The 71,810-nt window shown below is 45.8% G+C and overlaps 1 protein-coding gene and 1 pseudogene across 1 annotated transcript; one reads left to right on the forward strand and one right to left on the reverse strand.

Annotated features, from left to right (window-relative positions):
* Window positions 1-15,529: 15,529 nt before the first annotated feature.
* Window positions 15,530-46,266, forward strand: LOC147914051 (cytochrome P450 4B1-like; annotated as a pseudogene).
* Window positions 46,267-49,890: 3,624 nt separating this feature from the next.
* Window positions 49,891-62,575, reverse strand: LOC147914052 (cytochrome P450 4A11-like). Its single transcript, XM_087445787.1, has 12 exons — window positions 62,322-62,575; window positions 57,701-57,842; window positions 56,998-57,042; window positions 56,390-56,517; window positions 55,281-55,405; window positions 54,774-54,928; window positions 54,215-54,321; window positions 53,939-54,129; window positions 53,707-53,840; window positions 52,724-52,788; window positions 52,504-52,580; window positions 49,891-50,059 (listed from the first exon to the last, which is right to left on the reverse strand). The coding sequence occupies exons 1-12, from the start codon at window positions 62,514-62,516 to the stop codon at window positions 49,891-49,893; spliced, it is 1,533 nt and encodes a 510-aa protein (XP_087301913.1). The 5' UTR covers window positions 62,517-62,575.
* Window positions 62,576-71,810: the final 9,235 nt, after the last annotated feature.

Here is a 71,810-nt window from a genome sequence, read left to right on the forward strand (position 1 = left end):
AAGATACAAAAAAGAACCAATCAGAAATGAAGAATACAATACTGGAAATGAAAAATTCACTAGAGGTACTCAAAAGCAGAGTAGAGGATACAGAAGAATGGATCTACAAGCTGGATGAAAGACTAGAAGAAATTACCCAAGCTGAACAGGTAAAAGAGAAAAGAATTAAAAAGAGTGAGGACAGTCTAAGGGACCTCTGGGACAACATTAAGCGCACTAACATCCATATTACAGGTGTCCTGGAAGGAGAAGAATGAGACAAAGGGGCAAAGAATCTATTTGAAGAAATAATAGATGAAAACTTCCCTAACCTAAGGAGGGAAACAGACATCCAGGTACAGGAAGCACAGAGAGCACCAAACAAGATAAACCCAAAGAGGCCCACACCAAGACACAACATAATCAAAATGTCCAGAATTAATGACATAAATAGTATCCTAAAGGCGCAAGAGAAAGACAGGTTACATACAAAGGAAACCCCATAAGGCTATCAGCTGACTTCTCAGCAGAAACCTTACAGGCTAGAAGAGAGTGGCAAGATATATTTAAAGTGCTAAACGGAAAACACTGACAGCCAAGAATCCTCTACCCAGCAAGGTTATCATTCAAAATGGAAGGAGAGATCAAAAATTTCCCAGACAAGCAAAAATTAAAGGAGTTTGTCACCAAGAAACCAGTGCTACAAGAAATGTTAAAGGGACTGATTTAAGGGGAAAAGAGAAGACCACAAATAGGAAAAATTATCTATTTCCATGATACGAGGGTGATGGATATAAATGCACAAAAAAGAGGTTAGATATGATATCAAAAACATAAAATGAGGGAGGAGGTGAGTTGAAGAGTAGAGTTTTCAGACAGAGGTCAAACTAAAGAGACCATCAGTTCTGTATACAAGGAGAAAGGAACAGAGAAGGACTACTAAAACACTGAGAAAAAAAAAGTTAAAAAATGGCAGAAAGTACATACTTCTCAATAGCTACTTTAAATGTCAATGGGCTAAATGCTCCAATTAAAAGGCATAGGGTGGCTGATTGGATAAAACACCAAGACCCATATATATGCTGCATACAAGAGACACACTTCAGACCTAAAGACACTCACAAACTGAAAGTGAATGGATGGAAAAAGAGACTCCACGCAAATGGCAATGAAAAGAAAGCTGGGGTAGCAGTACTCATATCAGACAAAATAGACTTTAATACAAAAACTGTAAAAAGAGACAAAGAAGGGCATTACATAATGATCAAGGGAACAATCCAACAAGAGGATATAACACTTGTAAATATCTACGCACCCAATGATGTAGGTGCACCTAAATATATAAAGCAACTATTAACAGACATAAAAACAGAAATAGACAGTAACACAATAATAGTAGGGGACTTTAACACTCCACTTACACCAACGGATAGATCATCCAAACAGAAGATCAATAATGAAACATGGGCCTTAAATGACACACTAGAACAGATGGACCTAGTAGATATATACAGAGCATTCCATCCAAAAACTGAAGAATACATGTTCTTTTAATATGCACACGGAACATTCTCTAGGATTGATGACATATTAGGTCACAAAAGAAGTCTCCATAAATTTAAGAGGATTGAAATAATACCAAGCATCTTTTCTGACCACAACGGTATGAAACTGGAAATCAACTATAGGAGGAAAATCAGAAAAGCCACAAATACGTGGAGATTAAACAAAATGCTACTGAACAATGACTGGGTCAATGAAGAAATCAAAGAAGAAATCAAAAAATACCTGGAGACAAATGAAAATGAAAATATGACATGCCAGAATTTATGGGATACAGCAAAAGCGGTTCTAAGAGGGAAGTTTATAGCAATACAGGCCTATCTCAACAAACAAGAAAAGTCTCAAATAATCTAACAATGCACCTAAAGGAACTGGAAAAAGAAGCCCAAACAAAGCCCAAAATCAGTAGTAGAAGGGAAATAATAAAAATGAGAGCAGAAATAAATGAAATAGAGACTAAAAAAATAAAATAGAATAAATTAATAAAACCAAGAACTGGTTCTTTGTAAAGATAAACAAAATTGACAAACATTTAGCTAGACTCACCAAGAAAAAAAGAGAGAAATCACAAAAAAGTAAAATCAGAAATGAAAGAGGAGAAATTACAACAGACACCTCAGAAAGACAAAAGATTGTAAGAGAATACTATGAAAAGCTATATGCCAACAAATTTGACAATCTGGAAGAAATGGATAAATTCTTAGAATCATACAATCTTCCAAAACTGGATCAAGAAGAAGTAGAGAATTTGAATAGACCAATCATCAGTAAGGAGGTAGAAACAGTAATCACAAACCTCCCCCAAAATAAAAGTCCAGGACCAGACGGCTTCCCTGGTGAATTCTACCAAACATTCAAAGAAGACATAATACCTATCCTTGTCAAACTCTTCCAAAAAATTGAGGAGGGGGGAAGCTCCCTAACTCATTCTACGAAGCCGACATTACTCTGATACCAAAACCAGACAAGGACAACACAAAAGAAGAAAATTACAGGCCAATATCACTGATGAACATCCATACAAAAATCGTCAACAAAATACTTGCCAATTGCATACAACAACACGTCAAAAAAATTACACACCACGATCAAGTGGGATTTATCCCAGGTATGCAGGGATGTTTCAACATTCGCAAATCAATCAACGTAATACACCACGTTAATAAAATGAAGAATAAAAATCACATGATTATCTCAATAGATGCAGGGAAAGCATTTCACAAGATACAGCATCCATTTATGTTAAAAACTCTGAATAAAATCGATATAGAAGAAAAGTACCTCAATATAATAAAGGCCATATATGACAAACCCACAGCTAATATCATCCTCAATGGTGAAAATTGAAACCTATCCCTCTAAGAACAGGAACCGGACAAGGATACCCACTGTCACCACTCCTATTTAACATAGTACTGGAAGTCCTAGCCAGAGCAATCAGGCAAGAGAAAGAAATAAAAGGGATCCAAATTGGAAAAGAAGTGAAACTATCACTATTTGCAGATGACATGATTTTATATATAGAGAAACCTGAAGAATCTACTGGAAAACTTTTAGAAGTAATAAACAAATATAGTAACATTGCAGGATACAAAATCAACATACAAAAATCAGTTGCATTTCTATACAGTAACAACGAAGTAGCACAAAGAGAAATTAAGAATGCAATCCCATTTACAATTGCAACAAAAAGAATAAAATGCCTAGGAAGAAACTTAACCAAAGAGGTGAAAGATCTGTACACCGAAAACTATAAAACATTGCTGAAAGAAATTGAAGAAGACACAAAGAAATGGAAAGATATTCCGTGCCCTTGGATTGGAAGAATTAACATAGTTACTATGTCCATACTTCCTAAAGCAATCTATAGATTCAGTGCAATCCCTATCAAAGTTCCAACGACATTTTTCACAGAAATAGAACAAAGAATCCTAAAATTTATATGGAACAACAAAAGACCCCGAATAGCTAAAGGAATCCTGAGAAAAAAGAACAAAGCTGGAAGTATCACACTCCCTGATTTCAAAATATACTACAAAGCTATAGTAACCAAAACTGCATGGTACTGGCACAAAAACAGATACACAGGTCAATGGAATAGAATCAAAAGCCCAGAAATAAACCCACACATCTATGGACAGCTCATCTTTGACAAAGGAGTCAAGAACATACAATGGAGAAAAGAAAATCTCTTCAACAAATGGTGTTGGGAAAACTGGATAGCCACATGAAAAAAAATGAAAGTAGACCCTTATCTTACACCATACACAAAAATTAACTCCAAATGGATTAAAGACTTGAATGTAAGATTGAAACTATGAAACGTCTAGAAGAAAACATAGGCAGTACGCTCTTCAACATTGGTCTTAGTAACACATTTTCAAGCAGCATGTCTGACTGGGCAAGAGAAACTATAGAAAAAATAAACAAGTGGGACTACATCCAACTAAAATCTTCTGCACAGCAAAGGAAACCATCCACCAAACAAAAAGACAACCTAACAATTGGGAGAAGATATTTGCAAACCATACATCTGATAAGGGCTTAATCTCCAAAATATATAAAGAACTCATGCATCTCAACAACAGAATCTAACAACCCAATTAAAAAATGGGCAAAAGACCTGAACAGACATTTCTCCAAAGAAGATATAACATGAAAAGATGTTCAAAATCACTAACTATCAGGGAAATGCAAATCAAAACTACAATGAGCTATCACCTCACGCCCGTCAGAATGGCTATAATTAACAAGACAGGGAACGACATGTGTTGGAGAAGATGTGGAGAGAAGGGAACTCTCATACACTGCTGGTTGGAATGCAAACTGGCGCAGCCACCATGCAAAACAGTATGGAGATTCCTCAAGAAATCAAGGATAGAACTACCATATGATCCAGCTATTCCACTGCTCAGTATTTATCCAAAGAACTTGAAAACACCAATGCATAAAGACACATGCACCCCTGTGTTCATTGCAGGGTTACTCACAATAGCCAAGACTTGGAAGCAACCTAAGTGCCCATCAAGGGATGAATGGATAAAGAAGATGTGGTATATATACACAATGGAATACTACTCAGCCATAAGAAACGATGAAATCCAGCCTTTTGTGACAACATGGATGGACATTGAGGGTATTATGCAAAGTGAAATGAGTCAGAGGGAGAAGGTCAAATACCGTATGATTTCCTTCATTAAGTAGTAGATAACAACAATAAACAAACACATAGAGACAGAGATTGGATTGGTGGTTACCAGAGGGGAAGGGGGGAGGGAGGAGGGTCGAAGGGATAATTTGGCACATGTGTGTGGTGATGGGTTGTAATTAGTATTTGGGTGCTGAACCTGATGTAATCTATGCAGAAATAGAAGTATAATGATGTCCACCTGAAATTTATACAATGTTATAAACCAATGTTACTGCAATAAAAAAAATTGAAGAAAAAATAAAATGGAGCTGTGAGGCCATTAAAGAAGTACTGAGTGGAATCATGTTCTTTTGAACTGGGCCAAACCACAAATATTCCAAGAACTGGATAAGAACACTTGCAACTTGCTACAGTAACAGACTTTTTCTCAGTGATAGCCTTAGCAACCAATCCTGTTTAGCCAAGATTAGTTTTCTGCTGCCAATCTAAATTCTTTGTAAACAATTATGCAAGCATTGCCTTTTTCTCTTTGAAAACACTTGACCTTTGCTCCCTAGGGGGACACTATTTGGGTTACTACCCAAATCTGGGTACCCTCAATTGCAATTCTTGGATCCCAAATAAACGCTTTACCTTTTGAAGTAGTTTCTGTTCACCTAGGGTGTCACCTAGATCTGTTTCTGTATGACTTTGGGAGATTATCAAATCTTTTCTATTTTATTCTGGTTACTATTAGTGCTAGACCAAGAATTTTGCTAGCTGACTTCCATATATTTTCTGTTGTTTTTTAAAATAGTTTTCAGAGTTACAGAAGTAATAGGTGAAGATATGCTCACGGTAAAACATTTCCAACTCTAGAAAACTATGTTGAGTAAAAAGTAAAAGTCCCACTTCGCATAGCCCACACCTCCCTGCTCTGACCAATCCAACTGCTTTTCCTAAATACAGAATAGCTTGGTGTGCATTCTGTCAGACTTTCTCCTGTACACTTCATATGTACAATTATATGTATGTATTCTTATAGATGGAATCATATCTGTATTGTTTTTACTTTTTTCACTTAATAAAAAAACACCTCATTCCTTATCATGGCCTTATGATATTCTGTAAATGGATGTACTATAATTTATTTAACTATTTTCCTATTGGATATTTAAGTTATTTGTAGTTTTAAAACTATGCTTAGTGGCCATTTTTGTTTATCTTTGTTTTGCTCTCTGTGATTTGTACATCATCTATGTTTATTTTTCCATGGAGTTGTTTGTCTTTTTCTCATTGATTTGTGTGAGTTCTTTATATATTGGAGAGAATAATCTGTGATTGTAACTTTTCTTTGTAATTTTTTCCCATTTTTTACTTTTATGAAACTGTATTTATGGTGTCAGTTACCATATGAACTTCTACATTTTCGTTAAGTAAGATATAGAAACTTCCTGGTTTCTGGGTTTTGAGTCTTGGCTAAGAATATTATCAAGCTATTCTACATATTTTCCTGGTGCTAACAACTCTAGTGAAACCTGAATGAGAATTTCTTAATGATTCCAGATTCATCCTTCATTTGATGTTTAAGTGCTACTCCCTATCAGATACTGCGAAAAGCACTGGGGATTCAGTGGATTGATAGGCACTATCCCTTCCCTCATGGAGCTTGTGTCCTAAAGTGGAAGATAGATGACAAACAGATATTTACACAGTGTGCTAAGCGCCATGAAGGAAATGAGTGAGCAGAGCTAGAGTGTAGTCCAGGAGAACTTACTTTAGATTGGGGTGTCTAGAAAATCTTCTTTAAGAAGGTGACATATAAGTTGAGACCTGAAAGATGGTGATAGAAGCTACCCCTGCTTTTTCTCATGTGCCTCCTAGCAGCATAATTATGGCAAATAGCTTGGCAATTTAAATTGCCCAAAAACAAACTGTAGAAGTATATTGTCCCTGCCGAGTAAAAGCAAACTGATCTTGACTATCTGGATGGATAGGAAATGAGCAGAAAGCACTGGTCACATCAATAGCAGCCTACTGTAACAAAAAAGATCCCCCAATAGAGGAGCTTAAACAAGATAACAATGTCTTCTCTCTCACATAAAAGTCTTGAGGAGGTAGGTGGTCCAGAGCTGGTAGTGTAGCTTGCCCTACAAGGTCATCAGGCATCCAAGTTCTGTCTAGCTTGTTCTCCATCTTCAATACATGGCTTTCAGTTAATGATCTAAGATAGCTGCTAGCTCCTGCCACCACATCTGCCTTCAAGCAAGTGGGAGGAGATAAAAAGGAATGGGAAGGTATGTACCTTTCCTTTTGAGATATTTGCTAGAAGTTTTATACATCACTTCTGCTCACAGCTATACCAAAAACCTAGTCAGAAAAGCCTTCTCCCTCCTTTAGCTGAAAGGGAGACTGGGAAAGGTGGTCTTTAGCTGGTAACCATGTGCTCATCCAGAAGTTCTATTTCTCCAGGGGCAGAATCCTGGTTGCTTTACTGGGTAGTGCCTGAATGGAACATAGCCAGCTTCCAGGCCTCCTGATCCTGCCCTGCCCTGCCCACGTTCCACAGCCTGAGCCATCTCCCTCCATTTTGCACATACCTAGGCCTAGGCACCAGCTGGGGCTAGCGGGGATTACTCTGAAGCAAGTCTATCTCATGAGACAAGCTGTCCGGAAGACAAAGGCTAGAGGTTGTCTCACTCATTCTCCTTTCTTTGATCACCACCCATCCAAAAACAGCTATAAGAATATTAAACTTAAATGTACTGAGCCCTCAATGTGGGAGCTGGGTGCTTTCTGTACATTATCACATTTAATTCTCCAAATAACCGTATGAGGTAGATACTGTTATCACCTCTGTTCTACAGATTAGCAACCTGAGATTTGGAGAGGTTAAGAACCTTGCCCGGGGTTGCATGTGAACCTCAGGCCAGTCAGAAACACAAGATGATGCTCTTAACTGAAGCTCCTGGCTGTCCCAGGCAGCTAGTGTTTCTGATAAGGAGGAGGTGTGTGCCACGCAAGACTTATATGGTGTGTGGGCTGAATGCCAGAGTAAGGTTTTGGCCTTTTTCTGGCTGCCCCAGTCAGGCCTATGAGGGCAGAAACGGTTGGAACTTTATGTTTGAGAGAGACCAGGTGGGATGAAGCTGGACAGGGCATGAGAGGAGGGCTCTAAGAGTCCACATCCCACAGCCCCGTCTTGGGGAAACATGCCCTCCTAGCTGGGTTCCTCCAGAGGGGAACAGAAGCCCTGTTTGCCTGAGGTCACACTGCCAACTGGTCTAGCTCTCCCCCAGGGGAGCCAATCAGGAAAAGTGCTGAGACATCATCCCTGCTGGGAGGGGGAAGGACAAAGAGGAAAGAAGAGAAGGGGAGGGAGAGGAAACAGGTCCTCTTGGAATGTCAGATGAGGTTTTCTCTGATGTGCCAAACACTTCCCCTCCCCCATGGGTTCTGAAGCAATTGAGAAATACCCATATCTCTTTCCTTGGTGTCTGAGAAACTGGGTATTCACGTGAGGGTTCCCAAGCTTCATGGTTCCCCAGGACCAGGCTGTTGGAACTGCCCATTGACTCAGGGTCCATTGCACTAATCAGTGCAATAAAATGGGATTAGCACATACATTTAGCATCAGCATGTAAACCCCACCTCTTGCCTTCTGACTCCAGTCATTCCAGCAACCCCCATCCACACAGAGTCACATAACCAGGAGTCACATAGCCATATATCTTAGCTTGGGCCCCTCCAAAATGCAGAACTTGAGGGAAAGGCTAGTTAGCAGGTAGTTGATCTCAGAAAATGGGCGGTGTGGGGTGGTGGTGGTGGAGGGAGGAGGCAAAGACAACCCAAGGTGTGTTACTGAGCTGGTTACCACTGGGGCCAAACACATTCAGTCCTGCTAGGGGACTTCTGAGGAACTGTGTAAAATGCACCTCAGAATTACTTGCCCAGGGCATGGGAGAGGAGAGTGTTTGTTTATTTAGTAGCTCCTGTTCTCCCCTGGTCAAATGTTGCCTTGGGGCTGTCAACTCTCTGGCCCTACCAGGTGTGTATACCTGTGTTGGAACGTCTGAGCAGCCTCCTACAGGAATCCTGCTTGGCAGCAGAAGGGAAGTCCTAGGGCAGAAAACAAGAGGAATGAAGTGAGGTGAGGGGCCAACAGGCTACACTTGCATGCAACTGGCTACTGCTGAAATGGTCAGAGCAAAAAGACAGGTAGAGAGGATGTGAGATGGGGCATAAATGCTGCCAGAGCAACCGTAGCACACTTTGCACACAGGAGAGCGTAGAACATTGCCATGCTCTCAGGATCCTCACCACAGCTCTGTGAACCCCTAGACGCCACTTGATTCACTGACGTGGGGCAACTGAGGCACTGAGAGCAGCAGGGTTTCATCTGAGGTCACCAGTGAGCCACAGACAGACTTGAAACCAGAACCTGCATTTCCTGACTCCCACCCCAAAGTCTTCATTTAACTAGGTTTATATAGAAGTGATCTTCCCAAGAACAAGTCTGCCTGGCAAGCAAGAGAATGCCTGAATTCTGGACCCAGGCTCCTAGGAATATGGGGAGGCATCTTTTTTTGTGCAGAACTGATACCGAACCTCTTAATCTCCTGTTTGTGTGGCCAATGTGCAGTAAACCAACCACTGAGACATTGGTGCTTGGAGATGGAGAAAGGTTTATTGGAGTTGGACAAAACAAGAAGATGAGAGTATGAGTTCTCTCAAATCTGCCTTCACAAGAGAAGAAAGCAAGGGGTTTTATGGAGGTAAGAGGCTTGGGAGGAGGAGCTTCGGAGAAACAAAGGGGTCATTCCTGATAAGCCCCTGGGCAATCTGACTTCTGGGCTTCAACAGCAGGTGGGGGTCCGATGGCAACTTCCCTAAAGATACTCTCTTTCTTCTGAAAAACAAGCTCACAAATCTTTGGGACCCCTAAGTCACCCCTTAAGTTAAGTAGGAAAACAGGAAATTGACTAACTTCTTTTCACCTATGTCTGTGTTGGGAACAAGGTCAAAAGGCAATCATGTTCTTATTGAATATCTACAGTAACCCTCAGGTCACTGGCTTCAGAAAAATGATGTAACGTGAGCTCCTTGTCTGTCTTGTTTATCACTTTATTTCAAGTATCCAACATACTATCTGGCACGCTGTAGGTGCTCTATAAATGTGTGTTGATGCACATGAATGAATCCATTTGATGACTGATAGGAGACAAGTGGCACCACTCCTGGCTTCTCCTCTTGTGTGCAGATGAAGATGGTCCTCCTCTTTGATGTTGATCTTCACAGCACTGACAGGTCTTTGTTCACCTACTGTAACTCAGGTCTGCTGGGTTTTACCTCTTCTGTTCCCTCACCTCCCTTTATCCTTCCATTTGCCATGTCTGTACCTATCCTTCCCAGGGACACATCTCTTAGTTGTTTTCCTCAGAGTGTTACATGGCTCACAGTTTTACCAAGAACCTAAAGTATCACACCATTCCAAGTGGTGTCCTTGGAAGGGCAGGGATTCTGAGACCTGCCCTCTCCCATCATGCTGCATCCTTAGTTAGCTGTCCTCATGGCAAAACCTTCCTTGGGGTGGATCAGAGCACCATGTAAGAAGGACCTTACACTCTCTGGAGCCTCACCTTGGGACAGAGCCTGCAGAATAACCAACTTGTGCTCAGCCTAGCCACTTCACATTCCTCACTGCCCTCCTGCCCTTCCCATCTACACCTTCCATGCCTCTCTCTCCTACATCTCACATTTTCAGGACCAAGGTACTCAGCCAGGCTCGTTGGGATTGCTCATGGGCAAATACAGCCTAGGAGGAAGGAGCTGGGAAGAACACAAAGATCAGGAAGTTCCAGATGCCAGGGTGAGGAACTGTGGGACATCAAGATTTGGCCACCCTGACATATATCTCTTTACCTTGATTGTTTTCGCTGATGGACATTTGACCTCCCCCACTAACTGCCTAAAGAATTTGACATAGTATCTCCTTCCTGGAACAGATCTTCTATCTGATGGCTGTAATATAATGTAAAATAGATGTTACAAGGAAAAGGCACCAACAAGCCCATCTCATCTAAAGTTCTGTCTCTCTGGCCACATTCTCTGGATGGTCCTGCAAGGAGTTGCCAGACAAACATTTACATTTATAAGGGAAATCTCCATTTGTAAGGGTATCTCCCTCTCTGTATTGGGAAGAGGGGGGATGATCTCATTTCTAGAAACTTACCAATGTGGAAGGTGAGGCCTTAAATCTGCATAATAACCTTACTCTTGTTTACAGTGCTTTAGTGGTAATCTCCTTTAACTGACGCCCCCACCCCCAAAATCCTCCTTTGTCTTTAGCTGAAGATGGTACTTAAGAAGAGAATTTCTGCTATTGTGTTGAGAAACGCAGTATCCCTGGTTTCTCCATGTATACATGTTATTAAACTTGGTATTATTTTCTCCTGCTAACCTGTCTTGTTAATTATGTGGCCAGCCATAAGAACCTTAAGGGAAAGGGCAGAGCAGGATTCTCCCTCTTCCCCCAACAGAGCCATTTCCCTTGTCTCCCCCTACTCATTTTGGGCAGTGACCGTAGCAATGAAAACCACCCCTCACCTGTGCGCTGACCTTACAACATGCACAGAGCATTGCCATGATCTCAGAATCCTCACCATATCCCATGAAGAAAGCCATGTGAGCAGGAGAGACGGGTGTGGGCAAGCAAAGAGGACGGGGAGGCAATGAGGCATCAGGTGTTTCTAAAGCTCCCCAGGTGATTCCGATGTGCAGCCAAGATCTAGAACTACTGTTTTAGACACAACTTTTCTTCCCCTGAGTGTAATCTACTCCCGTTTTCCCCTATCAAGAATTCACACTCACCACTCCCTCAGTCTGCCTGACATCCCTGGGAAATTGAGGTAGGGGCAGGTTGAAGATGGTGGTGAGCTTTGGGCTCCCCACCAGGCAGTGGCTACTGGGACCCAGCCACAAGAGGTGTCAAATGTGCTGTCCAGAAGGGCACCAGTATGGCATTTCCAATATATTTTGTATTGGCCAGTCAACCTTTCCTCACCTCCCCACATCCCCTGCTATAATAGACAATCCCTTCAACATCCACTCAACAAACAATTATTTATTAAGTGCCTACTGTGTGCTGGGTGCTGGGGAAGCAGAGAGGACCCTGACACGAAGGCCCCGTGAAGGTTTACAGAGCTGTGAGTAGGAGAGGGGTGGTGTGGTGGGTGCACATTGTCAACATTCTCTCAACTCCCACGAAACTCAGTGCCTGCACAAGCCTCAAGGATGGGCCATACTTTCATGTGTGCACCTAGTCATGGACTCACTGAGTGCTTGTAACTTTTTTGTCCCAGCTCAGCCATGCAAAGTGAGGGAAAGACAAGCTCAGTCTCTGGCTTGCAGCAGAACAGGAAGATTTCAGGATAAGGCAAACACTCAGATAGCTGCTATGAGCGAGAAAGCCAACAAATCCGAGAAGAGTTGCAGATGAAGTTGACAGAGTTAGAAGACTGGCTCTAACTGATGTTTCTGAAGTGGAGAGGGGGTGTGGAGGAAGGCTTTCTGGAGGAGGATAACTGGAAAGCATTTGGATAAAGGCATAATATCATTGTCTCCATCTTCCTAACATGCACACTACTGGACTGGGGGTTATCTCCAAGCTTTTCTTTACAGTTGAAGTTTTCTACTGGGCCCTTGAGGGCAGAACTAAGACCACTGGGTGAAAGTTTCAGCGAGGCACATCTTGGCTTCCAAGAATCACACTACCAAGGTAACTGGAGGGGTAGCTGGTAGGATCAGGACCTGGGAGTTGGCTAACATCTAGTCTCTGATTCTGGCACACGGTGACCTGTCCTCAGCTCTAGAAGTGTGGATGACTGCCAGATGTCAGCAAGGGAGTGGAGATCAGGGTGTGTGACGAAGAGACCATGAGTGCTGGGCCATGTTTGTGGCAGGAGAAGGTATGCAGGACCTCTCAGGCCATAAGCAACATCCACCCTACTGGTCCTCCCTTGACTTCCTCTTCCTGATTGACAACACAGGCTCCAGGCCCCTTCCACACCAGGCCAGCTCAGAGCCACTGCACACACACAGGGGGAGATCTTCCTGGAACACACCTCTGACCACTCTTGTTCCTCTGTTGAACACTTCCTCCATGGCTCCCTACAGCATGGAAGACAAAGTCCAGTATCCTCACCCCTCTGTTCTGTTTGAGGCTCCATGTTAACTCTGCTCCTGACTCTCCAATTTCCTGACCTGCTTCTCCCCATGTTGTTTCTGCTTCATAACACCTCAGATATTTGCTTCTCCTTCAAGCCGTGTCCTTCACTTTCACCATATCCAGATTGTTTCCTGCTCCTTCTTATGGGAGCTTTTCCCAGGCTAATCTCACTTCGAATTCCCCTATTAACCCTCTCAGTACTTCCCAGGCTAGCTCCACCGCTCAAAGTACACCACGTTATTCCCACTTGTCCCTTCCCTGGTTAATTCCACTCTGTTTGTTGAGGCTAGCCCCAAATATATTTCAGCCCAAATTAACCAAGCCCTTCCCACTTTCCTGGGCTTTCCCCAGTAAAACTCTTAGGAATCCTTTGGCTTCAGGTAACAAAAAACCCAACTCAAACTGAACTTAAACAATAAAGAGGATTTACTGGCTCACATAATTAAAAGATTGGGAGGCACTCTTAGCACCAGGTGAAGATTGATCCAGGAGTTCAAACAATAGTCATGAGTATTCAGTTTGTCTAGTTTTCAGTTTGGGTTCTTTGACCTAGAGTACCTTCTTCTCTGGCTCTCCCCACACTGATGACTCATGAGAGCACACGCTTTCATGTTCAAATCCAACATTGGAGAGAGAGTCTGTTTCCAGAGAGCTTAAGTTAAAGACAGAAATTGAGTTTTATTAGCCCTGATTGACTGAGTTTGATCATGTGTCCACCCTTGAAACAATCACTGTGGGCAAGGTCAATGCAGACTGTCCTACATAAATACAGGCCCATGCCAGATTTGGTGAGCCCAGTCCCCCTGCACCCCAAAGCCAAGAAATTTGTGGCACTGGTTGGACGGGGGATTCAGGGAATGAATGCTGGGAGTCATTCAACCAATGTCTACTCTTCCCACTTACCACCTTCTAGGTTAGCCCTATTCACTTCCCAGGGGAATATTAAATGATCCTTGCCAGGAGCCATGGCTCCTTCATCAGGTGGGAGTTCCTTGAGGCTCTCCCCTAAACACTCCCTTCGTTACACTGCCAAGATGCGACCATGCTGATAAACAAATTCACTGTAAAGCATGGAAGTCTGCTGATAACACTGCCTGCTCCATTACTCTCTGACCTTGATGACTTGTATTTTACTGAGGTACTCAAGTCTTGATCTAGGAACATGAAGCACAAATGTGGAATTTCAGGAACTCCTTGGAGTTCTTATTGTGCTTTCATCTTGCCTTCTCTGCCTATGAGTAGGACCAGATAACATAATCTCTTCAGCAGAGGAGGAGGAGGCCATGTTGATATTTTACCATTCTCTGAGTCACACCTGTGATCTGAGTTCTGAGATCAAGTCACAAGTCCACCTGTTTGCTGGTTTGCCCCCTGCCACCTCCACACCAGGCCCAGCCTTTGCTCTTCTCTGCCCTGCTGGGAGGCTGACTTCCCCACACTGACTCCCCAGGCTCCCTTGCCCTCTCACTTCTGGCTGGGTTTGGCTGATAGGAGATACCAATAAGAGATTGGGAGGTGGGAGAGGAAAGAGGCTGGGATATTTCTTCTCTGCTTCTTCCCTGCTCCACCATCACTTCTCTGGCAATAGCTGTGTCACCTGGCTCCAGCAACGCTGTCTCCTCCCCATGTTCCTTCAGCCTAGAGATGTCAATGGGCTTCCCCTGTTGCTAGTCTCTGAATGCCACATCATACCTTGTTTGATCCCTCTGAAAGGAGCCCTGCATCCAAGTCTCTTCATCTGAAACATCAGCAGTGAATTCTGTTTCCTGTGGGACACTGACTGTTACCACCCAAGACTGGAGGGAGAAATCGCAGACTCTCCCCAGGCAAGTCTGGGGCCTGGGCCAAACTTGTTCTTCAACAGAACCCTGGGATGGGGAGTTGAGAGCTGCCACTGCCTTGTTGTAAGTCTTTGGACAATTCCCTGCCCTCTCTGGGCCCAAGTGTCTCTCTCCATCAGTCCAGGAGGGATTGAATGTGATGATCTTTCATCACCCTGAAGGTAATAATCTATGTTCCTAAGAGTCAAGTCTGTACTATGGTCTTGGGGGTGGAGTTGACATTTTTCTGACCCAGGGTCTCCCTTCTGGGGCTAGAAAATTGTCTCTGAAGGTGCCTCACAAAAAAGGACTCAGAGCATCATGAGCCTGGCATAAAAGCAAGCCCTCCCAGTGGTCCATATAGCAGGGGACAATGGAAGCTTTCTTGTAAGAAAGCATAGGCAAGCTGAGCCTTAGTTTCATTATCTGGAAAATAGGTATAAAGAGTGAGTACCTATGATCTACTTGTTTGGGTTAAACGAGATAGCGTGTAGAAAGTGCCTGAAACATACAAGGTTCTCCTATGAAAAGGCAGTTGTCATGTGATGATCACACCAAGAATTGCCTTCTGTGTGCTCCTCCGAGGAACCAGGGCGGGATACCTATTGCCTGGTTTCTTTGAAGCCCACCACCTTGTTTCTCTTCAGCCAAGTCCTGTCTCCTCTGTTGTCTGTGTGGAAAACAGAGGCTGCTGCTGGCTGCAGGGCATGGCTGGGGTTGGGAGGTGGCAGGGTGCCCTGGGTCCAGAGTATAAGGGAACCCCGGGGCAGCAGGAGGCAGACCAGAGCCTGGGCAGCTGCATTTCCAGCCATGGCACCCGTCTTGCTCTCCTTGAGTCTGTCCCACCTGGGCCTGTGGGCTTCTGGACTAATCTTGCTCTTAGGCTTCCTCAAGCTCCTTAGGGTGTTGTTGTGGAAGTAGAAGCTGGCCAGGGCTATGGACAGCTTCCCAGGGCACCCCACCCACTGGCTTTTTGGACACGCCCTTGAGGTACATTTGGGGGAGGGAGAGGTAGAGAAAGAAAACGGCCTCCTCTCCTTGAGAGAATCCAGCCTAATCCCTTTGGGCCATGGAGGGAGACCCTACACTTAGGCATGGGGATGATGGCCTGGGAGCCATGGTTCCCATTCAGCTTTCCCACCAATGTCCCACTCACTCCTGTCTTCCAGCTGGCCTCAGATGGGGAGCACTTCAAAGTTGGGCCCAAGCAGGCCACCAACTCCTTCCCATCATTCTGAGGCCTGAAGTTCAGACAAAGAACTGCTAAGGGCTCAGCAAGAGCGTCAGGGAGAAACCCCTGGGTAATCTGATAGGACTAGGAAGTCTAATTTATAGGGTAACCAGCACCCCCTTTGTTCTGTGCAGTATAAAGATTTCCATTTTTAATGCGGAAAACGGAAGTGAAGGCAGAGATGAAGGCTGTCACCTGAGAGACCTCCCAGAGTGTCTAAGCAATTCGCGTCCCCATAGGTGGGATTCTACCTGCCACGCCTCTGGGCTGGCTCAGGAGCCGTGGTATTTTCCTGGGTTCAGATCCTGACTTGTCCTCCCCAGTTATCTCAGGGTGATGGGGCCCGCCTTAGCACCCTTTGTCAGGAACAACTCTTAGCTCCCTACCATAATGGGGATCTGGACCAGAGGTTTCTGAACACAGGGCAAGGGACACCTGCAGTGGAATCAACTGGCAGAAGCAGATTCCTTGGCCTCCAGCCCCTGGAGATCCTACTTAGCATATTGGAATTAGAAGTCTGAATTTAAAAACCTCCCCAAGTGTTTTGATCTGCAGCCAGGTTTGGGAACCCAGAGGTTAAGGCTCAGAGAGAGGCATAACGACTTCTTCTATCTCCTGAGTACACTTTCCTATTCACAGTCTAGGCAATTGTCTCGCCTCCATGGTTGACGCTGGGAATGAGCTTGACCTCTGGGTGAGGACTGCCCAGGCTTAGTCTTGCCGCTACAAATAACTACCCTCTTCAGAGGGCCTAGAAACATACATGCATCCTGGAGAGTCACAGTAAAGGAAAGGATGGTTCAGGGAGATGAATCAGACTCAGTGTCTGCTCTCAAGGAGCTTGCTGTCTAGAGGGGAAATCAGATTCCAGAGCCTTCCCTGCCCCAGGCTGGGTAGGGTGCCTAACTAGTATTTACCATCAGCCCCATGCTCTGTATCTCAGCACTTGTCCCATTGAGTTGTCATCTTCTGTTTACTAGTTCATCTTCCCCACTAGACTGTGATCCCTGAAGGATGGGGATGTGGTCAGATTCATCCCTGTAGCCTCAGGGTCCAACACAAAGCCTGGCCTGAGCAGTCATCACTGAATGAACAAACACTGAATGTTGGAAAATAGAGAGGGAGTCAAGAGAAGAGACACAATGATAGAGAAGACAAGTAGAGGGACTAGGAGTGGTTTGGGAGAGGCTTTGCTAAGTCCACGAGGAGGTCATGGGAAGGTTGAGGTCCAACCCTAATGGGAGTATGAGAGGCATTTAAGGTGACTTTCAATCCCTTTCCTCTTGCATACCCTCCACTTCTATTTGCCTTCATCAAGGCTGGGTTGCTCTCAGCCTGTGGGCTTCCCTGTGACAGGGACCTTGCTCCCTCACCCCCATATCATAACTGGCTGCCCTCTTTCCCCCAACTGCTCCCAACCCCCATCTTGAGACAGTGCAGCATGCCTGGAACACAGCATAGCTCTGGCTTCCTGGCTCTAAAACAAGTGTCTGAAGGGCCTTGGCACCAGGAAGCATGGGCAGGGCTGGAGGGGTGGTTGATCTTGGGTGCTACAAAGTATCCTGAAGAATGTAGGGGAGGAAGAAATATTCCTCTACCCTTTTTAGGTTCTTCTGGCGGGTCTAAGAAGTAAAAACTCATGAGACAGAGGAAGAGGAGAAATATCAAAGTTTAATAACATGTATATATGGAAGAGACCCAGGAAAACTGAGTAACTCACCAAAATGGCCAAAGTCCTCACCATAAATACCATCTTTAGCTAAAGACAAATGAGGATGTTGGGGGTAATGGTTTGGGACTTCGAAGTGGAGAAAAGCAATTCACATGAAGATGAAAAAGCAAATGTTTGGTAAATAAATGTTTGCCATTCCTTGCAGAGAAAATGGGACATGGAGAAGACTCGGATCTCTAGGCCTTGCCTAGTCTCCCCTACCACACTTAGCCCAAAATTTTTGTAGATATCTCTAGTGACAGCTCTATTCCTGTTACAGGCAATTTATCTAAATTCCTTCAGGCAGTTAAAGGGGTGGTAACAAGAAAAATGTCTGATTCTTTTGTTTCTTAAAAATCATCTGCTTAAAATTATCTCCATGTTAAAGAGAGACATTTTGGGGTAGCAAATTTTATTCCCCTTTGGTCTCACCTTTGAAACCTCAAACAAGAAGTTTCACAATCCAGGAACTAATTTTGATAGATTGCTCCATCTCATTGAATCAGTCTCTTAGCCCTGACAATAGGTCAGTTCAGTTAAATTCATTTGAGGAGGTAGTGATGTAGGTGGTCTCCCAAAGTTAGGCCTATATTGTGTAAACAAGCAATCAGATATTTACTAAGAGGCGTTTCCATGGAAACAAAGGAAAAACAAAATGGTTGGAAGAAAATATAAACCAGTTTCTGAGCCCAGACGGCAATCAGTTGAGATTTCTAGATGTCAGGGTCGAAGCATCATTTGCAGTTTGAAATGTCTCTAATGACATCATTGGGTGTTCAGGAAACTTTCTGAGTGGCTTGTACAGCAACAGACATGAAGGTTGGTTAATCGGGGGCTGTTATGATCTCTCTTAAATTTATATCAAGTTGTTCAGCTTCAGTTTGCAGGCCTTCAAGAAAAGAGAAGCTTTAGTTTTTAATGATTACAAGTCAAAAGTGGGAGAAAAATTGGAAGCACTGGTTTGGAGAGTTGTATCCAAATATTTGAGAGAACTAGAAGAATTCAGGATCCAGTCCAGTTTACCGGTGGAGAACAAAACTTCAAAGATGCTTAAAAGAATTCGAATCTAATATCCACAAGTGTGTACTATAAGTGTGCATTGACACATAATTTTTCCCTCTAAAATTAATCTCATTTCTGCCAAATATAGCTAAATTAAGACTAATTTGTTTGCAAAATAAGTCTAGTTTCAATAAACTTGACCCAATTATTTACATAAGTGTAACAAGAATAGTGATTTGTCATATAGGTTCTTTCTTATCTGCTTTGCTGGAACTTTTCATAATAACTCTCAAATTGAACTTTTAAAGGCCTCTTGAGGCCAGGAAGCCATGCCAAGGACCTGTCATTAGACTCTGTCTGCAATGCCTGTAGATTTGGGTGAATTTCTCTGTTCTTGAGGTCCCCAAAATGTCCCGAGTTACTGCACCTGCCAGGAAGTGACATTCTTTACTTACCTGGTAAGGCTGGAAGGAGCCCTGTAAGCAAGATGCCAGGCTGATATTTCCAAGGAGCTTTAATTTGTTCCACAGAGTCAACACTTTGTTCCTTAAAGCTTTCTGGTCATATCTGAGTCTATGCATGTTTCTCTCAAATATGACATTCCAATGAAAGCCTTGGTAATATAAACAATGTTTTCAATTGTGTCCTGTTGTAAGGAGAACACATTCCTATTGAACTTATGTAAATAACCATATTGTCATGAAAATAAGAATACTCACTCACCAAGAGTTTCCACATTCTGGAGGGATCAGGTGGGGAGAAAAAGGTAAATGTTTCAATTCTGCTTACAAAGGTATAGTTTACCAAATTGCTGTAAGTCATAGCTTAAGAGAAAAGAGAAAAAGGTTTCCTTAAATCTAGAAAAACAAAACATTAAAAAATCAGCAATAATTCAGACAAAAAAGTCATAAAAATCATAATCATCTACATCAGTTCATTCAGTCCCAATTAATCATTTCTTTTTCATGTGTGGTGTGTGTGAGGAAGATCAGCCCTGAGCTAACATCCATAGTAATCCTCCACCTTTTGCTGAGGAAGACCGGCCCTCAAGCCAACATCTATTGCCAACCCTCCTCTTTCCCCCCCCCACTTCTCCCCAAAGCCCCAGTAGACAGTTGTATGTCATAGTTGCACATCCCTCCAGTTTCTGTATGTGGGATGCTGCCTCACCATGGCCGGACAAGTGATGCATCTGTGCACGCCTGGGATCCACACCCAGGCCACCAGTAGTGGAATGCGTGCACCCAACCACTAAACCATGGGGCCAGACCCCGCATGTAATTATTTTTTGATCTTGATCTTTTCTTAGCAGTTTTATGAAGCCATCACTTTCTCTGTTAGACTTCTGTAATTTCTTACCCACTTCAGCTTTATGATCTGAATGTTTAGTAGAAACCTATATTCTGATGTAGAGTAAGGGTCAGAGTCCTTTCCACGAATCTCTCTGAAGGTGAACCGTATACACAAAAGCATCAGTGTAAAACAATAAGGGTCTGGAAGTGACAAGAAGACTTAAAATGCCATGGTTAAAGATTTGAATACAATGCAATTGACAAGAAAATTTGGTTATTTCTGTGATGTGCATTTTAAGATAGGTACTAGACTGATGACTGATAACATTATACCAGGGCATACAAGATTTTTAGGAATTTCATATAATTTTTAGAACACTTATGTTAATAACATTCACCCATGCTATATAACTTGAGAAGATTTTTCATCACTTATTTGACAATGCTTCCCATGCAAATCAACATACCAATTAAGCGTAACTAGTTTAACAAAACTTTGGAATGTTTCAGCGGCCATCTGTAAAAATCCCAAAGTTTCTTCCAAGTCAAAACGACTTCATCTTTAGATTTTGATTTTGGGAAGTTTGTTAAAGATATCAAAGGTTCAGACACTTGACTAAATGGGATCACACATCACTATGAAACAATATTCAATTATCTATTTAACCAAAGTGACAATAGAAGATGTTAAAGGGAAACACAGAAATTCAAAACAGTTTGAAAACAAACCCTTAACTCTCTTCATAGTCCTTTGCTTTTTGAACACAGGAAATTATTTTGATAAAACATAAAATCCTTGATTTTTAGGCAGACTACTGAAAGGTAAAAAAACCCTTTCACAATCTCTTTATCAAGAGCAGACTAAAGTCCATGAAAGCTGTCCTTTTAAGAGAGAGAAAACCAAATTCTAACTTTGTACCAGCTTACTTTAGATATTAAAACTTATTTATTTAATTAAATTCATTCCAAATTATAACATACATAAAACTCTTTCTTAAAGTTCCTTTTCCACAAACCTTCTCTCCTTCCTTTTTCGCATTCAGATTTTGTCCCATGCTTTGCCTCATTTGTTTATTTATTTATTTAACCTCTCTTTAGGACAAAGTTACTTCCCACCCCCCCCACCTTAACAAAATGTATGACATTCCAAATGTCAAAATGACAAAAAATGTCAAAGATATATACAGATATTTATTTCCTGAAAACACACATTTCATTTTCCTTGCATACTAAGATGTTTCCCTTATTATTTTAGTAGTTTTAATTGCATATGTTAGTTAGAATTTTCAACTCTTATAAACCTTAATTCCTAGTGAAAAATAAAGAAGTAAATGATTATAACCTGTCTTTTGCATTAGCATTCTGTGGCTTAGCAAATTTATAAATCCTTTTCATAATTTCTAGAAACATGCTGCTTCACAGTACAATCATTCATTAAAGCACAGGCATGTTTACTAAAATACCCAAACATATTGAGTTTCTCTGTAATAAGATGACAAATGTACATAAATCTAGACTTGTTTAGCAATCAATATTTCAATATTTTACCTAATTTGAAAATGATCTAGGTATTCAAGGAATAGTCCATCATTTAATTTAACCTAGGAAAGCTCTAAACCTGCAAGTTATCAAAGAGATTTTGAAAGCTATTTTAAGTACACATGCCATAAAAGATAATTATTACTTAAAAGTTTATCTATAAACTCTTACCTCATTTACATCTATCTAAATATTTGCTCCCAATGATTATGTTTAGATTACCCACGAAAACTTCATGAGACATTAGACAAAATCAGCTATAATTCTAAGGTATTTTGGCTGACAAATTTTGTAACAGAGATAATATGAGCTTATTTGATTAATAACCCAGGGAGAATAAAAGGTGCATGTCTGCAGCTTATCCAGTGCAGATGACTTTGAGGACATGCCTATTTCAATCAAACCAACAAAATTAAATGTTTTTATTTACCAAAGATTATTTTATATCAGGTTAACTTGAAAAACATTTGGGTTAGTTTCTGTTATATTTCTGAGAATTTTAAAATGCCCAATCCTTATAAGTGCTTGACTTTTTTTTTTTTTTTGTGAGGAGATCAGCCCTGAGCTAACATCTGCCAATCCTCCTCTTTTTTGTGCAGAGGAAGACTGGCCCTGGGCTAACATCTGTGCCCATCTTCCTCCACTTTATATGGGACGCCGCCACAGCATGGCTTGTCGAGCAGTGCGTCGGTGCACGCCCAGGATCCAAACCGGTGAACCCCGGACCACCACAGCGGAGTGCACGCACTTAACTGCTTGCGCCAGTGGGCTGGCCCCATAAGTGCTTGACTTTTAACCCAATTAAATAGAGCTCTTAAGTTTGGCAATAACATCTGGAGGTAGAAAGATGTCTCATATTTACAACATATACAGAGAGATATACTTGAATACAGACAGACTCAGATAGAGACCGTATAGCTTTCATTAAACTTTTGCTATGAATCAGGTACAAGACAAAACTCACTGGCTTATAAAAGAATAGTTGGATCCCAATTTTGTTTTGGCAGTTGGAAAACGTTAATTTCACCTGCTAAAGGCTTTAACTAATATTTGTGGAGAGGACATTTAAGATGTTTTAATTTACCAAATTCCAAATATTTTCTCCCCCTTGGTTTCCCACTTTGGTTTTAGGAATTGGGGATGGTCTAGATAAGAGTTCCTGGGAGGAGACCTGGTAAGGCGTTTAAATCTCAAAGGCACAGGGAAAGAAGGTAAATTATTCCAAGAAGGACTTTGGATTATCTCGAGAGCTGCATTTCTGGTCTGATAGAGACTTGCAAAACAAATACAATTGTTTTCTGTTCCTAGCCTGACTATCAAGAGATTCACTCACGCACCTAATTAAACTTGATTTTTTATATGGGAGAGATTTCCATCTAAGAAGGAAATCAAAAGAATTTTATGTTCTAGAACTTCAGGAAAATGTACTACACTTTCAAAAAGTTTGCACAAAGGGTTAGCAAAAGCTCTCTTTTTGAGCACACAATTCAACTTTAGACCAATTCACCTTGGTGGGGGTGGGAGGGTGGAGGGGTAGTGGGGTATGGGAGCGTCCATTATCCTGCCTATTAGTTCTCCAATATCAGCCTCTAGTTTCCATCTCATACTGTGTGGGCTCAGGCAACCCTATTGACTCCCTTTAGCATGTTTCATTAACGTGGCCTGAAGCGTGGATTTATATGCCCTCTGTTTTACAATATCAGGTAGGGGAAACACTCCCCGGTGAGACACAATGTCCATCCCCATAACACAATCAGCCAAAATAGATTCTATTACTTTACATAAAGCCCATTCAAATACACCAATTCTCCTACAAACTTTCATCTTAATTCCATCAACTCTTATACTTCTAACCATGCTTCCATTAGGACCACATCAACAAGTCTCAGTCTTATAACACTGGATAGGGAAAGGGCTCCCGGACAGACATAACATCCATTCCCATAAAACACTCAGACAAAGTGGACATAACCTCTTCATATAACACCTGCTCAAACAGTCCAAACTTTATAATCCTATTAACATTTACTCTTTTCGTTTTTCTGAATCTAATTGCAGCCTGAGTCAGGGTCCCTCCAACGGGTTTTGATATCACAGCTCATGGGATTCCTGCATCAAGGAATCCTGAAAATCTCTCCTCTCCATCTCCCAGCCATTTTATTTATTCTTGTGCAGGACGTTTTGGGTCCCCAGTGAGAGGTCGAATCAAGGGACCCTGGCCTTTTTGTGAATCTGCAACTTGATTAGCTGACATGACTGCTGACCCAAGCGATTGTTGGTCGGGTTTCTGATTGTAATTTCTGCTTTTCAGCTTTTTGAATTTCTCCAAACTGGGGTAAATAGAGTGAAATTGTTTGGGGCCCTTTAACGTTGGGGGGATAAGTAGAGGGTCCCTTTGTTCCACCCACTTTACATAGTGCTGTATTAAAAACTTTGTTTTAACCCCATCAATGTCTATTTTATTGATCCCATTTTTAATAACCATCTAAAGATTTTCATCCCGCTGAGATGAATCCCGTGATTCTTCTTTTTCTGATTCCTCTTTGTTTTCCCTTCTATCAATATTTGCCTTATTTACCTTATTTCTTAAGAACCCTTTAAAAAATTTCCACCTTGTTGGGAAGAGTCTTTTGACTTTCTCCTGGGCTTCTTCCCATTCTCTTGTTAGTTAACCTAATGTCTTCATTAGCATCTGTAAGACCCATGAAGGGAAACTGAGACTGCATATTTGATTAAGTTCTAAAGAGTCATTGTTATATTTCTTTGTAGTCACCTTTTTAATTTGATCTTTCCATAGAGACCAATAAAATAGCTGTTTATGATGAGAGCTCCCTAAAAAATCTTTCCAATTTAGAAGTTTTTTCAGTTTAAAGGGACCCATCATCTAGGTATTGATAAGTAGGATCTTAATAGTGACTCAAAGCATTAAGACTTTTATGGCTTAACCATGGACTAAGAGATATCCCCAAAGCAGAGTGCAAAAGAAGCAGCTATCACAAGATCCAGAAAATTCACTCTCAAAAACAGTCTATGAAAGCAAAAGCCTTAGTTGCTTAGGCAGTAAGGATGGTGTAGTGAAAACAGTGTCTCCGTTCTTCCACAGGAACATGGGATGCCTCTAGTCACAAAGCTGCTAATTTGTGACACTGGGCAGGTGCTATTGGAATGGAACTTTCCCAGCACTAACAAAACAATGAAGGATGAGACAACAAAAGCCCTTTGTGGACTGGGACCCCTTATGACAAATTCCCCTGAGAGCTGGCACAGTTGGACAAAGAGCTGCACATCTTGGAACCCCAGTCTATTTGACTGGCTGCTCAGATGCATGCCAGTACCTGCATCCTCCAGCTGGTGGAGACCAGAAACAATATTCGCATTGGTTATAAAGCCAAGCTCTCAAGACGTAGAGTAAGACACATAACACAACAGACAATGAACAACAAAAACAGTGACCATCTTGGGGAGGGAAAGGGTCAATAAAGTCAAGAGTACTCTCTCAAACTGGTCAGAATTTCTAAGTCCAAGAAACTGGTTTCACAAATATTTTCTCCTGCTAATCTAAATTTGGAAGAGGAAAAAACTCACCACTGTCACTTGCATTGGATCCTGCAGGGAAAAAGATCTAGGAAAGTGATGTGGTAAGAATCTTACCTCCTGCTGCCTCTTGTCAAAGGTCCGGGATCTCTCACTGCAGTAGTCATGGAGCGAGCAGCATCCAGCCAGTTAAGTTTGTCCCATCTAGGTCACAAACTGTAGGGGAGGAAGAAATTTTTCTCTACCCTTCTAGGTTCTGGCTGGCCTAACAATTAAAAACTCATGAAACGGATTAACAGGAGAAAATCAAAGAAAGTTCAATGACATGTATACATGGCAAAGACCCAGGAAAGCTTAGTAACTCACCAAAGTGGCCAAAGTCCTCACTGTAAATACCATCTTTAGCTAAAGACAAATGAGGATGTTGGGGGTAATGGTTTGAGACTTCAAAGGAGAGAAAAGCACGTCACATAAAGAAGAAAAAGCAAATGTTTGGTAAATAAATGTTTGCCATTCCTTGCAGAGAAAATGGGACATGGAGAAGACTCTTATCTCTAAGTCCTGCCTAGTCTCCCCTTCCACACTTACCCCAAATTCTTTGTAGATGTCTCTGGTGATAGCTCTGTTATAGGCAATTTATCTAAATTCTTTTAGGCATCTAAGGGGGAGGTAAAAAGAAAAACTTTCTGAGTCTTTTCTTTCTTAAAAATAATCAGCCTAAAATAATCTTCAGGTAAAATTGACATATTTTGGGTGGCCAATTTTGTTCCCCTTCAAGAACCATGGCAAGCCCAACACCTTGGCATTCCTCCAGGGCTTGGCACTTCTGCTCAGCTGGATTCACACCTGAGCCTGAGAAAGGGGGAGGGTAGGGAAGGGATTATTTTTTATAATTGTAAAGATGAGGAAATTGAAGTCAGAAAGTGCAAGGTATTTGCCTATGTCCATGTAGTAGCTCAGGAACTGAGTGAAGGCTGGGCCAAGGTCTCGTATGTTGGGAAGGAAAATATTTCTCCTCTACCCCGCTATGTTCTTCTGGTTGGTCTAAGAATTAGATTGACATGAGACAGATTAACAGGAGAATATCAAACAAAATTTAATAACATGTATACTTTCTGTATACATGGGAGAGACCCAGGAAAGCTTAGTAACTCTCCAAAATGGCTGAAAACACTACCTTAAATACCATCTTCGACTAAAGAAAAAAGATGTTGTGGATGGAGGGAAAGTTATGGGAGGTTACCAGGAAAAGCACAGTAAGCAATGGTAAGGTTGTTATGTAGATTTAGGTCCTTGCCTTCTGTATTGATAAGAGTTCCTAGAGATAATGTCGTCCTCTTCCTGATACAGTCAATGAGATACCCTTACAAATGGAGATTTTCCTTACAAATTTAAATGTCTTTTACAAAGGGTAACTTCTGGTTAGTTTTCAGAACTTATCTAATGTCTGCTATTTCCTAAAAATAACAGGCCTAAAATAATCCTTATGACAAAGAGACATATTTTGGGGTGACAAATTTTGCTCCCCTACACGTGTCTTTTCATTTAGGACATGATCATTCCATGCAAACTGACTGCAAATTTGATTCCTAGACCTGGTGATGATAGGAGTAGGATGGGGAGGAGGAGGACTAGTGGTGGAAGGAAGGGTCTAGGGTGGGAAAAAGCTGCCCATCAGGATTAACTTCTCCCTTCTAGTCTCCAGTTACAGTCTAGGGGCCTGGAAACATCTACCTGTCATCCTCTTCAATTCTCAGAATGTGTCTCCTTGAGGCGGGGTCATGTCCTATTCCTCTAGAGTCCCTGTCATTCCACTCTGGGGGCCAGGGAGGACTTTCCATATAGTAGGTGCTCAGCCATATTGTTGGCCTGAGGTTGAGGCCCTTGTGAGAGACCCACAAATCTGACCTGTGTGTGTGTGTCTGTGTGTGTGTGTGTGTTGGGAGGCTGGTAGGAGGGGGAAATGCCAGCTCCCAGCTCAGCAAAGGTGATCCCCTGAGACTGCATAGGCTTCTTCCCTGGCCTTGCTCATCACCAGGACAGTTCCCTTGACCTTGTGCTGTGTAGTGAAGAGCCCTGATCTGGGGCTCTAGCTCATTTTCACTCAGCAGACATTGATCCTGGGCCTTCACTGTGCTTCCTCTCTTGCTTCCCTTTCCTTGTCAATAACATGGAGATAAGCCTTTTTACCTTACTGGGTTAGAAGAGGATCAGAAGAGATCAAGATCTTCCCTAGCAAACTGCTGGGAAGATGAATGTCAGGTGTTAAATCATTATAGAGGTCTTCTTGCTACAAAACACCCCGAGGCATTTGCTTCCTTCATCCTCTTCCTTCCTCCCAAATCAATCCAGTCTTTGGAATCCATAGAAGGTCCCTGTTTTCCCATGAACTAGCCTTGTCTGATGAGTAACTCTGGGTCTGGCCCTGTGCTGGAGCCAGAGGATGAAGAAAAAAGACTAGGCCAGCCCTGGAGGGCCTTGGTCTGTAGGAGAGATAGGTAAAATAACACAGTGTTCCAGATCCTTGGGCCCAGGGAGGGGATGCTGAGGTGAGTCCTAAGAGATCTGGAAGTAGCAGCCTGTGGGAGAGTGGAAAGAAGACTTGAAGACTCAACCTGTGCAAAGGCACAAAGGCTGGAAAGAGTGTTGCATGTTTAGGAAATAATTTTTTCAATAAATATTTGTTTATTGAGGTCTAATATGTGCACTTCTGGAGTGGTGAGAGAGAGGACAGAATGGAGAGGATGAAACTGGATGTGGGTAGGGGCAGATCACATAGGACCTTGTAGGCCATGTCAGAAGGCTTTACTTTATTCTGAGGATTATGGGGGACCACTGAAGCGATTCAAACAGGGGAGTGACAAGCTTCAATTCATGTGGTAGAAAGACCACTTTGGCTTTGGCACGGTGGCTAGATTGGCAGAGACTAAAGAGGAGGTAGGGAGACCAGGGCAGAGGCTGAGGCAGCGATCCAGGCAGATGCTGGTGGAGTGAGCCTGTGAGACCAAGAGAAGTGAGAGGCAGAGCAGCTGTCTTGGCATCGTGGGCATGGGAAATGGAGGCAGTAAGTCCCCCACCACAACCAGATGTGAGGGTGTCAGTGAGGCCTCCTTCATGCACTAGGAAAATGTGGGCACAGGATTTCCCTGGGAGCTTTGTTAAACCATGGCATCCACAAAGCTGGATCAGAGCAGAATTTTGCCAAGTCAGCTAAAGAGAGAAAAATGTTACCAAACCAAAGTTGGTTCTCTTCTTGGTGAGTTGAAATCAAAGCCTTCACCAGAAGTAGCTGTCACACAAAGTACAATTTATTTGCAGCAAATAAGGAGACCAAAGGGAATTATTTCCAAAGACATGGCTCCTCCAGCAAGGAAGAGGGGAAAGCAGGGGCCTTTTATTTCAGAGGGAGGATGAATATTGAAAAGGGAAATCTCATCATCACGTGTAGAGGTAGGTATTTTCTCACGCAGGCACAGTTTGAATACATGCTTCCACATACATCGCACGTTATGGTAATAAGGCTTAAGCTCCTCCTGGGGTGAAGACTTTAACATTAAAACGAACTCTTGGGCACTTTCTGTCCATTTGTATAGGCATCACTCTTGTGGTGGGGTTTGGACCAGTTCAGGGAAATTGGTGATTGCATCTCTTAACACAACTAAAAAACAATTTTGAGAAAGAGTTAAGTGCTTTGGAAACCTCCTTTGAGTTACTTGGGGCAGTTAGTCAGTGACAAGAGGACCCCTTCAGCCACAAGACTGGATTGTAACCAGGGGGAATGAATTTATATGTCTAAGTGCAAACACGTGGGGATCTGAGACTCTCGAAGAGGAGGCTCAGGTGCCAGCGGCACATACTAGCATCTGGGAAGAGGAGTCTTGGGTTCTGGATTTGGAGAGTTTCATGACAGGACCCACCTGTGGGAACTGCTACATCTGGCTGTCTTAGTTCCAGTTTGTGGATTCCAATGTAAGAATCACTTGTGCACCTGCAGGGGAGAGGGGCAGCCTCCACAGGGCAGCCCACTTGGTATCACTATAACTCATGGGAAAACTCCATTCCATGTTTCTGGCTGGCATCAGGGTGGACGGTGGTTCCATTCCTAGGTAAAGGAGGAGGGGAATATTTGAGGGGCAACCATGCTGTGTTTATGTTTGGAAATACTGGGTCTGGAGGATGTCATTCAGAGATGTTCAGGAGATGGTTGGTCATGTTTCCAGAGCTCAGGGGAAAGATAAACTGGGATGAGCTGTTGATTTAGGAACCAGTGTCAGGTAGATGGCAAAGGAAACCACGGGAGCTGGTGAGAGCCTACAGGGAGAAGGTGTAGCATGAGAAGAGGCCAAGGGCTGGATTTTGGGGAGGCTCAGTCATTCATTAACAAATGATGGATGAGGAGCTCCTGAGAAGGGGCATCAGGAGAGGTGGGGAGACATCTAGGAGAGAGCTCAAGAAAGAGAGGAGAATTGACAGTGTCACAGCACCTGGAGGTCCTCTGGGCTTATCACCAAGGAGGGCGCTGGTCCCCGTAGAATGAGCAGTGTCAGAAAGGTGGGAGCCGAGGCAGGATGAAGTGGAAACAGTGGAGTCAGCTCTTTTGAGAAGTTAAGTTCTGAGAGGAGGAGGAAAATGGGGTGTTAGCCAGAGGAGGAAGCAGAACCAAGGAGGTTTTGTTTTGCTTCTTAAGTGGGGGAGGCTTGAACCTGTTTTAAATGCAGATGGGAAGGAGCCAATAGCGAGGATGCGAGGATGCGGGTCTGTGAGACAGAGGAGAGAGGACTGATTGATGGGTGAGGTGCCTGAGTGGAGGGTTGGAATCCAAAGGGATTGGCTTTGGATAGGTCCTGGAAGCCTCCTCTGCTGGAACCGAAGGGAAGGTGGGGAGGCTGGGTGAGAGCAGTTGGTTCTTCAGGTCTGCTGGCTGACTTTTAGGGATTTTTTATCTAATGGCTTCTATTGTATATGTGAAGTCGATCTGGGCTAATTTTCTGGGAGCAAGGAGCAGAGTGGTGAAGGGGACAGTTGAGGAAAGAGAAGGTTTTGAGGAGCAGATTGTGGTCAATGTCGCAGGGCTTTCTAGAAGGTGTTTCTGCTGATCTCTGCCCAAATGTCACCTCAGAGAGGCCTTCCCTGACGCTCTCAACCCCCTGTCTACAGTAGCAGTCCTGCCCTTATCCTGCCGTATTTTTCTTCCTAGAGTTATCACTACCTGAAATTATATTACTGGTGCATTTGATTCTTGCATATTTCCTTTCTCCCCACCTGGAATGTAAGCTTAGGGAGGGCAGGGCCTTGTCTTGTTCCCACTGTGTCCCCAGGAACTAGCGCTATGCCTGGTATTGAGAGTGGGTGCTCCATGCCCATTTGTTGAACGCCTGAATTAACCCTGGGTGACTCAACCCGGGGCAGCAAAGCCACCCACACAGGGTGAGGACCAATGTCTACATCCCCCTGTACCCTTGGGCACTTCTTGGGCCCCTGCCCTCCTGTCTTCTTAGGTGTTTGGATGCTTCCCTGTGCTCCCCCTCCAACCTAGTCATCACTGGGGTTGAGTTGATCTTAGGTGCTGAAGACAGGGGGGGTTGGGGGACAGAGCATACGCTTTGGAACTGAAAGACCTGGACTCGAATGTTGTGTGACTTTGGGCAAGGCCCATCAACCTTCAAAAACAGAAACCAGGTTAAGAGGTAAAGCCTTTTATTCATTTGGGATCAAATATTAATTATTTATTTGGGTTCAAAGAATTGCAATTCGGGGATCAAAAAGAAGAGGAAAGAAGAAAATCTTCTATAGGTGCTAATAAACTGGCTATTCTTTAGCGATACATGGCTGGATACTGATTCTATCTTTAGGAAGAGAGTCCATAATCTTCAGTCTTTGTGGTCAGGATGTCTGTTTTCCTGTTAGCTTTACAGTTGTTTGGAAGACAGTATTCATTTGGCCCAGTCCAAAGGTCTGGCCCAGTTTAAACAGTCCAAATGTTCAAAGAGTAAGACATGCAGGCAGTTCCTCTGAAACGGCTGCTCCTGCTCTATTTTAAAATGGCTCCACTTATGTCAACTTTTCACACCGCCATCACTTCCTAGCCAATATGTGTGGCTAGGAGAGTCGTGTTGTGTCATGTCGATCTCACCCAAAGTCCCTCTGCTCCTTCTATTGAGCCAGGGGTTCCTTCTGTGTGTTGCCTGTTCATATATGTTCACGTGTTCTCAAGTACATTTGTAGTAGCACACTCGTCCCTGAAAAAGAGGCTGGAGGATGAAGACACCTATTTGTCACTCTGTTGTGGGGGGTGTTAATTCTCTGCTCCTTGGGGCATTACACATTAAATCTTCTCCCTCCAGGCTCTCCATGGCTCTCTGCTCAACCCCATAGTTGGATCCCCAAAGAGTTTGTGTCAATTGAGTCCATTTTCTTCACTGACTTTTATGGTTATTTCAGAGATGCTGCCTCTTCTCAATTTTAGTTCGCTCTTCTTGGTGGTCTCTCCTAACCCTTTAGCTTTGAATACACAGCTTTGCTGTCCGTAACACTGGCTGAGCCTCAGGCATACCCCAAGTGCTGACCAATCTCGTATGTGGGGGTCAGTGCCCACGGGTGGGGGAGACCACTGAGACTAGAGTCCCCAAGGGCACCTAAGGATGTCCATTGTGGAGGAGAGCAGACTTGGGAGGTTCTGGCCCCCGCTCCCAATCCCTGCAGGACTTCCCTGGGCAGTGGGAGCCTGTGTGGCCCCAGAGACAAAGCGCAGACTCGTGGGGGAGGCCACAGGCAGGTGGCTTTCCATTCAGTGACCAAGAAGTCTTTGGAAGAAATGAGACAGTCCAAAGATGGCTGGGCTGTTTGAAAAGCAGTAAGTTCCCTGTCACCGAAGATGTTTGAGCTCTTGGGGCAGGATTCATACAGGGTCAAGGAGCTGGGTTAGGCCACCCTGGGTACTGGGATTGGAAATCAGCATGACCTGCCTGGAGGGAGCCCCACCATGTTGGGGAAGAGGAAAGCCCTGCCGTCTCCCCTCCCTAACCGCATGTTTTTCTGAACTCCCATCCTGGGACATCTTGAGCAGATTTATTTTTGTCCTCAAGCAGCCTCCCTGGGAGAACTGTGGCTGCAGCCGACTGGCTGAGCAGGTAGCTTATTTCTTGAAGACTGGCCAACCGAGCTTCAGGTCAACTGGCTGCCGGCCTGGGCAGGCTTGTCAACAGGGGAGGCAGCAAAAGAGCCTCAGTCAGGATCGCAGTCGGCCCACCTCAGGCGGGACAGTTCTCTGTGGTCTGTGGGCTGCACTGTTCCCACCTATAAAGATGGAATGTGGTTCCACTAGGCGATGTTGAAGTCTCTTTCAGATCTGATTCTCAGAGCAAGCTTACTTGGACTGTGGGGCAGCAGAGAAGAGGGTAGTGACTTATGCTTGCTCTTGCCAGTCCCTCCTGTTGTGTGTTCTTGGTGAGGTCAACAAGGAGTGCAACTGTGAGTGTGAGAGGGTGTGGCTGGATAGCTGGGCTCAGTGAATTACCTCTATGCCTGGCTCTTTCCCTACTTCTTTCCTTCCGGAGAAAAACAAGCTAGCCCACCCTCAGAGCCCTGTAGAGGTTCCAGTTCAGGGCATATGAGGATGAGTATGAGACATCCAGTTGTGTAACCCAGAGAAGCTGGCTAGGCAGCCATATGTCCCTCAGGGAGGAAGCCCCTGCCCTCTTGGGGCTAGTGGGGCCGGGTGTAGAGAGCTGTCCTCACTCCTAGCAGGTTCTTGGGGCAATAAGGGCATAGGAGAAAGCTGGGCACAGGGAGGTGGAGGCAATCTCAGGCTGTGAACATGGGGTCAGCATGAAGTCAGGGTCTCCTGTCCTGGGTGGGGATGCTGCAGAGAGGCACATTCATGGCTGATGAGGAGAGGAGTGGAGCTCAGATGAACCAGATCAGCCAAGGGCTCCTCCCAACCCTCAGATCTTGTGAGTCTGGCTTCTCTGTGACTTAAGCCTCTCCCTGTCCCCCATCCAACTGTGCTCCCTGGATCTGGGAGGAATGGAGAGAATGGGAGTAGCAATGGTGATCAGAAAATTGGCAAGGAAAACCTAGGAGGGCAGATGGGAAAATAAGAGAGACACTGGAGGAAAGGGGCATTTCCAGGGACACCAGCCCGGAAGGAGGCAGGAAAGAAGTCAGGGACACCAGATGGTTCCCTCTCACCAGTGGATGGAGATGAGGTTCATCACTCTGTGCCATTTTTGACATGGTGTGCCCAAGGGCAGTGATAACTCTTACAACCCAGTGGGTTTAACTCAGGATGCTGAGTTCAGAGGCAGTGAGGGAGGGATCTGTGGGGAGATTGCACTGGCCTCTGCAGAGGGCCTGGGCAGAGAGGAACCTCAGATCAGGCACAGATGGGTGGAGACCAAAGTAACCAGGCCCAAACTCCAGGGCCCTTGGGGGAAGTGGTTTGGGTCAGACAAGGATCCCTGGGGGCTACATTATCAGATGCTCTGTGTCCTTCTTCAAGGCTGTTTCCTGGAAGACACAACATCGATTAGTTTAGTGGCTGAGGACTATGAAAGGGAACCTATGGGGAGGAAAAAAAGGGCCAGCACTTGTACAGACCTCAACTTGAATGGCACACCTAGGATTGTGCAGTGCACAATTTATGCAACTAACATGCAGTGCCGACAGGCTTCAATGTGTAGAAGAGACTGTGGGGTTCTAAGTCAAGTTAGAGCACTACTAACCTATAAGCAATGGGCAAGTCAGTTCACATTTCTGAACCTCAGTTTTCTCATCTGTCAAATGGGAGTAATCATCTGCTCTGCATTGGGTGCATGAGGAAATCTGTGAATTCACTCACATAGTACCTGGCATATAGTAGATACTCAATACATATCTTTCCCTTTCCATTCCCTATGTGGAGAGATAGAATATGGAAATGATACCAGACCTCTTAATCTCAAGTTCATGTGCCTGATGAACAGGAAGGCAATTGCTCAGAGGTTGTTGCCTGCAGATGGAGAAAGGTTTATTGGAATTGGCCAAAATGAGAAGGCAGGATGGTAGGTTCTCTCAAATCTGCCTTAAGAAGAGAAGAAAGCAGGGGGTTTTATAGAGATAAGGGGCTTGGCAGGAGGAGTTTAAGAGAAACAAAGGAGTAATCCTAACCTGTGTTTCTTTCACTCCAGATAAGCCCTTGGGCAATCTGCCTTCTGGGCGTCAACAGCAGCTGGGGGCTGGTTATCTGGGGATGGTAACTTCCTTGAAGGCATTCTCTTTCTTCTGTAAAACAAGCTCATAAATCCTTGTGACCCTTGAGACACCCTCAGGTTAAACAAGAAAACAGTAAATTGACAAGATTAACTTCTTTTCATCTATGTCTGTGTTGGGAACAAATTCAAAAGGTCTTACTGAATATTTGCAGTAATCCTCAGGTGCCCAGCTTCAGAAACAGGTGGTGAATTGGGACATTAGGCAGAGCAGGCAGGCTAGGCCCTGCTGGAGAAACAAGTACAAATCTGCAATACTGTTTACCACACAGAAGTGCTGGTGGTGGTGACCACATGGACTGTGTCAAGGCCCTGTGCTGAGCTCCACAGTGACCTGTTGATGCCACTGATGTGATCTGTGCACTTGGGACACTCACAGCCCAGAGGTGGAGGCAGGGGTCCTGGGTGTGAATTCCAGCTTCATTGCTAATGAACCATGTGACAGAGCTTCCTTTCCTCATCTGTGAAATGGGAATTACTATAGTGCCTCTTTTATAGAATTTTCTGAGGATTAAATAAAAGAATTTGTGTAGCAGGATGAGCGCAGTGTCTGAACACATTAAATGCTCAACAAATGTTAATGTGCTTATTTGGGTGTGTTTGTGTTTTTTAAAAAATAACTTTACTGAGATACAATTTACAAACAATATAATGTGTACACTTAACAGTTTGATGAGTATTGAGAAATATATAAATCCATGTAACACCACCCCAATCAAGGGACAGAATATTTCCATCAATTCAGAAAGTCACCTTGTGCCCCTCTTTGCAATTGGTCTCCTCTTCCTCCACCAAAGGCAACCAGAAATCTAATTTTATCACTAGATCTGATTTCAATCATTGGAATATCACATAAGTAGAATCATACAGAGATAAATGTAATCACTTGTATCTGGCTCCTTTCCCTCAGCCTAATGTTTTTGAGAACCATCTACATTGTTCTGTGTATCAGCAGTTCATTCCTTTTATTGTTGAGTAGTATTTTATTGTACAAACATATGACAATGTGTTTATCCATTCACTCAACGATAGACATTTGACTTGTGTCTACTTTTAGGCTAATACGAATAAAGCTGCTATAAATATTTATAAACAAGTCTTTTGTGGACATGTGTTTTCATTTCTCTTTTGTAAAAACCTAGGTCACACGTTAAGTGTACGCTTAACTGCCAAACTATTTTCCAAAATGGTTGTATCATTTTACACCTGCATCAGCGGTGTATATGAATCTCCGTTGCTCCACATCTTTGTCTACACTTGGTTTTGCTCAATGTTTTATGCTTAGCCTCTCTAGGGGGTGGACAGTGGTATCTCTTTGTGGTTTTTTTGTGTGTGTATGTGAGGAAAATCAGCACTGAGCTAACATCTGATGCCAGTCTTCCTCATTTTGGTGAGGAAGATTGGCCCTGGGCTAACATCCATGGCATACTTCTTCTACTTTATATGAGACGCAGCCATAGCATGGCTTAACAAGCGGAGTGTGGTGAGCGCCGGGGATCCGAACCGGCGAATCCCGGGCCACTGCAGCAGAGTGTGTGCACTTAACTGCCTGTGCCACTGGGCCAGCCTCTCTTTGTGGTTTTAAGTTGCATTTGCAAGATGACCAAAGACGTTGAGTATGTTTTCATGTTATTTTTGGTCATTTATACATCTTTTGTAGGAAGTGTCCGTTCTTTTACTTTTAGCCCCCTCCCCTTTTTTTTGGTATTGTTTGTCTCATTAGTGAGGAGTAAGAGTTCCTTTTATATTCTAGATATAAGTCCTTTGTCAGATTCGTTTGTTACAAATATTTTCTCCTAGTTTGTGGCGTACCTTGTAATTTTCTTAAGAACGTATTTTTATTTTATTTTTGCATTAGCACATTTTTATTTGAGTTACAAAACAAGGTCAGACTTTTTAAAATGAAATGTCTCATTTAATAATTGTTTTTTGATGAGTAGGACTGACTCTGCCAATTAGGTTATATGGTGGGCATTTTCCATAAATTGAACGAACTTAAATTAGCAGTTCAAAAGTTTTCTTTTCCCCCCACCTTTGTTGAGATATAATTAACACACAACATTGTGTAAGTTCAAGCAAATGTAAATGTTAATAGTATTAATTTTGTTTTGTTGTGGGTGTAAGCAATTGTAACACCAAGCAGAATTTGGGTAAGGTACTAGCAGTGCTGGAGAGGCCCAGAGGAGATAGAGATTTCGGTCATGGAGGACTGGAGAGCTTCCTGGAGAAGGGTGTTCAAGCTGGATGTGGAGGAATAGGCATAATTTCACAGGAATCTTGGGTATAGGGTGTACAAGGAGCAGAGAATGGTCTAAGCAAAGTCCCAGAGATGATGCCACACCCCAGGACGTCATCTTAGTCCTAACATTCACACTCACAAGGCTACCGCGGGCACAGTTAGCATCAGTCTAATCAGAGGATATGGGCAGCTTGCCACCAAGGCAGCATCAGGCATTCCTCACCACATCCACACAGGCATTGGCGATCCATGTCAGTGGGTGTGGGTCCATCTTGTCTTAGAATCCCCTGGCCCCACAGAATTCCAGTGTCCGCTAACAATCCCAGGGTTCCCGCAGGGGCCACGCACATTATAAGACTCCCCACACTCAGGGAAGCCCAAAGCATAGTGTCTTGATTATAGTTCATTCATGGTTCTCCCCAGTTCAAAGGTTAGTTACCAATCAGGGTTCATTCTTGCCATGGCCATGTTGCCTACTGTCAACTTAAGAAGCAAATTTGCCTCTTATTTTATCCTTAAATATTTTATCCTCGAAACAAGTTTATACGGGAATAGATAAACGAATTGTAATTTGGGATGTGCATGCTATGGCAAACCATAAGCGAATCCAGAAAACACAGGAGCTGAGCTGCTTTTACAGAGAAAAAGGGGGAGTAGGGAGGCGCTGTTCTAAAGGAAAGTCCACTGGGGAAACGTAGCAGATCAGGGTGGCAATGGCTTCTCATTGGCTGAGCTGCAGCATTTCTCGTTGGCTGGGCTGTTGCCAGGTGGGGAGAGAAATCTTCCTTCAACAGTAAAGTAGTTTTACGTCTGTCCAAGATGCAAGTCTCTGTCCCTTCCTGTTTGGTGTAATTGACGATATAGAATAGGGTGTGCGAGCTCCCCCTACAGGCCTCCCTGACTCCAATGTAATTAAGGTTTCTTTCATTAATTTCCACACCAGAAACATGGTAAACATTCTACAGTTATCAGGTTTCCTGGGAGACAGAGTTGGAGAGTGTAACCCAAGGTCAGCTTCCCAGGTGATGGGGACATGGTTTGGGTAATCCTTTGCCCACGGGTGGAAGTATCTCAGGGTGTGTTCCGAGCACGTTCTGTAGTACAATTTGGGGGATTAGGGGTAGCATGTGGCAGGAGATGCAGGGAGGAGGCTGGAAGGAAGATGTTGGGGAAAGGGAGGCTTGAAGAGGAGGGAACTACTCATAGGGGGCTTAGTTTGTGCAGCGCTCGATGCTTTCATGCATTATGTGAGTTAAGGGTCTTGAATGCCACATGATCTCAAGTAAACACACGCACTGCGTGATTTTGTTAATGTCAAATCAATCCTATAAGCTAAGTGTTATCCCATTTTACAGACGAGGAGAGTAAGATTCAGAGAGCCGAAAGAACTTGCCTGAGTTCACACATCTAAAAAGTAGGGGAAATCAATATTCAAACCCTGGTCTGTCAAGCTCCAAAGACTGCGGGCCACGGAATCAACTTTCCTTGGTTCCCATCCCAGCTCCCTTACAAGCTGTGCGGTCTTTGGTAAGCAACCTCAGATCTCTATGCCTTAGGCTCCTCTTCCCTAAACCTGGACTTCACAGAGCTGTTGTGAGGATTTGATGAGGTCAAGATGTCACGTGCTTAGACGTAGGCCTGGCACACAACGAGTGCTTCATAAAGATGAGCTACACCTCCTCACAAACTGCGGAGCTCAGACTTTATTCTGAGGCCCATGGGCAGAGCAGTGAGGGGTTTTAACTGTATTTCTGAGATACTCCCTCAAAATAGGGAAAAATGGATAAACACATAATGGTACATTCTTGGAGTGGAATACTATGCAATTGTTAAAAATATTGAGGGACAGTTAACTGCGCTAGTTTGAGAAGAAGGACAAGATATGTTACATGAAAAAGAGAAGGTTTTGGAAAAGTATCTACTGCAAACTCTATTTACATAAAATGCCTCTGGGTGAGTACACGTGCTAGAAAAACACACAAAAAGCACACACCACCCTCTGGGTGATCCCTCCAACCTCATCTCAAGGCCACTGCCCCACCAAGTGGCAGCTCCTGGAAGACACAACACACTTTCCCACCCCAGAGCCTCTGTGCTTGCTGTTCCCTAACCAGGAATGGTTACCCCTTAACTCTTCACCCAGCCAGCTCCTCGTCATCCTTTGGGTTTCACCTGAAATGTCATCTCCAGCAGGAGGCCATCCTGGATCATGTGATCTCAGCAGGTCTCCCTGTTGGTCTGTCTCGTAGCACAGTGTTTATTTCCTTCTTAGCACTTCCTACTGTCTGTAATCATTTTACTTAATCATTTACTTGTGTATTATCAGTCTTCCCCATAGAATGAAAGGGCAGGACCATGTCTGCCTCATTCCCCTGAGACATTGAGACAGTGCCCTGCGCATAGTAGGTCCTTAATAAAAATGTGTCGAATGACTCAACAGGGCTGGAATCGAGGTGACTTGTGTATTGTACAACAAGCTGGTATTACCTTTCTAGTGAAAAAGCTTCAATGCTGAAAAGAAAACTCTTTCTGGCTGCAGTGTAGACAGAGGGTTGGTGGCAGGCACCAGATGGAAGCAGGATGGCCAGTTTGGGGTTGATGAGCTAAGCCAGGTGCGATAAGAGGGTGGCTTGGACTTAAAGCAGTAGCTCTGGGATGATTGAGAGGTGATTGAACTCAGCGATGTATAGGACTGGGTGACCGGCTGGGAGGGGAGTGAAGGAGGAGGGAGGGATGCTGGGGGCCTGCCTGGGCAGCCTCCCCTCTTCCCTGCTCAAGGTCTTGGGGCCTGGCTGGTGACATTGGGCTCCTGAGTGACCTGGTCTGCTGCTGTCCTTTCAGATCCAGCAGACAGGGAGCCTGGACAAGGTGGTGTCCCGGGCCCACCAATTCCCGTGTGCCCACCCACTCTGGCTGGGACAGTTCCTTGGCTTCCTGAACATCTACGAGCCTGACTATGCCAAAGCTGTGTACAGCCGAGGGGGTGAGTGCTCCTGGGAGAGGGCAGGGCTTCCTGAGAACAAAGGGCGCAGGGCACCATGTGGGGAGGAGTCCTGGGCCTGCCCCGTAAGTCTGGACAGCTGAGGTCACCGCCCATGTGTCAGCAAGCCTCCTCTGGGATCCCCTAGTGTCACCTGGTCTGATTTTCTCTTCGTTCTGCAGACCCTAAGGCCCCAGATGTGTACAACTTCTTACTCCAGTGGATTGGTGAGTGGGCACCTGCCTTCCCATCCCAGACCTTTGGTGTTGGGTGACCAGGATCCTTCCCTGTCTTGTCCCTCCCTGCCCTGTCCCCACTCAGTCAGTTATCCCATCAACTGGACCACCTGGCCCCCCCAGTGCCTCTCTGAAGCTCAGCTGCTCAGTGCGGGGACAAGGGAGGAGGCAGGAGAGCTCCTGGCTGGCAGGGGAAGCAGGGCCCAGTTATCTTCTCCTGCCAGGTGTGTCCTCTTCCCTGGACAGGCAGGGCAAGGGCTCTGAAAATGTGTGAGTGTGCAGAGCAGCTTCCTGCAGGAGGTGGCACTGGAATTGATCCTAGGAGATTTTATGGGTTTTGCTGGCCAGGGCAGGGCCTGAGGAAAGGTGGGTGGTAGGACCAAAGCAGGCATCACAGAGGCTGTGAGACTGTGGGTGGTTGGAAGGCAGAGCTGGGTTGGGATATGAGGCTGGGCAGGGAGGATTTAGGTGGAGTTGGATGGGGTGCAGTGTGTTTGGCCCCTGGATGCCAGGGGTGGGGCAGGTTTCTGTGGAATGACTGGCCTCTCTCTCATCCTTTCCCCAGGGAAAGGCCTGCTGGTCCTCGAGGGGCCCAAGTGGTTCCAGCACGGCAAGCTGCTCACGCCTGGCTTCCATTACAACGTGCTGAAGCCCTACGTGATTGTGATCGCTGACTCCACGTGCGCCATGCTGGTGAGCAGCCCTGCCAGGCTCCTGGAGGCTGTGGCTGCTGGCCAGTCCCTCCCCACCCCCAGTTTTCCCTGGAGGAGGGCAGTGAGGAGAATCGCTGAGGCCCGAGGCCCCGTTCTGCCTGCAAGAGCAGTGCTGAGCCTTCTGCGCCTGACACCTGCTGCCTGCTGGTGCTGACCGGGTGCTGAAGATTGGAGGGGCCAGGCAGCCCTGGCCCTTGTCTCCGCCAGGAGACTCAGCCCTCCCTCAAAGACCAAAGGGCCTCTGTGGGGCCCCAAAAAGGCTCCTTCTGTAGCAGAGTTGAGGGCTGCCTGCATTTGAGGATGTTAGGAAGGCTTTTCACATCTAAAAAGTGTCTCCTCCTCATTCTCAGCCTACCTCAACTGCCTAAAACACCGCCATTGGCAACTCATCTCTAAAAGGGATGCCAGGTGTCAGGGGTCAGGCTCAGGGTCTCAGGGCTGATAATCCACAGAGCTTACCCAGGCTAGTATCTTCCCTTGCAGGAAACTCCTCCCCAGCATGACTGCAAGGCCTGACTTACACACAGACTGTGCTGGGGAGCTCACCACCCCTCGGGTCTCCTCTTCCCTTATGTGCAGGCTGCCCTGGCTGGGAGAGAATGTCTGTGTGCGCTGTGCAGGGCCTGCCTTTTGGTCCTGCCCTCTGGGCCTGAAGCCCCTACCCGCCCCCAACCCCCACACTCCAGCAGGATGGAGGCCAGGCCAAGGACTCGGGGTGCATGGGGGGAGGACAGGCTGTGGGTTCTGGAGGACAGGGCTGGGGTGCCCAGTCTTGCTGGTCCCCCACGTTACCTTCCATCTCTGGGCTCCAGGACAAGTGGGAGGAAAAGGCTCGGGAGGATAAGAGCTTTGACATCTTCTGCGATGTGGGCCATATGGCGCTGGACACGCTCATGAAGTGCACCTTCGGAAAAGCAGATGGTGGCCTGAGTCACAGGTCAGGGGGCACTCGGGCTGACCACACTGTCCACCCCGTCCAGCCCAGAGGGGAGACTTGGCAGGACTCCTGGGCCCTGGTCTGAGAGGAGATATGTCCTACTCTAGGGAGCCACAGCTTGGGGGGAGCTGGGCCCTGCCCACAGCGGGGAGACAGATGCTGGCTTTAGCCGGGAGGCTTAGGGACAGGACGAGAAAGAATGGGAGAAGATCCGGAACTGCAGGCACCTGGACTTCCTGGACATTCTCCTGGGGGCTCGGGTGATCGCACGCCTCTCTGAGAACTGGACCCACGGGGTCTGCAGTCTCCCGGGACAGGGCTCACTGGACAGCAGCGGGGCTGTTAACCATTGTCCTCCTCTTTCCCCAGCAAACATGGCCTGTTCCTTGTCCCACGACACATGTCAGCACAGGCTCAGAGGTGGGCAGGTGTCGGGTGTGGCTGGCCGTGGCGCTGGGGAGAAATGTCCTAGCAGGGAGGTTGGGTCACATGCACGAACATCTGGCAACCACTCTAGACTTCTAAGACTGGGAAGAATCTCAGCACCCCAGAATCTTAGAATCTTAGAGTTTCTGCATTCATTTATTCATTCACTCACTCATTCATTCATTCAATTGATCCTTTATTCATTCGTCCACAAATTCACTGAGCCCTACCCTGGGTCAGTTCCTGCGCTAGGGATGCAGAAGATGAGAAAGACCTGGCCCTGCCCCCCAGACATTTACAGTCTAACGGAGGAGACAGGAGGTGGACGTTGACAGAGATCTCTTCCTCCACCAGGTCGCATTCTGTGTGTCAAGTGAGCAGAACTGACAGTCAGGGCTGGGTAGGGTCACAGGTCACTTGGCCTGAGGGATCAGGGAAGGCTTCCTGGTGTAGAAGCCATCCAAGCTGGGCTTGGGAGAACAGATAGAAATCTGGGGGAAGGTTCTAACCCGTAGTCTGACAAGGAACTGTCCCTCCCTCTCTCGGGCCTTCATGTGACAACTACTGTTATGGGTTCCTCTTGGTACCCACCTCAAATGCCTTGGGCCATCTCGTTGTGCCTCCGCTGACCCAGGATGAAGATGGGATCAAGCTGTCACACACAGACTTCCGGGCTGAGGTGGACACGTTCATGTTTGAAGGCCATGACACTACCACCAGTGGCATCTCCTGGTTTCTCTACTGCATGGCCCTGTGCCCCGAGCACCAGCAGCGCTGTCGGGAGGAGGTCCACGAGATCTTCGAGAACTGAGACTCCTTCCAGTGGTGAGTGAGGCTGCAGTCTGTCTTGCTCAGCCCCAGGGAAGGCCTGTGCCCATGCTGTCTGCTGTCATCCTTGGATGACACAAGGCCACCCTGGAAACCAGGTGAGGGTGGTGGCAGCTCTCCTGTTCCCCCCGCTGAGTGGCTTTTTTGGTGAGCTGTGCGTGGACGCACCCCTGAGCCCATCCTTCCATAGAGGAGCATTTCAGGTGTGAGTCATGAGAGAAGGTTGTCAACAGGAGGCTGATGTCCTGTGTGTTGACTCCATCAGATGGCAGAACCTGACTGCCCTTCTGGGTTCCTGGATAGAGCAGGGAGCTCTGGGAGATAAAGAGTTGGGAACTGGGGAGGAGCAGAGCTGGGAGAGCCAGGGGAGTTGATCCCTTCACCTGCCTTTGGATGGCGGCCTGCAGCCTCCAGACTCCTCGGGGGAAGGAGAAAAGGCTGTTTCCAAACTCCATCACTGAAAAACTTTCGATTGTTCTCTGGGATTGAACTCATCAACACAAGACCCATTGGTGTCGACCTCTCTCTGCAGCATGATCTCTGGGAATCTCCCACAGGCTCTGCTCCCACCTCTGCCCTCACATCCCTCTCTCCCTGCCTCCTCCCCACAGGCCTTCACATCCCCTCTCTCTCTGTGCTCCACGAGGCCGGCACACAGCAGGGACACAGAAGATGCTCAGTCGATGGGAGAAACTTCGGATTCACTTAGGGACACTGACCTGTAATTCCAGGGTCTAAGATTTGGAGGACAAGTCTTCACTACCCATTTATTGGTCAGATGTTGGAAGCCTCCCAGTGTGTCCAGCCATGTGTCAGGAGGTGTTGGGGGTGTGGGTGGGGAGAGGAGGAGGAGGAGCCAAGTTGCTGCCCCTGGGGAGATTTTAGAGACAAACTCACATAACCAACAAGCTAGAGAAAACCACAGAATAGGTAAGATTGAGTGGCCCCATGTTGAGGGCAGAGGAATCAGAAGGCATGGGGCTCGAGTTGGCTTTCTAAGGAGGGGTGAAACTCGGATAGGCAGAGGGAGAGAGAGCTGGGCCCTCCAGGTTGGGTAACAGTGTGAACACAGCCTGAGGCAGGGAGTTCAAGTATTTATTTATTTTCACTTCATTCCATCTAGAACTTGAAGCAACTTAAAGGGCATTTATTTAATAAAATAGTAAAACACAAATGAGAAATGAGGACCAGGGGAATAAAACCTTAGGGTTTGGGGCTCTCTAATGAGGTATTGCACAGAGTTATAGTTCTACCACATTTGGGTCTGAACTTCCTGGTGGCAAAAGGGAAAAGAAAAACATATACATATATAAATATATATACACACATATATATATGTGTGTGTGTATATATATTTATATTTATTATATATTTATTTATATATTTATATTTATTATATTTATTTACATGTATTTTAATATATATTTTATTTTTATATGACTCTCTCTCTCTGTATATAGGTTTTTGTTTTTACCTGAGCTTGTCATTGTTCACGCATTTATTACTTCATTTGACCAGTGTGTATCAGCCCTGTTCCAGCTCCACAGGGGAAACCAAACAGAACCTAGAGAACTGTCCCCGTGGGGCTCCTGTGGGGCCCTGGGAGACACAGGAGTGACCTTGTTTGGATGCCTGGGTGCTCATACACCTCTAGGGTCCCGTGCTTTCCCTTCCTAGCAGTGAAGATGAGGGAGGGATGGAGAGGAGTGGAGCCAGAACCCCTGGGCCTGAGTGGCCACGCCATGTCCAGTCTGGCCTGGACACTTGGAGCGCTTGTGTCCCTCTGACTCTCGGGTGTGTGATGGAGGTGAAGGGGATGGTGGGGCTGGGGCCTGCCTTCCCGTGGGAGCCTGTGGCTCCGCAGACCCAGGAAGTCCTGGCTGTGTTGCTGGCAGGGATGATCTGGGCAAGATGACCTACCTGACCATGTGCATCAAGGAGAGCTTCCGCCTCTACCCGCCCGTGCCCCGGGTGTTCCGCCAGCTCAGCAAGCCTGTCAGCTTTGTGGATGGCCGCTCTCTGCCCGCAGGTGCATGGGGTGGATTTGGGGATGCTTCTCTGATACTCTCTGTGTCTGTGGCCAAATCTCTGCCCCAGTGGGGAAGAGCTCAGGCTTTGTGTTTGGCTGGTCCCAATCCTGGCTGCACAATGTATGGGTAAATCCCTCTACCGCTAAGCCTCTGTTTCGTCTTCTGTAAAATGGGAGTGAGAAGAGTACCTGCTTCACAACATTGTTGACAGGATTAAAGAGACAATACTCATCAGGGCTGTCGTGTACCACCATGCGGGCTGTGCCCTTAACAACTTCAGGAGGCATCATTCACATAGACTATGATGCTGTGCAGTGCACAACCTGTACAACCATGTGAGGTGGCTTTGTAAAGAGGGTTTAACTCTGTTTCTGGCACATAGTAAGCACCCAATGAGTGGTAGCTGTTATTATTGATAGCATAATGTTATGAGTAATAACTTCCCTTGAGAGTCAGTTGATTGAGAGCAGAAGGTGAATAATAGTCCTTGCCTGCCCCACCTCATGGTGGGGTGGGTTCTGTCTCCTTTCTTTTCCCTTCCACAAACGTCCTTGCCAAGTGTTGTGTCCAGTGCTGGGGCTGCAGGAAGCCGGTGTGATGATGACCAAAAGCCCTTTGATGTGTTGAGGGTGGTCATGCAGTCTCTGTCACTGGCAGTGCTCAGGCAGGGCTGGTGCCCAGTTATGGGATGCTCAGGGATGCTGGCGCTGTGAGGAGGTGGGTTTGGCTGTCCCAGGACCACTTGGTCACCAGGCCTCTGCTCTGCCCACAGGCTGCCTGATCTCTCTGCACATCTATGGCCTCCACAGGAAAAGTGCAGTATGGCCTGACCCTGAGGTACCACATCCCTGGGCCAGGGGTCAGATGGGGTGGGAGGCTGTGAGTGTCCCCCTCCCCCAGGACCTGGCAGGTATTGAAGCAAGGCTTGTCCCTTCAGGTCTTTGACCCCCCGTGCTTTTCCCCTGAGAATGTGACGAGATGCCACCCCTATGCCTTCATACCCTTCTCCATTGGATCCAGGTAAGGAGAGGCCCAACATCCCCAGGCCCTCAGGTATGGGCAGGTGAGGATGGAAGGTGGTGTGAGGGGGCACCATGTTGGGGCACTCTGTGATGAGGAGACAATGCTGGGTTTATGGTGATCCTAACGCAGGGTACGTTCCATATTCATGTCCTTGGCAGGTGGTGGGGTGGGTGAGTCCTTCCAAGAGGGACCTCCAAGCCAGAACCCCCTGTGAATCTACCTGGTCTGGGACCCTCACCACGCTCCCAGGATCTGGTTCCTAAGCCCAGGTCAATCAATCGATCAGCCAATTGTTCACCCCAAAATCGTTATTGGTTTTGTTGGCCACTGAGGTCACTGGGTCCCTCACTCTGTACACCCCACAGCCTGATGCCATTTTGTGCTGTCATCACAGGAACTGCATCGGGCAGCAGTTTGCCATGAATGAGATGAAAGTGGTCACGGGCCTCTGCTTGCTCCGCTTTGAGTTCGCCCTGGACCCCTCACGACCACCCATCGCGATGCCCCAGCTGGTCCTGCGCTCCCGGAATGGCATCCACCTCCACCTGAAGCCGCTGGGCTCAGGCTCTGGGAAGTAGCTCTGCCGAGAGTAGGGCCCCAGACAGCCCAGGCCGTGGCCTGACCCTGGGCACCGCCCTCCCCAGGCTGGATTGTGCAGTAGCTGTGGCTCCCTGCCCTCCAGAGGCTTGTCGATTAGAGGGGGAGTCGGCACCGGCATGGACAATCACCTCGAGGGAAGGGCCATGTGTGTCTATACATGCCTATCATGCATGTATTCTAGAGCTCACTCACTCCTTCCACAAACATATGGTGAGCACCTGCTTCCTGCTGGAATCGTCACTGATCTCCCATAACTGGAAGTCTTCCTAAAATGTAGCAGAAACTTACATCCACCCTGAGTGACACGGTGAATGGAAGCTGTGCCTGGGGATTCACGGTTGTGACCAGGCACTCACCCGCTCCATGTCTCAGAGGGATGGCTTTTGGGGCTTGTCCCTTCACTGAGAGGTTTTTCTTTGTTTCACTTTTGTGTGTGTGTTTGGAGTATAACAGAAATAAGGAAAAAGTGCCCAAACCAGAAATGTCCAGAACAATGAATTTCTAAAGCAAACTCCCAGGTAACCACTGCCAAGGTCAAGGAATATAGAATATGGTTTCACAGTGTGTCTTCTGCCCCTCCTGAGTAGGTTTCTGTGGTACTCCTGCCATCGTCAGCATCTGTGTCACAGTCACCTTGTGCTCTGGGCACTGGGGCTTTGGCTGGGAAGGTGGCAGAGTGGCTTCTGAGGGGTCTTCCTGGAAGAGAGCGTGCTTGAGTCAGGCCTTGAGGCAGGGTGAGGCACGAAGGTGCAAAGGAGGACTTTTGGGGAGCACTCAGATGGGGCCACATGCTGAATCAGAGATCTCTCCCCAGGAGTCCCTGCAGCAGCTGCCTGATGGCTGGGGGCACACACACCTCTTGGGTTCAGGTCTAAGGCCATTAGTGGGCTCCAATCCAGGAATGAGACAGCTGTGGAAGGGAGGGCACTGGAGCCTGGGGGAGGGATGGGAGAGGGGAATTCTAGCCCTGGGACTTGGGGGTGTCTCCATGTTACCCTGGATATGCACCATCTGGAGACATCCTTCTTGCTATAGATGCTTCCTCCCTGAGAAGAAGGCCATAGCCTTGTAAGGTTGGCCAGGGGCCACCTGCTCACTCCTGCAAAGCCCCGTCAAGACCCAAATCCCCTTAATGACCTGAGGCTGGATGCAGAGGCTCCTGCCAGGGTGACCCCATGCCACCAACTTCTCCCTCTGCTCTGGCCCTCAACAGACCTTTCTCTGCACCAGTGAAAATATGGTTTCAAGAGCTATCACCTGGGAGCTGAGGCCAGAGGTCATAACCACCTCTGGCCCATGGGTGGCGCCCGAGTCAAAGACTTGTCTACTTCCCTTATCTCTGGATTGTCAGGAGGCCTGTGAGTCAGGACTGGAGGGGCCATTATCCCACTTCAATATTAAGGGAAGGAAGCTGCCAAGATGCTCATCAGGGATGAACTGGAGCTGAGACCTTCTGACTCTGGCCTCTTTTGACCAAGACTCCATAGGGAGCATTGACTCTCTCTCTGGGGAGAGAAGTCAGTGGGAAATAGAGCCGAGAGCTCCGGAGACTGAGGGAAGCGGGGGGGGGGGCTCCCTGTGGGAGGGAGGACAGGGGCTTGGGACCCGCTGGCACCAAATATGAATTCCACTCAATCCTTCTAGCTTTGAAAACACAGGCTGCTGCCTCCAATCCTCCCAGGCATTTTTGTGCATGTTATGTGGGCAGACTGTGCTGTGTGTGGGGCACATACAGGTATGGCTGCACAGGAGGGTCTCTGTGGGTGTCACAGGGGTGTGCATATGCGGGTGAACTCAGCCTGGGTTTCCTCATTGCCTGGAGCCAGTAGGGTCACTTCTTGGTCACTCTCTTCACCCCCTGTGGAATCCTGTGGTTAGAGCATGTGTCCATGGCCTGCCACCCAGAATTCCAAGTTCTCATTGTCTTGCGCTCTCTGAGGATGGTCAGCTGAGCCCTTCTGCATCCCATGATTCCAGGGCACCTGCCAAACTTCCTGTCCAAGACGCTCCCAGCTGACTCTCATGACCCAACCCCAGGGCACTCCCAGGTGACTCTCATGCCCCAACCCCCGGTCAAGCACTGAGTGTCCACCCTGCCCCTTCTCAGAGCAGGGCTGAACTAGCCCAGTGACCATGAGGACAGGGGATGGGGAGGAAAGTCATGGCTGCAGGCACTGGCTGGGGGAGAAGCCCCAGGGAGGCAGAGCGTGGCATCACACCACAGCCAGAGGGCTGCAGGAAGGTCTGTCTATGGCATCCAGGGCCCTGGGCTGGCAAAGGCAGGGAGTGTGACGGGGAAGGACCTGTGTGCAGAACCAGCAAGAGAGCAGGGCTGGGTTGAGAGAGGCTGTTGGAGGAGTGCAAAGGGGCCTGGTGCTGGAACAGGACCCAGGGTCAGGAGGACGAGTTCCCACACAGTCAGCAAGTGTGGCAGTGTTGAATAAGCCCCTCTTCCCTCAGGGTGGTTGAGCAGAGATGCAGGGGACCGCCAAAGGGCTCTACTGTAGGGGAAGTGCCATAGATGTTTGCTGCTTGGGGTCTGACTTCCTCTCCTACCCTCAACCCATCTGCCCACCTGGGGTCCTCTCAGTCCCTCCTGGACAGATGCTCATGCCATGGCCTCTGAGGCGATGGGACACGACTGGCCCTGCTAGGGTCCTGGCACCACAGAGCAGATTCTATCTACCTTCCTTGTCTCCTCTGTCTTCCCTCTCCTTCTCCCTCTCTTCTTTTCCTTCCATCTCCTTCCAAGGGAAGACAACACTCCATGCAACACTGTGAACTTTATTGCAGGGAGTGGGAAAAGAGGGTGGGTGAATGACCAATGGGTAGACAGTTAACATACAGAAGAGATTGGGAGCACAGACCAAGGGCAGTTACACAGGGACTCAGCAGGCTGAGTACACCCCGTGGTGTCCTTGTCCTAACCCCTGGACCCTGTGACTACATCCTGTTTTGTCTGAGTGGGCCTGTGTAATCACAAAGGTCTTCATAAGGAAGCAGGCCAGGTGAAGACAGAGCAGAGAGACATTTGAAGATGCTGCTGGATTTGAATATGGAGGAGGCCCCAGGAGCCAAGGAATGCAGCTCTAGATGCTGGAAAGGCAAAGAGAGGGATTCTCTCCTAGAGGCCTGGAGGTAGGATGGCCCTGCCAACACCTTGGTTGTGGTCCAGTGAAGCCATTTCAGACTTCTGACTCCAGAACCGTAAAAGAAGAAATTTGCGTTATCTTAAGTCACTAAGGCTGTGGTAAATTATTATAGCAGCAAAGGAAACTAAGACAGGGATGGACAGATGAACAGAAAGGGGAAGACAGGGAGAGGACAGACAGGCTGGAGGAGAGGTTGGCGATGAGGAGTTAGATGACAGTTAGAGATGCAGGTGAGTCAGAGACAGACGGACGAACAGGTAGGAGGCCTGGAGAAGGATAAGAGTGAGAAGGGTGATAGTCTGATGGGCAGGTGGCAGGAGATCAGGTAGGCTGGCAGGTGGGCAGATAGAAAGCTAGAAGTGGGAAGACAGGCAGGGGACTGGAGAGAGTGACAGGAAGACAGGATGTCTGCAAGGGTCTCTCTGAGCCTCTCCTTGTCCCCAAGAAGGGTTAGAGGAGCTTCCTGAGACGCAGGTGAATCCCATTCTTGGACTTCAACACAATTCTTGGGAGGGGAACAGGGACTCTGGAGAGATCCGGTGTCAGATCAAAGCGGAGCAGTGTCAGGGCCACGGCCACCTTCAGCTCATTCATGGCAAACTGCTTCCCGATGCAGTTCCTGGGCCAGGGAGGGGAAACAAAATGAGAAGTGGCCTCAAACTCTGCTGCGAGCTGGGCACAGATTGACGCACTGGGCCCCAGCCAGGAACAGGGCATTCAGGGCTCTCCTGCATGTGGCCCAGCCCCGATCCCATCCTTACAGGTCACACACCTCTACCCCAAGCCTTGGTTCACACCCTCCCCCTGATCTCTGACAAAGCCTACTTCCCTCCAGGACTAGCTCCTAACTCCTACTTCTGCTCTCAGCAGGCCTGGAATCCTGTTAGGTGAGGGTCAGTGCTCTAAGCCACAAGTCAAGTCAAGTGAATCACTAAGAAAGTTAATTATTAATTTGCTCACTGACTCCACAGTTTCTGGTTTCACAATGTGGAGAGCAGGTCAGGGCACGGTAGGGGGTGGGGTGGGCCACACTCTCAGACCCTCACCCTCTAGGGGGACACACAGAGACCCCGATCCTCAGAGAGAGGACATGATGGAGTTGTGTAAGGAAGTCAAAATGGCAACAGGGAAGCTTCTCGGAGGGGCCATGGGTTAGCAACCCTCAGCCTCCTGTACCATCTGACTCCCAATTAATGGTCCACACTCCTGCCTCCCCCTCATCCCCTCAGTCCACCAGCTTCTGTAGCCTTCCAGTCTAGCCCAGAAATGTTCCTCCTTGCCATCCCTCAGTCTCCTCACCTGGACTTTTCTGTCTCCCTGCCTCCCCTCCCTCTACACTGAAGCTATGGTCCAGCTCAGACCCTCCTGTGCCCTCCATCACAGGAAGGACATATCCAAATGCCTCAGCTGGCACCAAACCCCTCTGTGGGTTGTTGCCTCACTCACCTCTTACCTGTCCAGCTCCACATCCTAGCTAGCTCATGTTGAGATCGCTGAGAATGCCTCCCTCCACCTCTACCTGCCACATGCTCAAGGCTAAATCCAATGACAGCCCACCCTCACTTCCTCTGCTGGCTTTGCTTCTTCCTCCCCAGACCCCAAGTCACCATTAATGTTTTACTGAAGGACACATCACCTTTCAGTGCCCAGGACAGTGCCAGAAACATGAAATATCCAAAAATCTGCTCAGTGATTGAATGAGCAAGTGAATGAATGAATGAATGAATGATGTGTGTCTTGAGTAGAGGTATTTGTTTCTTGACTGTGAACTCTTGGAGGCAGGGATAGTATCTTTCATCTCCGTGCTCCCATCTCCCAGCACAGGACTTGGCACACAGAGGCAGGCTTAATACATGGTTTTATAATTGAATGAAGTTAATTGAACTGATAAAGAAAATAAACTGAAATGGAATAAATAAAAGCAGACATTAGTTCTGACCTAGGAATTGAGCTGCCTAGTACTCTCCTGTCCTCTAGTGGCAGCCACAGCCTGCAGCCAGTGTCTGTGAGGAAGGACCCAGTTCTGGGAGAAACCAAATCCTAGAGCCAATTTCTGGAAGAACAATTGCTTAAAGCCTGTTCTGTGAAAGTGAAGAATTCACCATTTGAAGAATTCACAGAATTACGGATTCAGAAAAATCATGTTTCTAACAACTACTTACAAGTTTGTAACTTGTGGAAGTTACTATTTCACAGGACGATTTCAGCAGCCTTGGAAGATTATTACAGCAGCCACTCGGAGTGGAGTCGTCCACCTCAACAGCTGTCACAAGTGTGCTTTGTATCTTACACAACAGGAAACTTTAAAATGCATGTGTCATACACAGAATAGTGGATTTTATCTCAAAACCAGTCGATTGTCGTCATTGTTATGATTTTTGCCAACATTGTACCATGTAGACTCTGGGTCTATAGTATATAGATCCAGATCTCATGTCATATAAAGAATTTTGCCAACTGGACAAGTTTTCATGGTTATATAAATATTAATATGCAGTCAAAATTTTAGACTGCAAAAATAGAGAAGGAACACATTAGTGTGAAACTTTCTTCCAAAGGCTACTGTAACCTTCCATGTAAGTGGCTGAGCAGTTAGGAGAAAAAAGGGGCTGGAAATTCAGACACATGCAAACATCATCATCAGTGAGTGGGATCAGGGAATTAAGGAGAAAAGGCTCTGGACTGGAATGTGAATGTGGGTAGAGAGAAAGCATCTGTTAAGATTATTGATAGTTGAGAAAAGCAAACATCCAAAGTTTAATTTCAAGAAAATTCTAATTTTGAAAAGTCATACTTCTAAAGTGGAGAAAACACCAGAATACACTGAACTTTGGAACAGCCACTGACACTGAATTGTGGCTGGCCATTGGGAAAGGCAGTGGGTCAAAGTCCCTGCATCGTGCCATGAAATATCACCTTTCTTTTGTACATAGAGACACATGCCTCTTTCCCCACACACCGACATACAAGTGCATAACTACAGACACCAATATGAACGTAGGAGGTCACAAACATCGGGTGTGCACCCGGTGACACTCCGCCTTCAAGTACAGAAAATCGCACCTTGGTCCTCCTGAGAAGGGCAGGAAAGCGTGGCTGTGTCGAGCAGAACCTGGTGCAAACCGGGAAGGATCAAACACCTGCAGAGAGAGCACCAGGGACAGGAGAGTGGGGTCAAGCCCCTCCTTCCAATCCATGAGGGGATAGGAGTCCCGAGGTGGGAGTGAGAGGAGGTGTTGGTCTGCAGAGATCATCCCATCTCATCCTCCCACGGCCATCATACCTCTGGATTTGGCCACACCTTTGGGTTGTGGTGAAGGGCATAAAAGGAGAGCACAGTCATGATTCCTGTGGGGCAGGAGGAGAAGAGAGAAGACTGATCATACCCATGGGGTGGGGCCCCCTCCCTCTGCCAGCAGGGGGCATGTGCATGCAGGAAAGTCTTGGGAGCCACTTCCCCTCACTCTGAGTGGAATGATCCTGCTGCAAGAGAGGTGGGGTGGACATGGCAAAGCTCATGTGCACAGATTAGGAGGAGAAAACCATGACCCAAGATTGAGGAGCAAGAAAGAATTGGAGGCTTACTTTTCGGAGAAACTCAAGTGATGACTCACATTTATCAAGTGCCATCCATGAGCCCTTGGGGAATTGTGTTAACTCATTCAATCCTCACATCAACCCTCCAAGAAAGGCTCTCATATCCCCATTGTTCAGATGAGGCACCTGATCCTCAGAGACTGAGTGACTTGCCTATGATCACACAGCTAGGATGTGGCAGGGCTAGGACTCAAACCCAATGGGAGTTTAGCCAAGAGGTGGCCTCCAGCCATGGCAGAGGTCTCAGATCTGGTCATCAGCTGCTCTCTGCCATCAGCCCGAGGGCTCCTCAGAGACTGGTCCATCTGATCCATGACAGTGTATTCCCTAATCTCCCTCATTTGCCTAGACCCCATAAGGTAAGTACCACATCTCCCCTACCCCTGTCTGATTGTCTCTCCAGCCCTCACACCTCAGGGAGGTAGAACTTTAGGGCTAATTCCTGAGCCTACATTCAAAGGCTAGCATTTGTTTTTTGAGCTCTTGCTGGGTTCAAGGTCTGTGCTAGGGATTTCATACACTTCATCCTAACTACAAAGCAAGAATTGATTTTCTTGAGGGGACAACAAGACCCAGAGAGGTTCAGAACTGCTCTAGGACACAGACATTTCTAATCTTCCTTGTGTTCTTGCAGAGTGCTCAGGTTAGTGAGTGTGATGAGGTTCACACCTCTGGGTAAGGAGCGTCCGTCAGGGAAGGTGATGGGCTTGCTGAGCTCTCTGCCGACGCCTGGTACTGGTGGGTAGAGTCGCAGTGCCTCCTTGATGCACATGGTGGTGTAGGGCATCTGGTCCAGGTGGTCCCTGAAACCAAAGCCCATCCTTAAGGGCAGGCAGGGTCCGGGAGACCAGGGGCTTCTCTAGCTGAGTGGGGACAGCTCTCCCATCTCTCCAGCACTCACCAGGTGATGGAAGCGCCATCCTCCAGGAGCCTCTGGATCTCCTCCCGGCACCTCTGCTGATGCTCAGGGTGTGCGGCCAGAGCATAGAGGATCCAGGAGATGCCACTGGCTGTGGTGTCGTGGCCCTCGAACATGAACGTGTCCACCTCTGCACGGAGGTCCTCGTCAGACAAACTGCTCCCATTCTCCATCTGGGAAAGGCACAGCGAGAGTGCAGGGTTTGCCCCTTCTTCTGAGCTTCTGGCTAAGCCTCAGGCCTCTCCTACACACACTCACCTTGGCAAAGAGGAGAATGTCCAGGAAATCCAAGTGCCTCTTCTTCCTGACCTTCTCCAGCTCTCCCTCCTTCTGTAGGTGAGCCTTCCTCAGCTTGATCACTTGGTCTGTCCCAGAACAGTGGTTCCCAGGCAGAGCTGAGGTCTCTGGGTGCTCACATACAGCAACTCACAATAGCCCCATCTGCCCTCTGCCCCTATCTGGGTGCCCGGTGGCTCAGGATGAGTGTGGGAGTGGGTGTGCACATCAGGGGTGAGAGTTCTTGTACCCTCTGATTGCAGGTCAAAAATCCCCTCAATAGCGCAGCTCATGAGGCTCTGCTTGAATGCTGCTGGTAGGGCGTCTCATTTAACCATCAACCATGTGGTGCATAGCACCTGGTAGCCTAACATCATCAGCTCAGTTCCCAACCCTTGCACCAGGGAATTACCGAGCATAAGTGTGTCCCAGCTCCTGAAGAGGAACCTGGGGGCCTGGCTCTACCTGAGGGGACAGGGCCAGTCGCTTTGAAATGTGCCTGATGAAGGAGGGGAGTAGCTCAGGGAGAAGGAGCCAAAACCTGTGTGTTGATGGGCGAGCTGGCAGGCCTGGTGGTTCCAGAAGCCATTAGGGGTCAGCCTGTAGATGATGTCATTCTGGTGGAACATATTCCTCTTGCGGAGAAAAATCAGATTGTTCAGGTCCCCAACAGCCTGGATGTAGGATTGGGAGTTCCTGAAGGGAGAGGATGCAGAAGAGACTGGAGTGGAGGGAGGCCTCTGACCTGGAAGTGGAGTGGGGTTCTAGGTGGAGGTTTCCTCAGTCGATGGGGACCGGACACTCAGGCGTTGGTCTCAGTCCCTCATTATAAATGGTGTGGGCAGCCAGGCTTCTGCCTGTGCCAGGGACCAGGGATCTGTGGCCTAGTCAAGGTTTGGTCTGGTTGGAATTTGAACTTGGTCTGGAACTATCACCAGAATCTTGCTTTGTGTAGAAGTGAACATCTAAGTTGTCCCACTAGCCACTTAGGTAAGTCCACACCAGTGGGTAAGAAATAAGACTCTGCAGCTGAAGGGTTATCACTGACCTGTCTGTCTGGACGCTGTTCTGGTGGCTGAAGGCGCACTTCATGATGGTGTCCAGGGTCATCAAGGAGACATGTCCAAAGATCTCCAGATGTGAGTCCTGGCTGATGAGCTCCTCCCATTTGTCCTGTGGTGGGAGGGGGACATTGACACTACTGTACTCCCCAAGAAGGCCTGTGATGACAAGGCCATGCTCTTTCTCTGTCTCTCTAGATATCCTGTTAGGAGTCCCTTACTTTTCAGATCAGATACATTAAGCAAATTAAGACTGTAAAGCAAATGTTTGTAAAGTGAGGCCTATTTTCTCAGAAACTTTTATTATATAATTAAACATGTTCTGTCATAATAGTCTGAGCTAGTTTTGAATTTTAAGAACAATTTATGATGATAACCACCTTTTGGCAGACCAGAAAACATTGTCTTTAAGGAAACAAAGGGGGAAACTTCTCTGTTATGAGGCTGAAATAGACCTGAGAGACAGGTGAAGTCTAACTTTAGGGAGCAAACATGTCAAGGCAAAAGAAAGCCTAAGGGCTCGGTCCTGGGGCTCCTAAGGAAGGGACATCAGGGACGTCAATTCCTTTCATTCATCACACGTTAACTGAGCACAGTTGGTGAGAAATCACAGTTTTGGTCAGAAGTGAGGTTATAGCAGATCCCAGCTCAGAGTGTAGACTTGGTCTCCATTTCTCTCCAGGAGTGGCTCAAATCCATCAAGAAACCCTGGGCCCCAGTTCAGAGCCCATCTGACTGACATCCTGGTGTGTCCACCCTGCCGCTGAAGCTGCCACTGCTCAGATTACCCAGGCCCAGCTTGTCTTGCTGTCTAGGGGAATGACTTTTGGTCTAGTCCACTGGGATGAAGTTGTGGAGGTGAGAGGAGAGCAGACCATGTATCCACCATGGCCCTCCTTTCCCTTGGCAATAACCAAAGTGTGGATCGAAGATGGTACCTATACTGTCCTTTCCCATACACTTTTGGGGAGCTATGCCTCATAATGTTATTCTGGGTGCCTCTGTCTGCTGGCTGTCTGGGGGACACATGTGTCTGGAGTGGACTCTGTGAGTTTTGTTCTCTGTGAGCATGTGCAGGTGAGAGGGATGGACTTACCAGCATCACTCGGACAGAGTCAGCCATGAGCCCCACATAGGGCTTCAGGATGTCGTAGTGGAAGGCTGGGGTCAGCATCCGCCGGTGTTGGAACCACGTCTGCCCATTCAACAGGAGCAAACCATACCCTGGGCCAGAGATGGGGGTGTGTGGTGGTGGGAGGTACAATAAGAGCAAAGACTGGGGACAACTTGGGAGGAACCAAGGGTGTCAGAAGAAGGCCCATCATGGACAAAGGCAGGAAAGGCTAGTATATTTCAGGACCGAGAATTTCCCCAAATGGCTGGCACATAGGAAGTGACTGTGACAGCTGTGAGATAAAAGTTGAAAAAAAGTAGGGGGAAAGCCATAGAAGGACTTCAATAAAAGTCAGGCTGAGATCATTGGCAAGGACTGAGAAGTGGTGTAGAAGAAAGTGAGCTTCAGGAGGGCTCTCACCACAGTTAGGATGGGGAACTGTCTTGTTACAAGAAGAGAAATGAGGCTTGATCCAGAGATGAGGGCGGTGGCGTGGTGGCCAGGCACCTCTTGTTCTCTAGGAGCCCAAGAAATAGCTCTTGGCAAACTGAACTGGCCAGTGGACTGCAGTCCTAGTTAGACGTACTTACCAATCCAGGGAGCCATGAATCTGTAGTTACCAAGAGACTTTGGGTCTGAAAGGTAAGGAAGGGCATTACAGGAAGCTGGAGGGGCCCAAAGAATGCTGGCAGCCCTGTGAGGCAGCAGTGGTCCAGACCATGGGCTGCCATCCCTTCCTGATGATTGTCAGCTGCCGGTTTGTCTCAAGCCACCTCCCACTTGCCTCCTCTCCCTGACTCTCTCTGTCCTGATAGTTACTGTTGTCTCAGCAGCAGGACACCCACAGGACTAGGAAGGTGAATCTCCAAGAAACACTAGCTCTGTCCTCAGTGCCAAAGAAAATACAGAAGACTGGTTTTCCTACGATTGGTGGTGGCTTAGCCATCCCATGAGCCAGGACAGGGAACAATGAGAGGTGCCAAACACAAGTCAGTGGGCAAGGGAAATTGTCTTTCATTCTGGGGCAATTTACACAACAGATCATCTTCATTTGGTTAAAAAGGAAAGAAACAAAGAAAAGAAATAAGAAATTCAGCCCCACACAGCTCCTTAAGCCTTCAGTTTAAGTAAACAGTGTTGACATTAGGCTGGCTTGTGTGCTGGGAGGATGGTGGGAAGAGGGTTTAAGTATTGATGGCTGAACTGCCAGTCTCTTGTGGAATTTCACAGACCCAGGGGCATGTACCCAAGAGGGAAGAGCTGTTCCAACTTGGATGCGGGTTTCACTCTCACCTGATCTCCCCAGGATCACCTTCATGTAGTCAGGGTCATAGACAGTGAAGAGAACCTCGCTTCCCCACAGCCAGCGAGGACAGGCACACGGGAATTTCTCTACCCTTTTCAGAAGCTCTTGTAGTTCCTGGTCCTTTTGGAACTGTCACCAAGGGAAAGACAAATCAATAAAACCTTTGTCTTTAGGTCCACTGCTTGGAGTGGTGGTGTAGGGCAGAATGGGCACAGGGAGATAGTTCTGGATGTGTCAGCAGTGATTAGGAGTTTGGAACTGTTTCTGAAGAGCTGGGCTCTAATCTGGACTCTTGCTCTTTCAACAAGTATTGGCCTAAAGCCTGATTCTGGCTTCTGGTTGGGCCATCTCTGGGCCCTCACTCAGAACTGCCTTCAGAATCTTACCCATAGTCCGTGCTTGATAAATGTCCAACAAGGGACTCCATGGTGTACAAAAGTTTTTCATAGACTTAAGATATTAGAGTTATTGGTTGAATTGTGTCCCCCTCAACTTTGTTGAAATCCTAACCCCTATCTCAGAATGTGACTTTATTTGGAGATAGGGTCTTTACAGGGTTAATCAAGTTTAAGTGAGGTCATTAGGGTCAGCCCTAATCAAATATGTCCAGTGTCTTTATGAAAAGGGGGAAATTGGGATACAGAGACAGACACTCATCAAGAGAAGATGATGTGAAGGGATGTATGGAGAAGAGAGTGATTTACTAGCCAAGGAGACAGCCTGCAGCAGATGCTTCCCTCAGAGTCTGAAGAAGGAACCAACCTCAGTAATTCCTTGATTTTGGATGTCTAGTCTCCAGAACTGTGAGACACTAAATTTCTGTTGTTTTAGCCACCCAGTTTGTGGTACTTTGTTATGGCAGCCCCAGGAAACTAGAACAATATGTAATGCTCGAGGTAAAGCTGTGTGAGGGATGGATTATTACTCAATCCTGTAGATCACTGAAGAATGAGGAGACCCATGTTGGAGGATATGTCCAGGTGAGCTGCATTTCAGCCCAAGCCTGCTGACCCCAAGGTGTCCTTCCCCGAGGTTCCCAAGGCTCCCTGGGTGTCTCTCTTATCATATTTTAACTCAGTGTTCTTATTACTGGGCACCGTGTTGGCAAACTTACCTTTAATATCTGTGATCGCTGTGTGCTTAGAGCCAGCACTGAGCATGGTTCATAGGAATTATGCCTTAATTTTCAAAGAAGGAATAAGTGCATGAAGGCATGAATGAGTACATGTAGGACAGTGAATGAGGGAGGCTTGATTAAAACTCTTGTTGCAAATGACAGATATAATCTTGAGCTAATGTAAGAAGAAGAAAGAGGACAAGAAAGAAGGCTGAGGACCCAGGAGTGTCTTGTGGAGCCCATGGGCAGGGAATAGTCAGGATGTGGAAGCGGCAGAACCAGGGACTGGAGAGCTGCCAGGACTGTGTCTCTTTCTCTCTCTCTGTACGTGCATGCATTCATTCTCTCAGCAAATGTTTATGGAGGCTCTACCTTGTCCCAGACACATTTCTGGAAGCTGATGATACAGCCATGAATGAACAGAAAACAGTCCCCGTCCTTGTGGAGCTGGGTCCCCGTGGTGGAGAAGGGCAGTTCTACCCTCTGGGGCTGGGACGTTACCCTTCTACCACATGTCATGTCTGCGTGGCACTGTGCATCCTATTCTGAGAATCTGATTGTAATATCATGGCCAAGGGGTCCACCAGCTACAATCAACTGTGGCTGGGGTTGAATAGGGCTTTCAGGGGCCCACCCTTTGTGGGGGAAGAGGTCTCAGACAGGTAAGCTGAGCAGACATTCCCAAATGTTTCCATTGCAGTGAAGGAGCAAATATATGAATGAGTAGATAAGCAGATGGATTCACTCGTTCATTTATTTGATATCTGCATATTGAGTACTTACTTTGGGTCAATTGCCATCTTCATTGCTGGAGATTCAACAGTGAACAACAGAAATCCCTGCTTCTGTGGAGCTTATGTTCTAGTGGGGGTGGGGGTGGGGCAGACAATCCTGCCCTTAACTGAGAGGTGTCCTGCTTGAATTACTTCAGAAGGTCTGTGCTCCCAGGTCATGTCCAGCACTGGGGCTGCCCTTCTCCCTTGATCTAGTGCAGGGACTGACCAGTGCGAGCTTCTTACCGCCCCAGCTATGTTACCTGGTCCTCTCGGATCCCCTCCTATTGGCCCAGTGGAGGCCTGGGGACCCTGTTTCAGCACAGTAGTGTGCCTCCTTTCTGATTGCTTGGTGCCCAAGCCAGTCAGCTTCCTGAAATCCCTGCTCCTGGGCACTGTTATTATTTCCCTTTGGGGACCCCAAGGAGCTAAACTGTGTTCTGCCTGTCCATTCTCCTCTCTGGGCCATTCTGGTGCCCACTGGTCTGTCAGCCCTCCAGTCAACCGGCTGGGGCTGCCATCTGTCCCTGAGCAGGTCTGGCGAGAGCCAGTTGAGACTCTTGTAGAGGAGATGGTGCCCATGGTGGCAGTGGTGGCAACCCTATAGGCAAATACCCAGTGCCCATCTGGACTCCAGGCACTGGAGCCACTCAGAGCAGGCAGTGCTTCACTGCAGCTGTCCTCACCTGGCTGCCCCTGGGACTGCAGCTGCAAAGGAATTTCCCAACGGGAGACAAAAGGAGAGTAGGTAGACAGGAAATAATGGGGCCGCAGAGGCCATCGCCAGATGTGTGGGTTCTGCTGACATGGCAGCTACGCCTGTGATAGGAGGGACAACACAGGGAAAGATAGAGGTGTCTGGGGGTATTTGGATCCCAAAGTTGTGAGTCTCCTTTTCATAGTTCCTGCTGGATTTCACCCCTATTTAATGCCATGAGTTTGTTAAGTGTACAAAATGCTCATCCTTCACAGGCATTAATATTATTTTAAATCATACAAATCAGAGTGAGTGTAACTGTGACCCTCGTCTGTGCCAGTCCCCATTCTAAGATTGTAATAACTCACTTGAGTACTATCAGCATCATCATCACCCTCAATTTAGAGATGAGGAGGTATAGAGCGGGTGTTCAAAGTGTGTGGCAGAGCTGGGATGTGAATCTGGGTATGCTGGCAACAGAGCCCATATGCTGACCTGCCACACCTTGTCACTTGTCATCTGGCCTGAAAGATTAGCTTCTACCAAATTACATGTGGCATTCTAATTCCTGACTCAGCCAATAACAGAGATATTCAATAAACGAAAATCTCAGGCAGTATCATAAGAGCAAGAAAAATTTGGCTGCAGTATCTGTCAGGCCAGCAGAAGGTGAGAGGTGATTCAGCACCAGGAGTAATGTTAGTTATGTAAATGGAAATGATCTACTTACTGGGTCTACCTCTCATCTAATGACCATCCGTGTCATGAGAAAGTCACTGGAGGAATTTTTAGTGGTTCCATATGTCAAATCCTAGCTCAGAAAGGTGACAACTGCATCAAACAAAATGTCACAATTTCTCCAAATCAGGAGATAATCTGGAGTGATCAGTACAACAATTTGCAGGAATAGACTGGGCCTTGGCTGTCTCTCTGCGGCTGGTATAACAGTTCCCGTCTTGGCTCCCCTCTGCTGACAATCACTTGGCCTCCTTCTCTGAGAAGACGGAAGCCTCAGCTCTCTGCAACACCCCACCTCCAAGGCTTGTTCAGTCCACACACCCCTGGTGAGCCCCTCTCCATGCGGCCCCTCACCTTGCTCTGGGCCCTCCCCATCAGGGACCAGCACTAACAGAGCTGGCTGGGGAGGCATGGTCTCTCACCCAACCTGCAGGCTCCTTCCTCTGTCTCTCCACACACCTGAGTCAAGCATCCCTATGTGTCAGGCTCTGTGCTGGGTACTGGGGCACAGGAAGAGGGATGACATCCTCCACCCCAAGCAGCTCACAGTACAGGGTTTGGGGAATCAGAGCTGGGAGGCAAACATTCTGTTTAGTGGTGCAACTTGAATGTCAGTACTCCTTACCTGGGGCCATCCTGGACACCTGCTCGCTCATGTGTGCCGGGGACTTGTCAGGGTTTTAGCAATGAAGTCACCAGTCTGGGAAATCCCTCAGTCTTGTGCACACGGAGCTTGTTGGCCCCCTACACCTGACATCACCCCCAAGCCCAGCAGGTGAGCCTCTTTTCCTGTCACTTGACACCTTCTTGCATTCCTGTCTATAGTCTCCACAGACTATGAACCCCACAGGGCAGGGATCCACAGACTGAAGTCTGTGTTCCCAGGCAAGCGCAGGGCCAGGCAGAGAGGATGTGGTGGAGTGATTGGGGCAAGGAAGCATCTAGAAGCCCATTCTGTGACAACATCTGAGGCTGCTCATCCTGCAGAAGGGGGAGACTCTGGAAAGAACTAAAGTAATGTCCTAAAGTGCAGGGCTGCCAGGACAGCCTGCAGGTCTGCCTAAGGAAGGAGTGTCTGACAGACCTGAGAACCCCAGCACAGGCTTCCTGAGAGGGAATGAGCTCCCTGGACCGGGATGAGGAGCTGAGAACTGAGAAGTAAACTGGTTTTTCCCAGGGGCCACATAATGGTCACACAAGGCTTTGTCAGATGGACTTGTTGACCACGATCTCAGAGCCCTGACCATTTCCTACTCCCACTCCTCCATCCCGCTCCTTCCTACCTCCTGGCTGTGCCCGTAGAGCCAGTGGGAAGGAGGGCACGGGAACTCCTGGACGGCTTTGAGCAGCCACTGCCTGCGCAGGTAGAGCTGGGCTGCCTTGAGCAGCAGCAGAACAAGGCCCAGCAGGAAGGCCACTTGCAGGAGCCCAGAGATACCACCCAGGTGTCTGGTGGGGCTCAGCACAGAGACACTCATGGTGCAGAGGCTTCTGGAGCACTGACTTCCCTGACTGTTGCTGACCTCCCCTGAGCACCCAGCCCAAGTCAGTCAGGAGAGAATTGTCCCACCCACCTGTGGGGAGGGCAAAGGGTGAGGGCAGAACTTAGACCTGGGCCACCAGCGTTGATTAACTGTGGAGGATCCACATTGCGAAACAGTGAGAGAAAAGCTTTCTCAGCTGACAGTGATAATGGCCCTGTACACATCAACCTTCCACTCATCCATTTCCTAACCAAACACTTAATAAGCACCTCCTATGTCCCAGGCAGATGCTAGGTGCTGGGACACAGCTGCAAGCAAAACAGACATGAACCCTGGCTTCGAGGAATCCATAGTCTGGTTTACAAATGTTCAGTAGGTGTGGTTGGTTTATTCATGATCCCCATTTCAGAGATGAAAACTAGTTACAGAGAGGTAAAGTGATGCGGCTGGAGGGAAACAGTGGGGCAAGTCCCAGCTGGGATTAGAATACTTCTCTGTTGGACTCTGAAATGGCCTGTCTCAGCTGACTCTGCAGTATTCCCCAGGGTTTGTCCCAGTCCACTGTCCATTTGTGACCCGGGGTGACAGCGCTGGTGGATAGAGAACTGGCCTTGGACTCAGGAGGCTCAGCCCCAGGTTAGGCTTACTACATGGCAGCCAGCAACTTAAACTCTGTGAGCCTCAGTTTCTCCTTTTGTAAGGAGGGGATAATAATCCCATTCCTATGTACATGCTAGGAATGCTCATTTATTTGTTCAATCATTCATTGACTCAGCAAATATTCCTTGAGCACACAGCCTAGGTCAAGGCAGAAAACTAATTTAGTACAAAAAATATTCAAGGCCTATACTGGGGAATGAATAGTGAACCAGGTCCACCCAGGGAAGGAGAAAACTGAAAAAAGGAAGGGGGTCTTGAAGAATGTATAGGAGTTCATTCAGTGCAGAGTGTTAGAGAGAGAGATGAGCACTGAAAAAGTCATGGAGATCATATACAAAGGTGGAAGAGATGGGGGCAAGTTAACCTTCAAGTCTTTCACCCTCAAGTTTTTCATGAGTAACTAGCTCAAGTTCATATGCAAGGCCCATAATTCATAAGGTAAAACAATATATTTCAGGAAGAACTTCTTGGAAGGCAGCCTTCCTAGGGGCCATTTCCTCCTGACCTGCTCCCTTACCCATCTAACCTCTTACTCCCAACACCTTATTCCTTTGCCCTACCTCGTGACAGGTGATTCATCACACACCTGATGGGGCAGAGTTCTTTTCTTTCTCTCCTAAATTCTGGGCTCCTGTCCAAACTGCAGAGCATGTAACCACTTACATCCATTTCTGTCACCCTTCCCCTAGTTCTGTGGTTACTTTCCATCCTCTTCCACCCCCACCCCAGGGACTCTTGGACCCTGACTCTTTCCCTTACTTGACTCAGCAACAGCTTTTCACCCACGACACCTGTGGCAGTAGTGGATGGAGCTTTGGGGTCAGAGAGCATGGATCTGAATTCTGGTTGTAACTCCTTCTTGCCCTCACCGAGTGCTCAGTTTCTTCTGTATAGTTGGGCTCAAAATGCTTGGTAATAGCTAACATTCAGAGGCACTTTCTATGTTCTGGGCACGGAGCAAAGAATTTTAAATGGTTTCTCCCACAACAACTCCACACAACATATTTTCTAAAAAATCCCTGACTCTAGGCGAGGAAACTGAGGCACAAAGAGGTTCACTGCTTGCCCAGGGTCACCCTGTTGGTAAGAGGTGGAGCCAGGATTCAAACCCAGGCAGTCTTGCTCCAGAGACTTTGCTGTTGACCAGTAATGTAAAGAGATGATTGTTGGGTTGAGCCTCCAGTCCATACATGGTGGCCCCTGAAGTTTCCAGGGGGCATTTCATGTTTGCTCTGATTTATCCAGTGTTTCTAAGCAGCAGGAGAGTGTTTCAGGTTATCAGCTCCACATATTGGCCTCAATGCAGCCTCACTATCCAGGGCTGTTGTGAGAAAGTGTTGGGTAAACCACATGGCTAGATGTAGCTGTCACTGAAAATGATGTTTATGGGGGATTTTTAATGGTATAAGAAAAGCTTATAACAAAGTGATCAAAGCAGAATGTACAACTGTCTGTAGAGTATGAGCTGAGCTCTGAGAAAGTTGTGCTGCCATGGTCAACAGTTATCAACCAGTAAATGTCTTTCCCATTCCTTTCTATCCACACACCCCCACCAAGGACTCCTTGAAGGTGGTAACTAGGCCTCTGTGTCCTTATGCTCCCACAGCATGGAACACAGGACTGCGCCTGCTGATGGTGCCAATAAATACAATCCAGTGGCATTAATTACATTCACTTTTGTACAGCTATCACCACTACCTATTTCCAAAATTTTGCATCATTGTAAACAGAAACTGTGTCACCATTAGGCATTAACTTCCCATTCTGCCTTCCCACAGCCCTGGTAATCTCTAATCTACTTTCTGTCTCTACAAATTTTCATATTCTACATTCCACATGTAAGTGGAATCATACAATATTTTTCTTTTTATGTCTGGCTTCTTTCACTTAGTACAATGTTTTCAAGGTTCATCCATGTTGTGGCATGTATCAGACTTCATTCCTTTTTATGTCTGAATAATATGTCTTGGTAGGTATATACCACATTTTGTATATCCATTCATGTATTGATGGTCACATGGGTTCTTTCTACCTTTTGTCTGTTGTGAGTATGTTGCAATGAACATTGCCCTGCAACTATCTGAGTCCTTGCTTTGAATCCCTTTGGCTATGTGCCTAGGAGTAGAATTACTGGATCACAAGATAACTCTACGTTTAGCTTTTTAAGAAACTGTCAAACTGTTTTCCATAGAGGCCGCACCATTTCACATTCACCAGTAATGCAAAAGAGTCCCAATTTCTTCACATTCCATCCAACATTTTTATTTTCTATTTGTTTATTTTTAAAAAACTAATTATAACCATCCTAAAGGATGTGAAGTGGTATCTCGTTGTGGTTGTAATTTACATTTCCCTAATGACTAACGATGTTGAACATCTTTTCATGTGCTTTTTTCCATTTGCATATCTTCCTTGGAGATGTCTATTGATGTCCCTTGCCCATTCGTGAATGGGTCGTTGATTTTTTGTTGTTGAGTTGTAGGGTTCTTTTTTATTCTGATATGATTTGTGAAGATTTTCTCCCATTCTGTGGACTGTCTTTTAATTCTTTGATCTATTTTGTGTTACTTTTTGTATGTGGTGTAAGGTAAGGGTCCAGCTTCACTATTCTGCATGTGAATATCCAGTTTTCCCGGCATCGTTTGTAGAAAAGACTGTCTTTTCCTCATTGAATTGTCTTGGCAGCCTTCTTGAATATCAATTGACCATATGGCTGAGGGCTTATTTCTGGGTTCTCTATTTGTTCGTTTTTTCTTTGTGCCTGTCCTTATGCCAGTATCACAGTGGTTTGTTTACTGAAGCTTGGTAGTAAAATTTTGAAATCAGGAAGTATGAGTTCTCCACCTTTTTTATTCTTTTTCAAGTTAATTTTTACTCTTTGGAGTCCCTTGAGATTCCATATAAATCTAGGGATAGATTTTTCTATTTCTGTAAAAAACATCATTGGAGTTTTGATAGGGATTGTATTGAATCTGTTGATCACTTTCTGTAATATTGTCATCTTAATGATATTAAGTGTTTCAATCCATTAACATAGGATGTCTTTCCATTTATTTGTGTCTTCTTTAACTTTTTTTCGGCAATGTTTTATAGTTTTCAGTGTACAAATCTTTCACCTCGTTAGTTAAATTTATCTCTATGTATTTTATTTTTTTCATGCTATTGCAGATGGATTTTTAAAAATTCTCTTTTCAGATTGTTCCTTGCAAATATGAAGAAATAAAACTGATTTTGTATGTTGGTTTTATATCCTGCAATTTTGCTGAATTTGTTTATTAGCTGAAAAATTTCTTGTTGATTCTTTAGGGTTTTCTACATATAGGATCATATCATCTGCAGACACAGATAATTTTACTTCCTCCTTTCTAATTTGGATGCTTTATTTCTTTTTCTTGCCTCATTGCTCTGGCTACAACTTCCAGGACTATGTTGAACAGAAGTGGTGAAAGCAGACATTCTTGTTTTTCCTAACCTTAGCAGAAAAGCTTTCGGTCTTTCACCATTGAGTATATTGTTTGTTGTGAGTTTTTCATTAAAATCCTTTATCATTTTGAGGAAGTTCCCTTCTCTTTCTAGTTGATTGAGACTTTTTATCATTAAAGCGGGTTGAATTTTGTAAAATACTTTTTCTGCGTGAACTGAGATGATCATGTGGTTTTTCCCCTTCATTCTATTGCTGTGGTGTATTATATTCATTGAATTTTGTACCTTGAACCACACTTGCATTCTGGGAATAAACCCCACTTGGTCAAGTTGTATAATCCTCTTAATATGCTGCTAAATTTGGTTTGCTACTATTTTGTTAAGGATTTTTGTGTCTATATTCATAAGGAATATTGACCTGTAGCTTTCTTTCTTTGTGGTGTCTTTGTTTGGTTTTGGTGTCAGGTAATGTTGGCTTCATGGAATGAATAAGGAAGTGTTCCTTATTCTTTAGCCTTTTGGAAGAGTTTAAGAAGAATTGGTGTTAATTCTTTAAACATTTGATGCAATTCACCAGTGAAGCCATCTGGTCTGGGCTTTTCTTATTTGGGGGTGTTTTGATTACTGATTCAATCTCCTTACTAGTTACAGCTCTATTCAGCTTTTCTATTTCCTCTTAAGTCAGCTTAGTAGACTGTGCTTCTAGAAATTTGTCAATTTCATTGAGGTTATCTAATTTTTTTTAGTATACAACGGTATACTACAATCCTTTTTAGTTCTATAAAATCATTAGTAATGTCCTCAGTTTCCTTTCTGATTTTGTAACTTGAGTCATGTCTTTTTTTTAGTCAATTTAGCTAAAGGTTTGTGATCTTGTTGCTCTTTTCAAAGAGCCAATTTTTGGTTTTGTTGATTTTTATCTACTGTTTATTATTCTCTAACTTATCTCCACTCTAACCTTCATTGTTTCTTTCCTTCTGTTAGCTTTGGGTTTAGCTTTTTCTAATTCCTTAAGGTGTATGTTAGGTTATTGATTTCACATCTTTCTTCTTTTTCAATGTATGTGATTACAGTTATAATTTCCCTCCTGTCACTGCTTTCCTTACATCTCATAAGTTTTGACATGTTGTGTTTTTGTTTTCATTTGTGCCAAGGTATTTTCTAATTTCTCTTGTGATTTATTTTTTGACTCATTGGCTGTTTAAGAGTGTGCAGTTTACCTTCCACATATTTGTGAATTTTTCGGTTTTCCTTTGTTATTGATTTCTAGTTTCATTCCATCTGATCAGAAAATATACTTTGTGTTATTTCAGTCTTCTGAACTTATTAAGGCTTCTTTTGTGGCCTAACAATTGATCTATCCTGGGGAATGTTTCATGTGCACTTGAAAAAAATGTGTTATTAGGTGGAGTGTTCTGTATACGTCTGTTACATCCAATAGGTTTATTGTGTTGTTCAAGTCCTCTATTTTCTTACTAATCTTCTCTCTGGTTGTTCTATCCATTACTGAAAGTGGAGCATAGTATTCACCAACTATTATTGTAGACCTGGCTATTTCTCCCTTCAATCCTGTCAACTTTTGATTCAGTTATTCTGGGGATCCTTTATTAGGTATGTATATGGTTATAGTTGTTATGTCTTCTTTCTCTATTGAAACTTTTATCATTATATAATGTCCTTGTTTGTCTCGTGGAAACTTTTTGGTTTCAAAATCCCTTTTGTCTGACAATAATGTAACCACTCAAGCTATCTTCTGGTTCCTAAATGTGTGGAATATATTTTTCACTTCTTTTACTTTCAACAGTTTTGTGCTCTTATATCTAAAGTGTGTCTCTTCTAGACAGTATATAATTGGATCCAGTTTTTTTAATCTAATTTGCCAACCTCTGTCTTTTAATTGGAGACTCTAATCCGTTTATATTTAATGTGATTGCTTACAAGGAAGGATTTACTTCTGCCATTTAGGTATTTGTTTTTTGTGTGTTTTACATGTTTTGTGTTCCTCATTTTCGCCATTACTGCCTTTTTTCTATTTAGTTACCTTTTTGTACTCTGCCTCTTTGATTCCTTTCATCTTTAGTTTTATGTATATTTTAAATTTATTTTCTTAATGGTTTTCTTGGGGTCTACAATTAGCATCTCAAACTTATACCAAAATCTCATTTGAATAATACTAACTTAGTTTTAATAGTATATAAACATTGTGCTCATATATATCTCTATCTCATCTCCTTTATGTGATTATTGTCACAGATTATATCTTTATATATTATGTGCCCATTAACATCAATATATAATTTTAATACATTTTCCTCATAAATTAAATAGGAAATAGAGAAAAATTACAAACCAATAGAAAAGTACATTAATACTTGCTTTTAGGGCTGTCTATGAAGTCACCTTTACCAGTGTTCTTTAACACATGTTTTATGTCTTTGAGTTACTGTCTAGTGTCCTTTTATTTAAGACTGAGTGACATTTTTAGTATTTCATGTAGAGCAGGTGCACTGCTAATAAATTCCCTCAGCTTTTGTGTGTCGTGGAATGTCTTAATTTCTTCTTCATTCTTAAAGGATAATTTCGCCAGATACGAAATTCTTGATTGTCATTTCTTCCAGGACTCTAAATACATCATCCCACTGCCTCCTGGAGCTCATGGTTTCTGATGAGAAAACAACTGTTAATCTCATTGAGGATCCCTTGTATGTGATGAGTCACTTTTCTCTTGCTGCTTTCAAAATTCTCTGTCTTTGGGTTTTTGTAATTTGACTATAATATGTCTCAATGTGGACTCTTTAAGTATATCTTTCTTGGAGTTCATTGAGTTTCTGGAATGTGTATATTCATATCTTTCATCAGACTTGGGAAGTTTTGGACCATTATTTCTTCAAATATTTGTTCTGCCCCTTTCTCTCTCTCTCCTCCTTCTGAAATTCCTACAATGCATATGTTGGTATGCTTGACAGTTTCCCATAGATCTCTGGCTCTGTTTATTTTTTCATTCTTTTTTATTTATGCTCCTCAGACTGGATAATTTCAAATGTCTTATCTAAAAGTTCACTTATTCTTTCTTCTACCTGATTAAATTTGCTATTGTATCCCTTCAGTGAGTTTTTCTTTTCAGTTTTTGTACTTTTCAGCTCCAGAATTTCTGTTTGGTTCCTTTGTATAATTTCTGTCCTTTTATTGATAGTTTCATTTTGTTCAGACATTATTTTCCTGATTCCCTTAGTCCTTTGTCCATGGTTTCCTTTAGCTCATTGAACATATTTAAGACAGTTGATTACCATTTTTGACTAATAATTCTAACGTCTGGGCTTCCTCATAGACGGTTCTGTCATATTTTTTATTTACTGTGAGTGGGCCATATTTTCCTGTTTCTTCACATGTTTTGTGATTTTCTGTTGAGAACTGGACATTCTGACTCTTATGTTGTTGTAACTTAGAAGTCTAATTCTTTCATTCCTCAGTGACTACTTGTATTTTGCTTTTGGAGGGCTGGAGCCATCCTTCTGTAATTCTTCCAATCTATTTTTTGCAAAGTATGTATTCCTTGTCATATGTGGTCAGGCAGTTGTTTTCCATTGCCTCTGTGGTCATCAAGTAGACCAGAAAAATATTTTTTTAAATGTCTGGCCTACAAGATGGGGAGAAATAGATCCTGTCACTTTAAATCCCCTCTTAGCTGAGAAGCCACTTCAGCCTGTGGGAGCCAAAACAATTTGTGCTGGTCCATCAGCATTCAAAAGCAGCAATCAGCAACCCAAACACACAACTCCAACTCTGGGAGGACAAGGCCTTATTTGCCCACCCTGGCTCTAGCAAGCTGCCCTGGGAACACGTGCACTGTCACCACAGCTGCCTGCCCTGGGGTTGGGGAATGGGAGAATGGTGGCCACTAGTGTGGAAAGCTGAAATTGACTGAAATTTACCAGTCTTATCATCAAGCTCTCCCCTGGATGTGGCACGTGTTCTACTGGACTTAGAGTTCCAAAACTGTTGCTTCAGACACCTCCTGCCAGTTCAAGTATTGTTTCAGTGGAGATATGGATTCCTAGAGCTTCCTGCTTTGCCATCTTCCCTAATGTCACTCTGGCAGAGGATCTTCTAAACCCAAACATTTGCCTGATTTTCCCATCCTAGGGAAAGCACAGAACTGTCAAGTTTCTCTTCAGCTGGGAACCTTGTGTATCACCACTTCCTATCTGAATGAGAGTCAGACGTAAGTTGTGAGAAAGTAAGATTTCCTTCCTCAGTGCCTAACACAGTGTGGCACATAGTAGAGCTGCAAAAATAAATGTCTATGCTGCATTCACCCAGTGCTTCACCTTCCAAAGCACAATCACAGCTAATTCTCAGTTTATCAGTAAGGTTTTATTTATCTTATCTTACAGGCACGAAAACTAAGGCCAAGAGACATTAGTTGACTTTCTCAAGGTCACAAAGCAAGTGAGTCTCAGAGTCAGACCTAACAACTCAGATTTCTAACTCCAGTTTTGCTACTACCTGCCTATGCTTTATTTACCATAATACTACATTCTGAGCATTGTACTAAATTAGCTTCCTCGATACTTATGCTACCCGGTCAGGTGGGTACTGGGAACAACACCTGTGGGGATGCAAGGGCAGCATGGATTGGGCAGGGGGAGAAAATGGACTGTGATGCACTTGAAACAGTTTCCTCAGGCAATCTCAGGGTGAGCACGGAATCTGAGCTGTCCTTTAGAGTGTCCTGAAAGGAGGTGAGGGGAATTCACCATTGTACCTCCACACTGACCAGTCATTGGTTGCTCGCTACCCCTAAGGGAAGATTGTAAACTTGGGTAAGGCCTGTTCATGTGGCCTAGGGAATTTCCCAAGAGGAACTCAGATTTGAGCCATCAGCAGCTAATACTCCTGGCAGTTGAGGGAATAAGTGTCTCAGTACTAAAGCGGACTCTTGATGGTGTCATAATCTCTACAATCTACCCTGTTCACTGCTGGGTTCCACTTGCTTCATATAGTAAATTCCTTGGGAAAGTTAGAAGAGGAAGGCTAATGAGATGACCACTTCTGGTCTCAAGTCCACAAATGATTCTCATCGTTCCCTCCAATACTGCTCCTTGTAGATTTCCTTCATCTTCAGCTGGCATCTCTGCTGGTCTAGGTGGGGTGACCTAGCTCCTTATCCCTGATGTGCTGAGCCCTTGATCACCATGGCCATCT

This window comes from Ceratotherium simum, chromosome 22, assembly GCF_057802395.1.
Source record: "Ceratotherium simum simum isolate JZ-2026a chromosome 22, ASM5780239v1, whole genome shotgun sequence".
In the NCBI taxonomy this organism is placed as follows: Eukaryota; Metazoa; Chordata; class Mammalia; order Perissodactyla; family Rhinocerotidae; genus Ceratotherium; species Ceratotherium simum.

Coding starts and splice junctions, on each gene's coding strand:
- LOC147914052 (XM_087445787.1), bottom strand. CDS start 62,516: ATGAGTGTCTCTGTGCTGAGCCCCACCAGACACCTGGGTGGTATCTCT. Junction 56,518..56,997: donor ATTCATGGCTCCCTGGATTG/GTAAGTACGTCT, acceptor TCTCTGGCCCAG/GGTATGGTTTGCTCCTGTTG. Junction 54,929..55,280: donor AACAGCGTCCAGACAGACAG/GTCAGTGATAAC, acceptor CTCTCCCTTCAG/GAACTCCCAATCCTACATCC.